Source organism: Scyliorhinus canicula, unplaced genomic scaffold, assembly GCF_902713615.1.
Source record: "Scyliorhinus canicula unplaced genomic scaffold, sScyCan1.1, whole genome shotgun sequence".
NCBI classification, from domain to species: domain Eukaryota; kingdom Metazoa; phylum Chordata; class Chondrichthyes; order Carcharhiniformes; family Scyliorhinidae; genus Scyliorhinus; species Scyliorhinus canicula.
The window spans coordinates 7,086-79,174 of NW_024055591.1; the positions used below are offsets into that span (position 1 = coordinate 7,086).

Sequence of the window (72,089 nt, forward strand, 5' to 3'; positions counted from 1 at the left end):
CAGACTGTGACCCAGGAGCCTCATCACTAAATAGGCCGGCCGGGGTGAGTGTCTGTGGGATGGTGGATGGTGTGGGAGAGAGCAGAGCCGCAAGCTCAAGGTTGTCTGTATTTAACGCCTCCTCTATGGTGTGGGACTGCTCAGAGTCCGGAGGGTTATCGCTGGCCATTTCTGTGGCTTGTGGTATCGCCACCCTCTGGGCGTCCTGCTCCGCAGGTTGGGTTGGGGAGGATGGGACTCCCCGCTGATCGGGCACCCTCTGTCGCTCGGCCCCGGGTGAGGTGGGGGCAGATGCCTGTGTCCGTCTGCAGCCAGACGGCCCTGGTCGTTCGGCATCACGTCCTAGGGAAGAGAATGAGACGGGTTATTTAGATTCGCTCGGCCGGCCGCTGGACGGTCCCAGTGGGCAGCGTGTGAAGGGACAGAGGATGGGGGAGGTGTCCCAGTGGGCAGGGTGTGAAGGGACAGAGGATGGGGGAGGTGTCCCAGTGGGCAGGGTGTGAAGGGACAGAGGATGGGGGAGGTGTCCCAGTGGGCAGGGTGTGTGAAGGGACAGAGGATGGGGGAGGTGTCCCAGTGGGCAGGGTGTGTGAAGGGACAGAGGATGGGGGAGGTGTCCCAGGGGGCAGGGTGTGAAGGGACAGAGGATGGGGGAGGTTTCCCAGTGGGCGGTGTGTGAAGGGACAGAGGATGGGGGAGGTGTCCCAGTGGGCAGGGTGTGTGAAGGGACAGAGGATGGGGGAGGTGTCCCAGTGGGCAGGGTGTGTGAAGGGACAGAGGATGGGGGAGGTGTCCCAGGGGGCAGGGTGTGAAGGGACAGAGGATGGGGGAGGTTTCCCAGTGGGCGGTGTGTGAAGGGACAGAGGATGGGGGAGGTGTCCCAGTGGGCAGGGTGTGTGAAGGGACAGAGGATGGGGGAGCTGTCCCAGGGGGCAGGGTGTGTGAAGGGACAGAGGATGGGGGAGGTGTCCCAGGGGGCAGGGTGTGTGAAGGGACAGAGGATGGGGGAGGTGTCCCAGGGGGCAGGGTGTGTGAAGGGACAGAGGATGGGGGAGGTATCCCAGTGGGCAGGGTGTGAAGGGACAGAGGATGGGGGAGGTGTCCCAGTGGGCAGGGTGTGAAGGGACAGAGGATGGGGGAGGTGTCCCAGTGGGCAGGGTGTGTGAAGGGACAGAGGATGGGGGAGGTGTCCCAGGGGGCAGGGTGTGTGAAGGGACAGAGGATGGGGGAGGTGTCCCAGGGGGCAGGGTGTGTGAAGGGACAGAGGATGGGGGAGGTGTCCCAGTGGGCAGGGTGTGCGAAGGGACAGAGGATGGGGGAGGGCGGTGGTGGGGGTGGGGGGGGGGGTTTGCCATGCAGGGTTGTCTCACTTGTTGCAGCTCCGCCAACCTCGCTTTGCGCGATCTCCCGGGTGGCAGATCCCCCAACAAGGCCCAGTGCCCTCTGCTCAAACGTGGTGAGGGGGTGCAGAATGGGCGAACCCCCTCCAGTCTTGTTCCGCTCACTGGTGTTGTGAGCGGACTTGTCCTGTTGGGGGAGGGGGCACAGGTAGATCATTACAATACGGCAGGTATCAGCAGGCCGTTCAGATACTGGCACAGGTTGGGGGTCAAGGTGTAACAAGACCATTGCATCTCTCCAGGGGGGCCAGAGCGCTGGGTCTGTGACTACTTAGAGAACCACCCTCAACTCACTCTGCCCCAATCCCCGATGCCCTCTACGTGGGAGGATGATGCCCCTCCTCTGCTCGATTGAATCCAGCAGCGTCACGACGTCAGCCTCCAAGAATCACGGTGCTGCTCTCCTTGGCTCCGACATCTTGGCCTACAGTTTCTGTGCCCTACCCGCACCTTTTTACGGTGTCGGGCGGCGTCACGTGGGCGTGTTCGTGTCGTCGCCGCGTTCCGGAGTCATCGCCCACGTGATTTACGCGGCCCCATTCCTAGCCCGTTTCCTGGACGTGAATACGTCGGAAACGGGGCCGTGTCGGGTCGGGTCGTTTTCACGGCCGACTTTGCGATTTTCCGCGGGTGCGGAGAATCTCGCCCGCCTCCCGATGGGAGAATTGCACCCAAGGTAGATTTTGTCATTGTGTTATCCTTATATACCTGTAAAGGTATAGCTAGGGTGCAGAGGAAGTGCATTTTAGTTCATCTTTTCTTGTTTAGTAAATGTGTTATTTTCTTGTTGAAAGTTTATCAGCTGACCCCTCTGACCTCAGTAGTCACGCTCCATGTATGTAAATAGAAAAATAGAAGTTATTACCTATGGAGCAGGTACCACCCTAACACCTGAATTGTCCAGCCGTAACCTCAGCTGGCATCATTACTCTTGCCACTGATATATGTTTGCAAGTTGACCCAACCTGTTGGCTGCATTATAAATTGACCAGCGAGGGTGCAGAGGAGATTGACCAGGATGTTCCCTGGGCGGCAGTATTTCAGCGATGAAGAGAGGCTGGTTAGGCTGAGGTTGTTCTCCTGACAGAGATGGGGGAAACTCTTCCTGCTGGTAAAAGGATCAAGGACAAGAGGGCACAAATTTAGTGATTTTCAAAAGAAGCAAATGTGATGTGAGAAAAAATCTATTTCACACAAGGAGTGGGTTAGAATCTGGAATGTACTGTCAGGAAGTGTGGTGGAGGCAGGTTCAATCATTGATTATTGAACTCCCTGTTGGACTGTGACTTTAATAAGGACACGGGGAGTCCACAGCGACGGACATAAAGTAACGTAGTTTTATTTTCAACAGAATATATACACTGCCTGGTAGATCCCGACTGTGTTCCTGTTCTGTTGGCACCTTACTGGCTGACCTTTTATACCGAGGTGAGTATAGATTCCCTGTCCCAAGTGCGGGAGCCCGTTCTCCGCAAGGACCTTGGGGGAGATAATCATTCCTACACTGTCGGCCCATGTGGGATATTGCTCCATCTTAAACCCTTTTTAAAATATCCTATACATGTATTGTCTCAATGCAAAAATCCTCCCTCCCACCCTCCCCTCCCACAGAAGGCCATTTGCCTGTTTTGACTTAAGGTTGCAATCTCTCTCAGCTAAAGTACAGCATTCGACACATTCTCCCTCTCTTTAGATCTGGTGAAGAATCGGCAGACTTGAAATGTTTGCAATGATATGTATAATCTGAGGAGAGTAAATGGTTAACAAGATGATGTTCATGTATATCAACACTAGATGGCATCAGTGAGTAGTCTTAGAAAAGACTGTGCCTCTAAGAATTCTGGGAGAAGCTGATAGAGATGGATAGTGTGAGGTTGACTTAGAGTTTAGGTTGTATTAGGGAGAGGTAACTATTTACTGTAACATAGATTCAATACAATTATTTTTTTCCTGTTTATCAGTGGAGTGTGCAAACCATTTCACGTAGTGTTAAATAAACTAGCGTTGGTTTAAATATATAACCTAATGTTCTTTGTAAACACTACGACTTTGGCTATCTTGGAGAACAAGACAAGGAACATTACATGGTACCAGGTAATTACCGAAGTAATTTAGGTAAAATTAGTTAGGATCTTAGAAGAAAGAAAATCAGCCCGTGTTGAGACTTTGATGGCAAGGCTGCTTCCAGACCTGTTACATCAACTCACCCAGACAAGTCCAGACCTCATGGAGAAACTGCAGACTCTGAAACAGTTCCGGACTTCTGGTAAAATTGATGTCAATTCAAAAATATTCCTGGAGGAATTTCAACTGTCCCTCTCTGCCTCAGATGTAGAAACTGCTGGTGATAACAGAAAACTTCTGTTATTTCTAACAATGGCTGGACCGCAGGCTATTGAACGATATAACTCCTTCCAACTTTCCATGGAAGATGATAAAAATAAATTTAATGTAGTTATTGAAAAATGTGATCTTCGTTGCTCAAATTATTGAAACTTATGAGCAATTTGTCTTTAAAACAAGACAGCAGAAAGATGGAGGATCCGTAAATTGCTTCATTACTGATTTCAGATTAAAGTCACAAAACTGCAATTTCTCAATTTTGGCAGATTCGATGGTCAGGAATCAAATCGTTCTTGGCATCAAAATATGGGAAACTCAGAGAACGTTTATTAAGGCAGAAAAAAATTAAAATTGGAAGATGGAATTGAAACGTGTAGAGCGAATGAAATATCCAAGAATCAATATTCAGAAACGCTGATAAAGTAAGACGGTGTGAAAACGCATCTTGCGGCTGACTGCGTTGGATCTGTGGCGCAGTTGAGAAACAAGCACATTTCAGACAGCAACCATATTGCACATGTTCATTGTCGTTCTGCACATGCACACAACACGATTTGGACGAAGACCGTTCTGCGCATGTGCGCAACTAATTTGCACATGACAAAAGCAATGTCCTGACACGTGGACATGGTGGACATGCCCACCCACATAACAAATGGCAACACATGGAAATATTTGGTCCAAATATAGCAACCTGAATCACTTTGCTGTTCAATGCTGCACTGCATTAAAAGGGACACACTTTAAAACTGCAAATTGACTGAAGAAACAAACAAATGTTCAGTGTTAATACAAATGTGGAAACCTCTAAATTGGGTAAGCCTAATGTTAATATAGATGCTTATTGTCTTGAAGGTTATTTCTTTGTCGGAATTGTGGAGAAGTACCAGACAACTGGAAAGAACACTTCCTATCCACAGATGCTGCATCCCACAGAATTGATGAACACGGGATCCGAATCGAAAACTCCATTACAAGTCAGTGGTTCTGAGATGGTGTTCAAACTGGACATCTGCATCTGCAAATGTAATCAATACTTTTGATTTGTCACAACTTTGTCATATTCCCAAGATTCAGAAAACTGATTGTCAGTTACGTGACGACAATGGTCACACGTTTACTTCTTTAGGATCAAACTATCTCTCAGTGACTACAACGATACTGTGATACTCTTGCAGTTTGAGATTGTTGAGGCTAGAATTCATCACTGTCAGATGCACAAGACAGTCAAGACTTACACCTTGTGAAACAAATCCACAGCACAGACACACCTCTTCCACCTGTGCAAGAAGGTATTGGAAATATCCTCACTAGATTTTCTCAGGTATTTGAAGGTACATAGAACATAGAACATAGAACACTACAGCGCAGTACGGGCCCTTCGGCCCTCGATGTTGCGCCGACCTGTGAAACCATCTGAAGCCTATCTGACCTACACTATTCCATATTCATCCATATGTCTATCCAGTGACCACTTAAATACCCTTAAAGTTGGCGAGTCTACTACTATTGCAGGCAGGGCGTTCCACACCCCTACTACTCTCTGAGTAAAGAAACTGCCTCTGACATCTGTCCTATATCTCTCACCCCTCAATTTAAAGCTATGTCCCCTCGTGTTGGTCATCACCATCCGAGGAAAAAGACTCTCACTGTCCACCCTATCTAACCCTCTGACTATCTTATATGTCTCTATTAAGTCACCTCTCAGCCTTCTCCTCTCTAACGAAAACAACCTCAATTCCCTGAGCCTTTCCTCGTAAGACCTTCCCTCCATACCAGGCAACATCCTAGTAAATCTCCTCTGAACCCTTTCCAAAGCTTCCACATCCTTCCTATAATGTGGTGACCAGAACTGCACGCAGTACTCCAGGTGTGGCCGCACCAGAGTTATGTACAGCTGCAGCATGACCTTGTGGTTCCGAAACTCAATCCCCCTGCTTATAAAGGCTAGCACACCATATGCCTTCTTAACAGCCCTATTAACCTGGGTGGCAACTTTCAGGGATGTATGTACCTGGATGCCGAGATCTCTCTGTTCATCTACACTACCAAGAATCTTGCCATTAGCCCAGTACTCTGCATTCCTGTTACTCCTTCCAAAGTGAACCACCTCACACTTTTCCGCATTAAACTCCATCTGCCACCTCTCAGCCCAGCTCTGCAGCTTATCTATGTATGTACTCTTCCTTACCAATACAAAAATCAACAAAAGGTGAATGCTAAACCAGTGGTACTTAGAACATAACATAAGAACATAAGAACTAGGAGCAGGAGTAGGCCATCTGGCCCCTCGAGCCTGCTCCGCCATTCAATGAGATCATGGCTGATCTTTTGTGGACTCAGCTCCACTTTCCGGCCCGAACACCATAACCCTTAATCCCTTTATTCTTCAAAAAACTATCTATCTTTACCTTAAAAACATGTAATGAAGGAGCCTCAACTGCTTCACTGGGCAAGGAATTCCATAGATTCACAACCCTTTGGGTGAAGAAGTTCCTCCTAAACTCAGTTCCAAATCTACTTCCCCTTATTTTGAGGCTATGCCCCCTAGTTCTGCTGTCACCCGCCAGTGGAAACAACCTGCCCGCATCTATCCTATCTATTCCCTTCATAATTTTAAATGTTTCTATAAGATCCCCCCTCATCCTTCTAAATTCCAACGAGTACAGTCCCAGTCTACTCAACCTCTCCTCATAATCCAACCCCTTCAGCTCTGGTATTAACCTAGTGAATCTCCTCTGCACACCCTCCAGCGCCAGTACGTCCTTTCTCAAGTAAGGAGACCAAAACTGAACACAATACTCCAGGTGTGGCCGCACTAACACCTTATACAATTGCAACATAACCTCCCTAGTCTTAAACTCCATCCCTCTAGCAATGAAGGACAAAATTCCATTTGCCTTCTTAATCACCTGTTGCACTTGTAAACCAACCTTCTGTGACTCATGCACTAGCACACCCAAGTCTCTCTGAACAGCGGCATGCTTTAATATTTTATCGTTTAAATAATAATCCCGTTTGCTGTTATTCCTACCAAAATGGATAACCTCACATTTGTCAACATTGTATTCCATCTGCCAGACCCGAGCCCATTCACTTAACCTATCCAAATCCCTCTGCAGACTTCCAGTATCCTCTGCACTTTTCGCTTTACCACTCATCTTAGTGTCATCTGCAAACTTGGACACATTGCCCTTGGTCCCCAACTCCAAATCATCAATGTAAATTGTGAACAATTGTGGGCCCAACACGGATCCCTGAGGGACACCACTAGCTACTGATTGCCAACCAGAGAAACACCCATTTATCCCAACTCTTTGCTTTCTATTAATTAACCAATCCTCTATCCATGCTACTACTTTACCCTTAATGCCATGCATCTTTATCTTATGCAGCAACCTTTTGTGTGGCACCTTGTCAAAGGCTTTCTGGAAATCAGGATATACCACATCCATCGGCTCCCCGTTATCTACTGCACTGGTAATGTCCTCAAAAAATTCCACTAAATTAGTTAGGCACGACCTGCCTTTTACGAACCCATGCTGCGTCTGCCCAATGGGACAATTTCTATCCAGATGCCTCGCAATTTCTTCCTTGATGATAGATTCCAGCATCTTCCCTATTACCGAAGTTAAACTCACTGGCCTATAATTTCCTGCTTTCTGCCTACCTCCTTTTTTAAACAGTGGCGTCACGTTTGCTAATTTCCAATCCACCGGGACCACCCCAGAGTCTAGTGAATTTCGGTAAATTATCACTAGTGCATCTGCAATTTCCCTAGCCATCTCTTTTAGCACTCTGGGATGCATTCCATCAGGGCCAGGAGACTTGTCTACCTTTAGCCCCATTAGCTTGCCCATCACTCCCTCCTTAGTGATAACAATCATCTCAAGGTCCTCACCTGTCATAGCCTCATTTCTATCAGTCACTGGCATGTTATTTGTGTCTTCCACTGTGAAGACCGACCCAAAAAACCTGTTCAGTTCCTCAGCCATTTCCTCATTTCCCATTATTAAAACTCCCTTCTCATCCTCTAAAGGACCAATATTTACCTTAGCCACTCTTTTTTGTCTTATATATTTGTACAAACTTTTACTGTCTGTTTTTATATTCTGAGCAAGTTTACTCTCATACTCTATCTTACTCTTCTTTATAGCTTTTTTAGTAGCTTTCTGTTGCCCCCTAAAGATTTCCCAGTCCTCTAATCTCCCAGCAATCTTTGCCACTTTATATGCTTTTTCCTTTAATTTGATACTCTCCCTTATTTCCTTAGATATCCACGGTCGATTTTCCCTCTTTCTTCCGTCCTTCCTTTTTGTTGGTATAAACCTTTGCTGAGCACTGTGAAAAATCGCTTGGAAGGTTCTCCACTGTTCCTCAACTGTTCCACCATAAAGTCTTAGCTCCCAGTCTACCTTAGCTAGTTCTTCTCAAATCCCCTTGTAATCTCCTTTGTTTAAACACAAAACACTAGTATTTGATTTTACTTTCTCACCCTCCATCTGTATTTTAAATTCCACCATATTGTGATCGCTCCTTCCGAGAGGATCCCTAACTATGAGATCATGAATCAATCCTGTCTCATTACACAGGACAAGATCTAGGACCGCTTGTTCCCTCGTAGGTTCCATTACATACTGTTCTAGGAAACTATCGCGGATACATTCTATAAACTCCTCCTCACGGTTGCCTTGACCGACCTGGTTAAACCAATCGACATGTAGATTAAAATCCCCCATGATAACTGCTGTACCATTTCTACATGCATCAGTTATTTCTTTGTTTATTGCCTGCCCCACCATCTCGTTACTATTTGGTGGCCTATAGACTACTCCTATCAGTGACTTTTTCGCCTTACTATTCCTGATTTCCACCCAAATGGATTCAACCTTATCCTCCATAGCACCGATGTCATCCCTTACTATTGCCCGGATGTCATCCTTAAATAACAGAGAAACACCACCTCCCTTACCATCCACTCTGTCCTTCCGAATAGTTTGATACCCTCGGATATTTAACTCCCAGTCGTGACCATCCTTTAACCATGTTTCAGTAATGGCCACTAAATCATAGTCCTTCACGATGATTTGTGCCACCAACTCATTTACTTTATTCCGAATACTACGAGCATTCAGGTAAAGTACACTTATGTCGGTTTTTTTACCTCTGTTTTGTATCTTAACATCTCCAGTTTTATTCCTTTTGTTATTACTGGGCCTATTCACTGTGCTCCCCTCAGTCACTGTACCTTGTACTGTCGCCCTTATGGATTTCTGACTATGTCTTCTCTGCCTTGCACTTTTCCCCTTACTTCCTTTTGTTTCTGTCCCTGTTTTACTACCTTCCAACTTCCAGCATTGGTTCCCATCCCCCTGCCACATTAGTTTAAACCCTCCCCAACAGCTCTAGAATGACATAACGAATGACATACTGCCCATTGACCAATGTTAATGATGAAATACTATCCAGTTGCAGCTGTAAATGGTGACACCTACGCAGGGCTACTGTAAGTAACGGTATACTACTCGGGAACAAGTGTAAATACCGATATACTACACAGGGACCACAGTGAATAACGATATTCTAACCAGAGACCACTGTGAAAAATTATATTCTATCCATTGACCACTGTAAATAATGATGTACTACCGAGGGACCACTGTAAACAATGGTATACTGCCAAGGGAACAGTGAAAATCATGATACACTACACAGGGATCACTGATAAGAAAGATATACTGCCCAGGGATCACTGTAAATAATGATACACTACCCAGGGATCACTGATAAGAAAGATATACTGCCCAGGGATCACTGATAAGAAATATATACTGCCAAGGAAACAGTATAAACAATGATATACTGCTCAAGGCCAACTGTAAATAACGGTATAGTACCCAGAGATCACTGTAAATAATGACATACTGCCCAGGGACCACTGTATGGTATACTGCCCAGGGACCACTGTAAATAATGATATACTGCCCAGGGACCACTGTAAATAATGATATACTGCCCAGGGAGCACTGTATGATATACTGCCCAGAGACCATTGTAAATAATGATATACTGCCCAGGGACCACTGTAAATAATGATATACTGCCCAGGGACCTCTGTAAATAATGATATACTGCCCAGGGACCACTGTAAATAATGATATACTGCCCGGGGACCGCTGTAAATAATGATATACTACCCAGGGATCACTGTAAATAATGATATATTACCCAGAGATCACTGTAAATAATGATATACTACCCAGGGACCACTGTAAATAATGATATACTACCCGGGGACCACTGTAAATAATAGTATTCTACCCAGGGACGTGGGTAGTGTATCATTAGTTACACTGGTCTCTGGGTAGAATATCATTTTTTACATTTGCCCTGGGTAGTATATCATCATTTACAGTGGTCCCTGGGTAGTATATCATTATTTACAGTGGTCCCTGGGTAGTATATCATCATTTGCAGTTGTCCTGGACAGTGTATATTTATTTACAGTGGTCCCTGGATAGTATGTCATTATTAACAGTGGTCCCTGGATAGTATATATTTACTTACAGTTATTTACAGTTTTCCCTGGAAAATATATCATAATTCCCAATGATCCTTCGGCTGTAAATCATTATTTTCAGTGCTCTCTGGACACCAAATCATTATTTATAGTGGTCCCTGGGTAGTGTATAATTATTCACAGTGGTCCCTGGGTAGTCTATCTTTATTTACAGTTGTCCCTGGGCAGTATACATTATTCACAGTGGTCCCTGGGAAGTATACCATTATTTACAGTGGTCCCTGGGCAGTATATCATTATTTACAGTAGTCCCTGGGTAGAATATCACTATTTACAGTGGTCCCTGGGCAGTATATCATTATTTACAGTAGTCCCTGGATAGTATATCATTATTTACAGTGGTCCCTGGGTAGAATATCATTATTTATAGTGTTCAGTGGATAGTACATCATTATTTACAGTGGTCCCTCTGTAGTATATTCTAATTTACAGTGGTCCCTGGGATGAATATCATTATTTGTAGTGGTCCCTGGGCAGTATATCATTATTCGCAGTGGTCCCGGGGTAGTATATCATTGTCTACGGTTGTCCCTGGGCAGTATATCATTATTTACAGTGGTCCCTGGGTAATATATCATTATTTACTGTGGTCCCTGTGCAGTATGTCATTATTTACAGTAGTCCCTGGATAGTATATCATTATTTACAGTAGTCCCTGGGTAGGATATCATTATTTACAGTGGTCCCTGGGCAGTATATCATTATTGACAGTGGTCCCAGGGTAATATATCATTATTACATTGGTCCCTAGGCAGTATATCATTATTTACAGTGGTCCCAGGGTAATATATCATTATTACATTGGTCCCTGGGTAGTATATCATCATTCACAGTGGTCCCTGGGTAGTATACCATTATTTACAGTGGTCCCTGGGCAGTATATCATTATTTACAGTAGTCCCTGGGTAGAATATCATTATTTACAGTGGTCCCTGGGCAGTATATCATTATTTTCAGTAGTCCCTGGATAGTATATCATTATTTACAGTGGTCCCTGGGTAGAATACCATTATTTATAGTGTTCACTGGATAGTACAACATTAATTACAGTGGTCCCTCTGTAGTATATTCTAATTTACAGCGGTCCCTGCGATGAATATCATTATTTGCAGTGGTCCCTGGGTAGCATATCACTATTCGCAGTGGTCCCGGGGTAGTATATCATTGTCTACGTTGTCACTGGGTAATATATCATAATTTACTGTGGTCCCTGGGCAGTATATCATTATTTACAGTGGTCCCTGGATAGTATATAATTATTTACAGTGGTCCCTGGGCAGAATATCATTATTTATAGTGTTCCTTGGATAGTACATCATTAGTTACAGTGGTCCCTCTGTAGTATATTCTAATTTACAGTGGTCCCTGGGATGAATATCACTATTCGCAGTGGTCCCGGGGTTGTATATCATTGTCTACGGTTGTCCCTGGGTAATATTTCATTATTTACTGTGGTCCCTCTGCAGTATGTCATTATTTACAGTAGTCCCTGGATAGTATATCATTATTTACAGTAGTCCCTGGATAGTATATCATTATTTACAGTAGTCCCTGGGTAGGATATCATTATTTACAGTGGTCCCTGGGCAGGAAATCATTATTTACAGTGGTCCCTGGGTAGTATATCATTATTTACAGTGGTCCCTGGGCAGTATATCATTATTTACAGTGGTCCCTGGGTAGTATATCATTATTTACAGTAGTCCCTGGATAGTATATCATTATTTACAGTAGTCCCTGGGCAGTATATCATTATTCACAGTGGTCCCTGGGTAGTATACCATTATTTACAGTGGTCCCTGGGCATTATATCATTACTTACAGTAGTCCATGGGTAGAATATCATTATTTACAGTGGTCCCTGGGCAGTATATCATTATTTTCAGTAGTCCCTGGATAGTATATCATTATTTACAGTAGTCCCTGGGTAGAATATCATTATTTACAGTGGTCCCTGGCCAGTATATCATTATTTACAGCAGTCCCTGGGTAGGATATCATTATTTACAGTCGTCCCTGGGTAGAATATCATTATTTACAGTGGTCCCTGGCCAGTATATCATTATTTACAGCAGTCCCTGGGCAGTATATCATTATTTACAGTGGTCCCTGGGTAGGATATCATTATTTACAGTGGTCCCTGGGTAGTATATCATTATTTACAGTCGTCCCTGGGTAGTATACCATTATTTACAGTTGTCCCTGGGCAGTATATCATTACTTACAGTAGTCCCTGGGTAGAATATCATTATTTACAGTGGTCCCTGGAGAGTATATCATTATTTTCAGTAGTCCCTGGATAGTATATCATTATTTACAGTATTCCCTGGGTAGAATATCATTATTTACAGTGGTCCCTGGGCAGTATATCATTATTTACAGTAGTCCCTGGATAGTATATCATTATTTACAGTGGTCCCTGGGTAGAATATCATTATTTACAGTGGTCCCTGGGCAGTATATCATTATTTACAGTAGTCCCTGGATAGTATATCATTATTTACAGTGGTCCCTGGGCAGTATATCATTATTTACAGTAGTCCCTGGGTAGAATATCATTATTTATAGTGTTCACTGGATAGTACAACATTATTTACAGTGGTCCCTTTGTAGTATATTCTAATTTACAGTGGTCCCTGCGATGAATATCATTATTTGTAGTGGTCCCTGGGCAGTATATCATTATTCGCAGTGGTCCCGGGGTAGTGTATCATTGCCTACGTTGTCACTGGGTAATATATCATAATTTACTGTGGTCCCGGGGTAGTATATCATTGTCTACGGTTGTCCCTGGGTAATATATCATTATTTACTGTGGTCCCTGTGCAGTATGTCATTATTTACAGTAGTCAATGGATAGTATATCATTATTTACAGTAGTCCCTGGGTAGGATATCATTATTTACAGTGGTCCCTGGGCAGTATATCATTATTTACAGTGGTCCCAGGGTAATATATCATTATTACATTGGTCCCTAGGCAGTATATCATTATTTACAGTGGTCCCAGGGTAATATATCATTATTACATTGGTCCCTGGGTAGCATCATTCACAGTGGTCCCTGGGTAGTATACCATTATTTACAGTGGTCCCTGGGCAGTATATCATTATTTACAGTAGTCCCTGGGTAGAATATCATTATTTACAGTGGTCCCTGGGCAGTATATCATTATTTTCAGTAGTCCCTGGATAGTATATCATTATTTACAGTAGTCCCTGGGTAGAATATCATTATTTACAGTGGTCCCTAGCCAGTATATCATTATTTACAGCAGTCCCTGGGTAGGATATCATTATTTACAGTCGTCCCTGGGTAGTATATCATTATTTACAGTGGTCCCTGGGTAGGATATCATTATTTACAGTGGTCCCTGGGTAGTATATCATTATTTACAGTTGTCCCTGGCCAGTATATCATCATTCACAGTGGTCCCTGGGTAGTATATCATTATTTACAGTGGTCCCTGGGTAGTATATCATTATTCACAGTGGTTCCTGGGTAGTATACCATTATTTACAGTTGTCCCTGGGCAGTATATCATTATTTACAGTAGTCCCTGGGTAGAATATCATTCTTTACAGTGGTCCCTGGGTAGTATATCATTATTTACAGTAGTCCCTGGGTAGAATATCATTATTTACAGTGGTCCCTGGGTAGTATAGCATTATTTACAGTGGCCCCTGGGTAGTATATCATTATTTACAGTGGTCCCTGGAGAGTATATCATTATTTTCAGTAGTCCCTGGATAGTATATCATTATTTACAGTATTCCCTGGGTAGAATATCATTATTTACAGTGGTCCCTGGGCAGTATATCATTATTGACAGTAGTCCCTGGATAGTATATCATTATTTACAGTGGTCCCTGGGTAGAATATCATTATTTATAGTGTTCACTGGATAGTACTACATTATTTACAGTGGTCCCTCTGTAGTATATTCTAATTTACATAGGTCCCTGCGATGAGTATCATTATTTGTAGTGGTCCCTGGGTAGCATATCACTATTCGCAGTGGTCCCGGGGTAGTATATCATTGTCTACGTTGTCACTGGGTAATATATCATAATTTACTGTGGTCCTTGTGTAGTATGTCATTATTTACAGTGGGCCCTGTGTAGTATATCATTATTTACAGTGGTCCCAGGGTAATATATCATTATTTACAGTTATCCGTGGGTATTATATCATTATATACAGTGGTCCCAGGGTAATATATCATTATTACATTGGTCCCTGGGCAGTATATCATTATTTACAGTGGTCCCTGGATAGTATATAATTATTTACAGTGGTCCCTGGGCAGAATATCATTATTTATAGTGTTCCTTGGATAGTACATCATTATTTACAGTGGTCCCTCTGTAGTATATTCTAATTTACAGTAGTCCGTGGGATGAGTATCATTATTTACAGTGGTCCCAGTGTAATATATCATTATTTACAGTGGTCCTAGGGTAATATATAATTATATGCAGTGGTCTCTGAGAAGTGTGTCATTTTACATAGGTCCCTGTGTAGTACATCGCTATTTACAATGGTCCCTGGGTAGTATACCAGTATTTACAGTGGTCCCTGGGGCGTATATCAGTATTTGCAGTGGTCCCTGTGCAGTAGAGCATTATTTACAAAGGCCCCAGGGCGGAAGTTCTTTATTTATAGTGGTCACTGGATAGTATATCAATATATACAGTATTCCCTGGATAGTATATCTTTATTTACAGTGAACCCTGGATAGTATATCATTATTTACACTTCTCCCTGTGTCGTCCGTCATTATTTATTACGGACCCAGAGTGGGATTTCATTATTTACAGTGGTCACTGGATAGTATATTATTATTTACTTTATTCCCTGTATAGTATATAATTATTTACAGTATTTCCTTGATAGTATATCATTATTAAAAATGGTGAGTGGGTCGTATATGAATATTTACAGTCATGATGTGGAGATGTCGGCTTTGGACTGGGGTGAGCTCAGTAAGAAGTCTTACAGCACCAGGTTAATGCCCAACAGGTTTACCTGTTTTACTTTAATCTGGTGTTGTCAGACTTCTTACTATTATTTACAGTGGCTCTGCGCAGTATATCATTATTTGCAGTTTTCACGCTGTAGTTTATTATTAGCTACTGTTGTTCCTGGGTGGCACATTATTATTCACAGGTGGTCCATGGGTAGTAGATCATTATTTTCAGTGATCCCTGTGAAAGATATCATGAGTTCCAGTGTTCCCTACCGAGTATATCACGTACCAGCCTCGCCAAACAGGCGCCGGAATGTGGCGACTAGGGGCTTTTCACAGTAACTCAATTTGATGCCTGCTTCTGACAATAAGCGATTTTCATATCATTATTTACTGTGGTTTCCGGGCAGAATAACATTATTGACAGAGGGTTATGCTGAATCCATCATTATTCACAGTGGCCCTGAGCAATATTCAATTACTTACAGTAGTCGGTGGTTAGTATATCGTTATATCCGGTAGTCTTGTGCAGTATTTCATTATTTACACTTGTCCCTCGACAGTATATCATTATTTACAGTGGTCCCTGGGCAGTATATCATTAATTGTAGTGATCCCTGGGGAGTATATCATTAATTGCAGTGATCCCTGGGGAGTATATCATTAATTGCAGTGGTCCCTGTGTATAATACCATTATTTACCTTGGACCAAGGATAGTATATAATTATTTACAGTGGTCCCTGTGTATAATACCATCATTTACCTTGGACCAAGGAGAGTATATAATTATTTACAGTGGTCCCTGGGTATTTTATCATTATTTACCTTGGACCAAGGATAGTATATAATTATTTACAGTGGTCCCTGGGTATTTTATCATTATTTACCTTGGACCAAGGATAGTATATAATTATTTACAGTGGTCCCGGGGTATTTTATCATTATTTACAGTGGTTCCTGGATAGTATATTATTATTTGTAGTTCTTCCTGAGCAGTATGTCATTAGTTACAGTGGTAACTGTGTGGTACATCATTATTTACAACGGCGCCAGGGAGCAATTTCATTATTTACAGAGGTCCCTGGGTAGTGTACCTTTATTTACAATCGTTCATGGGTAGCATGTCACTATTTACAGTGGTCCCGGGGTAGTATATCATTGTCAACGTTGTCACTGGGTAATATATCATAATTTACTGTGGTCCTTGTGTAGTATGTCATTATTTACAGTGGTCCCTGGACAGTATATCATTATTTACAGTTATCCGTGGGTAGTATATCATTATTTACAGTGGTCCCAGGGTAATATATCATTATTACATTGGTCCCTGGGCAGTATATCATTATTTACAGTGGCCCCTGGATAGTATATAATTATTTACAATGGTCCCTGGGCAGAATATCATTATTTATAGTGTTCCCTGGGCAGAATATCATTATTTATAGTGTTCCTTGGATAGTACATCATTAGTTACAGTGGTCCCTCTGTAGTATATTCTAATTTACAGTGGTCCCTGGGCAGTATATCATTATTTACAGTAGTCCCTGGGTAGGATATCATTATTTACAGTCGTCCCTGGGTAGTATATCATTATTTACAGTGGTCCCTGGGTAGGATATCATTATTTACAGTCGTCCCTGGGTAGTATATCATTATTTACAGTGGTCCCTGGGCAGTATATCATTATTTACAGTAGTCCCTGGGTAGGATATCATTATTTACAGTGGTCCCTGGGCAGTATATCATTATTTACAGTCGTCCCTGGGTAGTATATCATTATTTACAGTGGTCCCTGGGCAGTATATCATTATTTACAGTAGTCCCTGGGTAGGATATCATTATTTACAGTCGTCCCTGGGTAGTATATCATTATTTACAGTCGTCCCTGGGTAGTATATCATTATTTACAGTGGTCCCTGGGTAGGATATCATTATTTACAGTCGTCCCTGGGTAGTATATCATTATTCACAGTGGTCCCTGGGTAGTATACCATTATTTACAGTTGTCCCTGGGCAGTATATCATTATTTACAGTAGTCCCTGGGTAGAATATCATTATTTACAGTGGTCCCTGGAGAGTATAGCATTATTTTCAGTAGTCCCTGGATAGTATATCATTATTTACAGTATTCCCTGGGTAGAATATCATTATTTACAGTGGTCCCTGGGCAGTATATCATTATTTACAGTGGTCCCTGGGTAGTATATCATTATTTACTGTGCTCCCTGGGTAGTTTTTCATTATTTACAGTGGTCCCTGGGTAGTATGTTATTATTTACTGTGGTCCCTGGGCAGTATATCATTATTTGCAGTGGCCCTGGGCATTATGTCGTTAGTTGCAGTGATCCCTGGGCAGTATATCATTATTTACAGTGGCCCTGGGAAGTATATCATTATTTACTGTGATCCCTGGGCAGTATATCATTATTTGCAGTGATTCCGGGTAGAATGACATTATTTACTGTGGTCCCTGGGTAGTTTTTCATGATTTACAGTGGTCCCTGTGTAGTATATCATTATTTACAGTGGCCCTGGGCAGTATGTCATTATTTACAGTGGTCCCTGGGTAGTATATCATTATTTACAGTGGTCCCTGGGCAGTATATCATTATTTGCATTGATCCTTGGGCAGTATATCATTATTTACAGTGATTCCGGGTAGAATGACATTATTTACTGTGGTCCCTGGGAAGTATATAATTATTGACAGTGGACACTGGGTAGTATATCATGATTCACAGTGATCCCTGGGCAGAATATCATTATTTACAGGGATCCCTGGTTAGTTTATCATTATTTAGAGTGGTCCCTGGGTAGTTTTTCATTATTTAACCGTGGTCTCTGGGTAGTATATCATTATTTACAGTGGTCCCTGGGTAGTATATCATTATTTACTGTGCTCCCTGGGTAGTTTTTCATTATTTACAGTGGTCCCTGGGTAGTATATCATTATTTACAGTGGCCCTGGGCAGTATGTCATTATTTACAGTGGACCCTGGGTAGTATATCATTATTTACAGTGGTCCCTGGACAGTATATCATTATTTACAGTGGTCCCTGGGCAGAATATCATTATTTACAGGGATCCCTGGTTAGTTTATCATTATTTAGAGTGGTCCCTGGGTAGGTTTTCATTATTTACCGTGGTCTCTGGGCAGAATATCATTATTTACAGTGGTCCCTGGGTAGTATATCATTATTTACTGTGCTCCCTGGGTAGTTTTTCATTATTTACAGTTGTCCCTGGGTAGTATATCATTATTTACAGTGGCCCTGGGCAGTATGTCATTATTTACAGTGGACCCTGGGTAGTATATCATTATTTACAGTGGTCCCTGGGTAGTATATCCTTATTTACAGTGATCCCTGGGCAGTATATCATTATTAACAGTGGCCCTGGGCAGTGTATCCTTATTTACAGTGGTCCCTGGGCAGTGTATCATTATTTACAGTGGCCCTGGGCAGTATATCATTATTTACAGTGGTTCTGGGTAGAATGACATTATTTACTGTGTTCCCTGGGAAGTATATCATCATTTACAGTGGTCCCTGGGCAGTATATCATCATTTACAGTGATCTGCGGGCAGAATAACATTATTTACAGTGATTCCTGGGCAGTATGTCGTTATTTGCAATAATCCCTGGGTAGTATATCATTATTTACAGTAGTCCCTGGGCAGAATATCATTATTTGCAGTAATCCCTGGGCAGTATATCATTATTTACAGTGGCCCCTGGGCAGTATATCATTATTTACAGAGGTCCCTGGACATTATATCATTATTTACAGTGAACCCTGGGCAGTATTTCATCATTTACAGTGATCCCTGGGCAGTATATCGTTATTTACAGTGGCCCTGGGCAGTATATCATTATTTACAGTGGTCCCTGGGCAGTATATAATTATTTACAGTGGTCCTGGGCAGTATATCATTATTTACAGTGGTCCCTGGGCAGTATTTCATTATTTACAGTGGCCCCTGGGTAGTATGTCTTGAATGCCTCAATTAAGTCACCTCTTAACCTTCTTCTCTCTAACTAAAACAGCCTCATGTCCTTCAGCCTTTCCTCATATGATCTTCCCTCCATACCAGGCAACATTCTTGTAAATCTCCTCTGTACCTTTTCCAATGCTTCCACATCCTTCCTATAATGTGGTGACCAGAACTGCACAAAATACTCCAAATGCGGCCGCACCAGAGTTTTGTACAACTGCAACATGACCTCATGGCTCCGAAAGTCAATACCTCTACCAATAAAAGCTAACATACCGTACGCCTTCTTAACAACCCTCTCAACCTGGGTGGCAACTTTCAGGGATCTATGGACATGGACACCGAGATCTCTCTGCTCGTCCACACTACCAAGAATCTTACCATTAGCCCATTACTCTGCCTTTCTGTATTTCCTTCCAAAATGAATCACCTCACACTTTTCTGCATTAAACTCCATTTGTCACCTGTCAGCCCAGCTCTGCAGCCTATCTATGTCCCTCTGCAACTTGTAACATCCTTCTGCACTGTCCACAACTCCACCGACTTTAGTGCCATCTGCAAATTTACTCACCCATCCTTCTACGCCCTCCTCCAGGTCATTTATAAAAATGACAAACAGCAACGGCCCCAAAACGGATCCTTGTGGTACACCACTAGTAGCTGGACACCAATCAGAGCATTTCCCATCAACCACCGCTCTTTGTCTTCTATCAACTAGCCAATTTCTGATCCAAACTGCTAAATCACCCTGAATCCCATGCCTCTGTATTTTCTGCTATAGCCTAGCGTGGGGATCCTTATCAAACGCTTTACTGAAATCCATATACACCACATCAACTGCTGTACCCTCATCCACCTGTTTGGTCACCTTCTCGAAGAACTCAATGTGGTTTGTGAGGCACAACCTACCCTTCACAAAACTATGTTGAGTATCTCTAATCAAATTATTCCTTTGCAGTTGATTACACATCCTATCTCTTATCAAGCTTTCCAAGACATTTCCAAGAACAGAAGTAAGGCTCACTGGCCTATAGTTACCGGGGTTATCTCTACTCCCCTTCTGGTACAATTGGGCAGCATTTGCTATCCTCCAGTCCTCTGGCACTATTCCTGTAGACAAAGATGACTTAAAGATCAAAGCCAAAGGCTCAGCAATCTCCTCCCTAGCTTTACAGAGAATCCTCGGACATGTCGGAGATGTCGGAGAACCGTGATGCTTCCAGTGTGCCGGTCAACTACGTCTGCAGCAGGTGTAGCCAATGGCAGCGCCTCACAGACCGCGTGGTTCAGTTGGAGCAGCAATTGGATGCACTTAGGAGCATGCAGGAGGCGGGAGGCATCATAGATAGACGTTCTGGAGGCGTGGTCACACCTAAGGTGCAGGCAGATAGTTGGGTAGATGACTGCTGGAAAGGGCAGGCAGTCAGCGCTGGAATCCCCTGTGGCTGTCCCCATCTCTAATAGGTATACTGTGTTAGATACAGTTGGGGGGATAGCCTATCAGGGAAACCAACAGCAGCCAGAACATTGGCACCACATCTGGCTCTTTTGCTGAGGGAGGGCAAAGTTCAGGAAAGCGATAGTTACAGGGATCCCAGAGTAAGGGGCACAGACAGGCGCTTCTGTGGGCAGGAAAGTGACACCAGGCCGGTATGTTGCCTCCCTGGTTCCAGGGTCAAGGTTGTCGCTGAACGAACAAAGGACGTCCTGAAGGGGGAGGGTGAACAGCCAGAGGTCGTGGTTCACAAAGGTAATAACGACATCGGCAGGAAGAGTGATGAGGTCCTGCAGAAGGAGTTCAGGGAGTTAGGCAGTCATTCAAACGGAGGGTTGTAATCTCAGGATTACTCCCTGTGCCACGTGACAGTGAGGATCGAAATAAGAGGATAGAGCAGCTAAACATGTGGCTACACTGGTGGTGTGGGAGGCAGGGTTTCAGATTCCTAGGCCATCGGGTTATCTGGCTCTGTCCTCGTTGGAGTTTAGAAGGATGAGGGGGGATCTTATGGAAACCTACAGGATACTGTATGGCCTGGATAGAATGGATGTGGAGAGGATGTTTCCACTTGTAGGAGAAACTAGAACCAGAGGGCACCATCTCAGACAAAAGGTACGATCCTATAAAACAGAGATGTGGAGGAATTTCTTCAGCCAGAGGGTGGTGAATCTGTGGAACTCTTTGCCGCAGAAGGCTGTGGAGGCCAAATCACTGAGTGTCTTTAAGACAGAGATAGATAGGTTCTTGATTAATAAGGGGATCAGGGGTTATGGGGAGAAGGTGAGAAGGTAGGATATTGAGGATGAGAGACATATCAGCCATGATTGAATGGCGGAGCAGACCCGATGGGCCTGGTGACCAAGTTCAGCTCCAATGTCTTCTGGTCTTATGGCCTTCAATGTCCAGGTCGGTTTGAAATGTTGCTTTGGGTGTCTGCCTCCATTATTCTTACAGGAAATGAGGCAATGAAAGGATGTGAGGGACAAGCGGGAAATGACATTGAGGCAGAAGCTGAGCAGAGATTATATTGAATGTTGGAGGAGGTGTGAGTGGCCCTGTAGTCTCCCCATGTTGCCATTTGTTATCAGTTCCTGCTCTGCATTACTCTCTGATGAATGTATCTGCATGATAATATATTTCAGTTACATCTTTCCAACAGATATTTATATTGTTCATGGAAACAGTTCATTTATATCCAGATTATCCAAAACTTATACAATCTGAAATGTGTGGAACGAATCTCACATCATGGTCTTTTATTGCCAATAACCCAGCCCCAGCCAATCCAATCATCCCAAAGGGAAACCTGCTTCTAAACCATTCACACAGCGAGTGGTTCTGATCTGGTCTGTACGGCCTGGGACACTGGTGTAGGCAGATACAACAGTGGTTTCACAGGGAATGGTAGGAGTGACAGAAATCAAATGTATGTCTCCAGGGAAAGGGCGGTGCAGTCGGATTGAATGATCTGCCCATCTATAGAGAGGCTGAGGACAAACGGAATGAATTGTTCTCCTTCGGTACTTCACTCACTTTTCAGGCTTTGGATGTTGTCTGGCTGTGAGAGGATGTGGGCCAACACCTGCAGGTTCCCTCCATGTTCCCCACCACCGCCAGTATTCTCACTGTAATCCTTTCTATTCACTGTGTCCATGTGTGAACTCAGCGTCTGCTTTAGCTGACTGGTTACTTCACAGCATCAACTGCATTGTAAGGTCCAATCTGTCTGACCCTGGGAGCTGTCTGGGCTTTTCATATTGAAAACATCTGTGTTGCTCCCAATAACAACAGACGCACATTTCATAATCAGAGGGAGGTCTATCTTTTTTGAGGTTGCTTTACAATTATTGTTAAAAGGGTCTGTGCCACGTGTTTGCTTTCTGGCCTCTCACTGGGGAAAGACAAGTTCTATTCCAGCTCTGCACAATAACTGACCTATCACACTGTCAATTATTCACACCTTCAATGGTGGATACTGCATTCAGGATATTTACTTGATCCAGTATCTGAGTTTATAATTAAGGAACACTTTGTGTACTCAGCAAATGTATTCATCCGGATTGTGTTTTCCCCATGATACCCAGATCCCATATCTCCAAGCACATTGCCTCACACTCTATCTCTCCCTTGCATTCTCTCCCTCTCTCACATTCACACCATCTCTCACACTCTCGCCATTTCTCATCCCCACCTCACACACTCCTTCCCTCTCACACACTCCCTCCCTCTCTCACACACTCCCTCCCTCTCTCTCACACTCCCTCCCTCTCTCACACTCCCTCCCTCTCTCACACACTCTCCCTCTCATACTGTCTCCATCCCTCATGCTCCACTCTCTCAGAATCCCTCCCTCTCACACACTCTCTCTCTCTCACACCCTCCCTCTCTCACACTCTCTCCCTCTCTCACACTCCCTCCTCTCACACACTCCCTCCCTCTCTCACACTGTCCCTCTCTCACACTCCCTCCCTCACTCACTCTCCCTCCCACACAACCTCCCTCTCTCACACTCCCTCTCTCACATTCCCTCCCTCTCTCACGCTCTCTCCCTCTCTCACTCCTTCCCTCTCACACTCCCTCCCTCTCTCACACTCTCTCCCTCTCTCACACTCCGTCCCTCTCTCACACTCCCTCCCTCTCTCACACCCTCCCTCTCTCACACTCCCTCCCTCTCTCACACTCCCTCCCTCTCTCACACTCTCTCCCTCTCTCACACTCCCTCCCTCTTTCACACTCCCTCTCTCACGCTCACTCCCTCGCTCACACTCCCTCTCTCACACTCCCTCTCTCACACTCTCTCCCTTTCTAACACCTTCCCTCTCACACTCCCTCTCTCAGACTCCTTCCCTCTCTCACCCTCTCTCACACACCCTCCCTCTCACACAATCTCCTTCTGTCACACCCTCCCTTTCTCACATTTTCTCCCTCTCTCACACACTGTCAGTCTCTCACACCCACCCTCTCTCACACTCCCTCCCTCAATCACTCTCCCTCCCTCACACCCTCCCTCTCTCACCCTCCCTCACTCACTCTCCCTCCCTCACAACCTCCCTCTCTCTCACACTCTCCCTCTCTCACACACCCTCCCTCACTCACTCTCCCTCCCTCACAACCTCCCTCTCTCACACTCCCTCCCTCAATCACTCTCCCTCCCTCACACCCTCCCTCTCTCACACTCCCTCCCTCACTCACTCTCCCTCCCTCACAACCTCCCTCTCTCTCACACTCCCTCTCTCACACTCTCCCTCTCTCACACTCTCCCTCTCTCAGACTGCCTCCCTCTCTCACACTCTCTCCCTGTCTCACACTCCCACCCTCTCTCACACCCTCCCTCTCTCACACTCCCTTCCTCTCTCACATTCCCTCCCTCTCTCACACTCTCTCCCACTCTCACACTCGCTCTCTCACACCCTCCCTCTCTCACACTCCCTCCCTCTCTCACACTCCCTCCCTCACTCACACACCTTCCCTCTTTCACACTCCCTCCCTCTCTCACACTCCCTCCCTCACCCACACACTTTCCCTCTTTCACACTCCCTCCCTCTCTCACACTCCCTCTCGCACACTTCCTCCCTCTCTCACAGTCCCTCTCTCACACTCTCTCCCTCTCTCACACTCCCTCCCTCACTCATACACCTTCCCTCTTTCACACACCCTCCCTCTCTCATCCTCCCTCTCTCACGCTCTCCCTCTCTCACACTCTCGCCCTCTCTCGTACTCCGTCCATTTCTCACACTCCCTCCATCTTTCAAATTATATCCGTCTCTCACACCCTCCCTCACTCACACTCCCTCCCTCTCTCACACTCCCTCCCTCTCTCACACTCTCTCCCTCACTCACACACCTTCCCTCTTTCACACTCCCTCCCTCTCTCACACTCCCTCCCTCACACACCTTCCCCCTTTCACACTCCCTCCCTCTCTCACACTCACTCTCTCACACCCCCTCCCTCACTCACACACCTTCCCTCTCTCACACTCCCTCCCTCACTCACCCTCTCTCTCTCACACTCCCTCTCTCACACCCTCCCTCACTCACACACCTTCCCTCTTTCACACTCCCCTTTCATTCTCACACACCCTCTTTCACCCTCCCTCTCTCACACTCCCTCCCTCACTCACACACCTTTCTTCTTCCACACCCTCCCTCTCTCATACTCCCTCTCTCACACCCCCCCCACTCACACACCTTCCCTCTTTCACACTCCCTCCCTCTCTCACACTCCCTCCCTCACTCACACACCTTCCCTCTTTCACACTCCCTCCCTCTGTCACACTCCCACTCTCACACATCCTCCCTCACTCACACACCTTCCCTCTCTCACATTCCCTCCCTCACTCACACACCTTCCCTCTTTTACACTCCCTCCCTCACTCACACACCTTCCCTCTTTCACACACCCCTCCCTCTCTCACACTCCCTCTCTCACACTCCCTCCCTCACTCACACACCTTCCCTCTTTCACACCCTCCCTCTCTCACACTCCCTCCCTCTCTCACACTCCCTCCCTCACTCACACTCCCTCCCTCACTCACACACCTTCCCTCTTTCACACCCTCCCTCTCTCACACTCCCTCCCTCTTTCACACTCCCTCCCTCACTCACACTCCCTCCCTCACTCACACACCTTCCTTCTTTCACACCCTCCCTCTCTCATACTCCCTCTCTAACACTCCCTCCCTCACTCACACACCTTCCCTCTTTCACATTCCCTCCCTCTCTCACACTCCCTCCCTCGCCCACACACCTTCCCTCTTTCACCCTCCCTCCCATCTTACACTCCCTCTCGCACACTTCCTCCCTCGCTCACAGCCCCTCTCTCATACTCTCTCCCTCTCTCACACTCCCTCCCTCACTCACACACCTTCCCTCTTTCACACACCCTCCCTCTCTCACACTCCCTCTCTCACACTCCCTCCCTCACTCACACACCCTCCCTCTTTCACACACCTTCCCTCTTTCACACTCCCTCCCTCTCTCACACTCCCTCCCGCACTCACACACCTTCCCTCTTTCACACTCCCTCCCTCTCTCACACTCCAACTTTCACACTCCCTCCCTCTCTCACACTCCCTCCCTCTCTCACACTATCCTTCTCTCACACCCCCTCCATCTCTCACACTCCCTCCCCCTCTCACACGCCCTCCCTCTCTCACACTCCCTCTCTCACACTCCCCCATTTTCTCACAGTCTGTCCCTCTCTCACACTCTCTCACACACTCAAATTCCTGCCTCTCATAGTGTCTTCTTCATTGATATTCATTCCCTCTCTCCCATTCTCTCTGACACATTTCCCCTTGTCTCACACTTACTCCTCTGTCACATTCTGTTCCCGTCTCACTATCCCCCTCCCTCTCTTACCCTCCTTCCATGCCTCCCTCCCTCCTTCTCTCACATCTCCTTTCGACACTTTCTTACACACTCTGTCCCTCTCTCACACTTTCTATCACACTCTTTCCCTCTCCCACTCTCTTTCCCTCTCTCACACTTTCTCTCATATGCTTTCCCTCTCTCACACTTTCTATCACACTCTTTCCCTCTCTCACTCTTTCTATGAAACTCTTTCTTCCTCACCCTTTCTCTCACACTCTTTCCCTCTCTCACACTTTCTCTCATACTCTTTTCCTCTCTCACAATTTATCTCACACAGATTCAATGGTTAGGGGAATAGATAGGAGATTCTGTGGTCGCGAGCGAGACTCCCGAAAGGTATGTTGCCTCCCGGGTGCCAGGGTCAGGGATGTCTCTGATCGTGTCTTCAGGATCCTGAAGGGGGAGGGTGAGCAGCCAGAAGTCGTGGTGCACATTGGTACCAACGATGTAGGTAGGAAAAAGGGTGTGGAGGTAATAAACAAGTTTAGGGAGTTAGGCTGGAAGTTAAGGGCCAGGACAGACAGAGTTGTCATCTCTGGTTTGTTGCCGGTGCCACGTGATAGCGAGGCTAGGAATAGGGAGAGAGTGCAGTTGAACACGTGGCTGCAGGAATGGTGTAGGAGGGAGGGCTTCAGGTATTTGGATAATTGGAGCGCATTCTGGGGAAGGTGGGGCCTGTACAAGCAGGACGGGTTGCATCTGAACCAGAGGGGCACCAATATCCTGGGGGGGAGGTTTTCTAGTACTCTTCGGGAGGGTTTAAACTAATTTGGCAGGGGAATGGGAACCGGATCTGTAGTCCAGCAACTAAGGTAGACGATAGTCAGGACGCCAAAGCACGTAGTGATGCAGTGGGGAAGGTAACAATGACAAAGGAGAGTACTTGCAGGCAAGGAGATGGGTTGAAGTGTGTATACTAAATAGGAAAGGAGCAGTTACCTTGTTGGGAGTGTTCTATAGGCCCCCCAATAGCAGCAGAGATGTGGAGGAACAGATTGGGAAACAGATTCTGGAAAGGTGCAGAAGTCACAGGGTAGTAGTCATGGGCGACTTCAACTTCCCAAACATTGAGTGGAAACTCTTTAGATCAAATAGTTTGGATGGGGTAGTGTTTGTGCAGTGTGTCCAGGAAGCTTTTCTAACACAGTATGTAGATTGTCCGACCAGAGGGGAGGCCATATTGGATTTAGTACTTGGTAATGAACCAGGGCAGGTGATAGATTTGTTAGTGGGGGAGCATTTTGGAGGTAGTGACCACAATTCTGTGACTTTCACTTTAGTAATGGAGAGGGATAGGTGCGAGCAACAGGGCAAGGTTTATAATTGGGGGAAGGGTAAATACAATGCTGTCAGACAAGAATTGAAGTGCAGAAGTTGGGAACATAGGCTGTCAGGGAAGGACACAAGTGAAATGTGGAACTTGTTCAAGGATCAGGTACTGCGTGCCTTTGATATGTATGTCCCTGTCAGGCAGGGAAGAGATGGTCGAGTGAGGGAACCATGGTTGACAAGAGAGGTTGAATGTCTTGTTAAGAGGAAGAAGGAGACTTATGTAAGGCTGAAGAAACAAGGTTCAGACAGGGCGCTGGAGGGATACAAGGTAGCCAGGAGGGAACTGAAGAAAGGGATTAGGAGAGCTAAGAGAGGGCATGAAAAATCTTTGGCGGGTAGGATCAAGGAAAACCCCAAGGCCTTTTACACATACGTGAGAAATATGAGAATGACTAGAGTGAGAGTAGGTCCGATTAAGGACAGTAGCGGGAGATTGTGTATTGAGTCTGAAGAGATAGGAGAGGTCTTGAACAAGTATTTTTCTTCAGTATTTACAAATGAGAGGGGCCATATTGTTGGAGAGGACAGCGTGAAGCAGACTGATAAGCTTGAGGAGATACTTGTCAGGAAGGAAGATGTGTTGCGCGTTTTGAAAAACTTGAGGATAGACAAGTCCCCCGGGCCTGACGCGATATATCCAAGGATTCTATGGGAAGCAAGAAATGAAATTGCAGAGCCGTTGGCAATGATCTTTTCGTCCTCGCTGTCAACAGGGGTGGTACCAGAGGATTGGAGAGTGGCGAATGTCGTGCCCCTGTTCAAAAAAGGGAATAGGGATAACCCTGGGAATTACAGGCCAGTTAGTCTTACTTCGGTGGTAGGCAAAGTAATGGAAAGGGTACTGAGGGATAGGATTTCTGAGCATCTGGAAAGGCATTGCTTGATTAGGGATAGTCAGCACGGATTTGTGAGGGGTAGGTCTTGCCTTACAAGTCTTATTGAATTCTTTGAGGAGGTGACCAAGCATGTGGATGAAGGTAAAGCAGTGGATGTAGTGTACATTGATTTTAGTAAGGCATTTGATAAGGTTCCCCATGGTAGGCTTATGCAGAAAGTAAGGAGGCATGGGATAGTGGGAAATTTGGCCAGTTGGATAACAAACTGGCTAACCGATAGAAGACAGAGAGTTGTGGTGGATGGCAAATATTCAGCCTGGAGCCCAGTTATCAGTGGCGTACCGCAGGGATCAGTTCTGGGTCCTCTGCTGTTTGTGATTTTCATTAACGACTTGGATGAGGGAGTTGAAGGGTGGGTCAGTAAATTTGCAGATGATACGAAGATTGGTGGAGTTGTGGATAGTGAGGAGGGCTGTTGTCGGCTTCAAAGAGACATAGATAGAATGCAGAGCTGGGCTGAGAAGTGGCAGATGGAGTTTAACCCTGACAAGTGTGAGGTTGTCCATTTTGGAAGGTCAAATCTGAATGCGGAATACAGGGTTAATGGTAGGGTTCTTGGCAATGTGGAGGAGCAGAGAGATCTTTGGGTCTATGTTCATTGTTCTTTGAAAGTTGCCACTCAAGTGGATAGAGCTGTGAAGAAGGCCTATGGTGTGCTAGCGTTCATTAGCAGAGGGATTGAATTTAAGAGCCGTGAGGTGATGATGCAGCTGTACAAAACCTTGGTCAGGCCACATTTGGAGTACTGTGTGCAGTTCTGGTCACCTCATTTTAGGAAGGATGTGGAAGCTTTGGAAAAGGTGCAGAGGAGATTTACCAGGATGTTGCCTGGAATGGAGAGTAGGTCATACGAGGAAAGATTGAGGGTGCTGGGCCTTTTCTCATTGGAACGGAGAAGGATGAGGGGCGACTTGATAGAGGTTTATAAGATGATCAGGGGAATAGATAGAGTAGATAGTCAGAGACTTTTTCCCCGGGTGGAACACACCATTACAAGGGGACATAAATTTAAGATAAATGGTGGAATATATAGAGGGGATGTCAGAGGTCGGTTCTTTACCCAGAGAGTAGTGGGGGCATGGAATGCACTGCCTGTGGTAGTAGTTGAGTCGGAAAATTTATGGACCTTCAAACGGCTATTGGATAGGTACTTGGATTAGGGTAGAACAAGGGAGTGTAGGTTAACTTCTTAAGGGCAGCACGGTAGCATTGTGGATAGCACAATTGCTTCACAGCTCCAGGGTCCCAGGTTCGATTTCGAATTGGGTCGCTGTCTGTGTGGAGTCTGCACATCCTCCCCGTGACTGCGTGGGTTTCCTCCGGGTACTCCGGTTTCCTCCCACAGTCCAAAGATGTGCAGGTTGGGTGGATTGGCCATGACAAATTGTCCAAAATTCTATGATTAACCTAGGACAAAAGTTCGGCGCAACATCGTGGGCCGAAGGGCCTGTTCTGTGCTGTATTTCTCTATCTATCTATCTCTATCACACTCTTTCCCTCTCTCACACTTTCTCTCAAACTCTTTCCTCCTCACACTTTCTCTCAATCTCTTTCCCTCTCTCACTCTCTTCCCCTCTCTCACACTTTCTCTCACACTCTTTCCCTCTCTCACACTTTCTCTCACACTCTTTCCCTCTCTCACACTTTCTCTCACACTCTTTCCCTCTCACACTTTCTCTCACACCCTTTCCCTCTCTCACACTTTCTCTCACACTCTTTCCCTCTCTCACACTTTCTCTCACACTCTTTCACTCTCTCACTCTTTCTATCAAACACTTTCCCTCTCTCACTCTTTCTATCAAACTCTTTCCACCTCACACATTCTCTCACACTCTTTCCCTCTCTCACTCTCTTTCCCTTTCTCACACTATCTCTCACACTCTTTCCCTCTCTCACTCTCTCACACTTTATCTCACACTCTTTCACTCTCTCACACTTTCTATCACACTCTTTCCCTCTCGCACTCTTTCTATCAAACTCTTCCCTCCTCACACTTTCTCTCACTCTCTTTCCCTCTTTCACACTCTTTCCCTCTCTCACACTTTCTCTCAATTTCTTTCCCTCTCTCACACTTTATCTCACATTGTCCCTCTCTCACATTTTATCTCACACTGTCCCTCTCTCACATTTTATCTCACACTCTTTCCTCCTCACACTTTCACACTTTCCCTCTCTCTCTTACACTGTCTCTCACACTCTTCCTCTCTGTCTCACGTTCTCTCACACTCTTTTCCTCACTCACACGTATGCACACATTAGTTCCCACTCTCACACTTTCCCTCACACTGTTTCCCTCTCTCACACTTTCTCTCACACTCTTCCCCTCTCTCACACCTTCTTTCACACTCTTTCTATCTGTCTCACGTTCTCTCACTCTCTTTCCCCCCTCACATTTTCTCTCACATTCTTTTCCTCTCTCTCACATTCTCTCACAATCTTTCCCTCTCTCACACTTTCTCTCACACTTTTTCCCTCTCCCACTCTCTCAGTCACTCAGTAGCTATCTCCTTTACTTATGTCTAAGATTATGTTAGTATTTAATACACCATCGTTCTCACACAATCTGCCTCCCTCATCCACTCACCCACTCGCTCTCCACTCCCTGCTTCCCTTTCTGTCAGACAATCTAACTCCTTCTCTCGTTTTAACTTTATTTCTCCCACCCATTTTCTCTCCCATTCTATCTCCTCCCACCCATTTTCTCTCCCATTCTATCTCCTTCCACCCATTTTCTCTCCCATTCTATCTCCTCCCACCCATTTTCAATCCCATTCTATCTCCTCCCACCCATTTTCTCTCCCATTCTATCTCCTCCCACCCATTTTCTCTCCCATTCTATCTCCTCCCACCCATTTTCTCTCCCATTCTATCTCCTCCCACCCATTTTCTCTCCCATTCTATCTCCTCCCACCCATTTTCTCTCCCATTCTATCTCCTCCCACCCTCTCTCACACTGTCTTCTATCAGCACAACTAACAGACCAGTTCTCTCTTCCTCCACATCTCAGCCTGCCTCTCTCCTGGTTAAAGTGTATGTATCAGATGGTCGGCTGGTATCAGTGAGAGACGGGGTATTAGTTTTCACAGCTGAATATGTTCCAATACTGCCCTCTGAGGTGTTGAGTTTCAATGCGCTGCAGCCTTTGAGTTTTCTGAGGTTCCAATGATTCTAAAGATTTTCTTTGTTTGAGGGGCTGAATCAGATTTATATATGGGATCACATATTTTGGGCATTAAATAGTTCCAGAATTTGGAGAAATTGAAATTTGCTACTTATCCACCATCAGAAAATACTGATATCAAATAAAGGAATGGTCACAGATAGAGGCAGCTACACCCCAGAGTGCAGTGGACCCACCCAGAGAAACACACTGACAATTGGAACTGAATCACTGAATGGTCACAGTTACAGAGGCAGCTACATCCCAGAGTGCAGTGGACCCACCCAGAGAAACACACTGACAATTGTAACTGAATCACTGAATGGGCACAGTTACAGAGACAGCTACATCCCAGAGTGCAGTGGACCCACCCAGAGAAACACACTGACAATTGGAACTGAATCACTGAATGGTCACAGTTACAGAGGCAGCTACATCCCAGAGTGCAGTGGACCCACCCAGAGAAACACACTGACAATTGTAACTGAATCACTGAATGGGCACAGTTACAGAGACAGCTACATCCCAGAGTGCAGTGGACCCACCCAGAGAAACACACTGACAATTGGAACTGAATCACTGAATGGTCACAGTTACAGAGACAGCTACATCCCAGAGTGCAGTGGACCCACCCAGAGAAACACACTGACAATTGGAACTGAATCACTGAATGGTCACAGTTACAGAGACAGCTACATCCCAGAGTGCAGTGGACCCACCCAGAGAAACACACTGACAATTGGAACTGAATCACTGAATGGTCACAGTTACAGAGACAGCTACATCCCAGAGTGCAGTGGAACCACCCAGAGAAACACACTGACAATTGGAACTGAATCACTGAATGGGCACAGTTACAGAGACAGCTGCACCCCAGAGTGCAGTGGACCCACCCAGAGAAACACACTGACAATTTTTAACTGAATCATTCAATGCTCACAGTGGAGTGAGGGATATCACTGAAACAATCTGAGATCTTCAGATGGGACTGATAGTGTCTGAGTGGACAGCATTCTGTCTGTTATTATTTGTTAGTCAATGTGATCAACACAGTCCAGTGTTTGGAAAGAGATCACTCACTCAAAAAAAAATATTTGCTTTCACTGAGCACAATATCGTAATCTGTTTGTTCACATCTTTGAAAAATATGTTAAACGATGTCACAACCTCAATACCCCTGAGGTGGTTCCACAGGGTTTTAATTAAAAGTTTGGAGAATATATAACTTCAGAGTTTCAGACAGAGAGATTGCCAATCGCAGGAAAGGACACATCACTTCACAGTGAAAATGCTTTATCCAATTCAGACGGCTGAGAAAATATTCTACCCAATTCTGGCTATTGTTGGTGTTCCTGGTAAGTGACTATCGCCTTTGAATTTGTGTAAATCTGTGTGTGAGCTGCTCTCTGAATTTACACTGCGACTAAAAATGTTTAACGCTGATCTCCTGCTCTCTGTTATACAGACACCTGGTCAACAATATAATTCACTAAATGCAAATCTCGTTAATAATGTCTGGGGTTTTAATCCATTTCACCAACTAACAATAAACCTGTTTGTCACTCACGGCATCTCTGATCAATAAAGTTGTTATATTGAGTGGAATCTTGTACAATGTCAGATTGGATCTCAGTGAAGGCAATCTCTCTGAAGGAAGGTTTAGTGGCAAGAAGAATGAAATCATACTGAGTGTGGGTCATTAACCAGAGTGGAATATCTGACAGCAGTGAACAAGGATTACTGGAAGTATCTGTCAGTGTAGAATTGGACTGAGTGTGGGTCCCTAACCAGAGTGGAATATCTGACAGCAGGAACAAGGATTACTGGAAGTATCTGTCAGTGTAGAATTGTACTGAGTGTGGGTCACTAACCAGAGTGGAATATCTGACAGCAGGAACAAGGATTACTGGAAGTACCTGTCAGTGTAGAATTGTACTGAGTGTGGTCACTAACCAGAGTGGAATATCTGACAGTGGGAACAAGGATTACTGGGAGTATCTGTCAGTGTAGAATTGTACTGAGTGTGGGTCACTAACCAGAGTGGAATATCTGATCTAATTATCCCTCTATTACTGGGACTATCTGTCTGTGTGGATTGTATTGTGTGTGGGTCAGTAACTGAACTGACATTAGTTGGTTCTATTTTGAAATGATGTATTTTATTGGTGAGTTGTCGCTCCATTCTGTGGACCTCTCTGTGTGTTTTAACTTTGGAATAGGTTGAAAACAGGAAGAGTTTGGCTGTGTTTTGAAGATGTTTGATATTTATTGTATGAAGTGAAATGTCCCTATCTCTGTTTTCTATGGACCTACTCCAACAGGATCAGATATCACCCCACTCTAATATTTCATAAAACCCACAACAGTCCAGTATTCCAATAGGTTTTGTGATATTTTCTCATTTCTATTCATTCTGAAATGAACTCACATGTTTGATCAATTTTTATGGGTGTTTTTGAACTGCGTTCCTGCTTCACACGATTTGTGAATCTATTCACCTGAACCCAGAAACCCCTCCAGTCCATTCACACACTTGTTTTCCAAGGAGTGATTGGGGGACTTATTGTTCTGATCAAAATGCAGCAGCGGACACTGATCTGTCGGTACATTAATTTCCCATCGAAATTCCCACTTTGCAAATTCATAATTACTGATAATGTGTGCCTGTAATTAGTTGTATTCTTCCTCTGTATTCACTATCACTCTCAATTTGATTGTGTCTGTAAATTGTGTAAATTTTCATGCTGCTTCCCGATTCCATACTGTTGATGGGAATGGTGAAGAATAGTGATCCCAGTGGTGATCCTTGTGGAACACCACTTCCCACCTTCCACCAATCAGTCTAAATCCCTTTAACTCCTCTCCCTGTTTTGTGTGTGTGTGTCGCCAGCATTCTGCTGCTGTGTCCCCTAACCCCACTGGCTCTGAGATTACTCATCAGTCTGTTATGTCGGATCTTACTGACGGCCTTTAGAAACTCAAACTGTTTAACATCTATCATACTACTCAGATCTGTTATTTCTGATAGTTATTGAAATAATTTGATGAAATGTTTCAGGAATGATGTTGACTTTGGAATATGTGCCGCCTATTTAGAATACTCTGTGTTACTGCATTTCTTTTAACTCAGACTTCTAATCCCATTTTTCCTACTGTTGACATTGTGACTGGAAGATTTTATTATATTCTGTTGTAAATTCAAGAATAACAGAGACCGACTTCTGCTTTTCAATTATTTGGTAATTATTCTGATGGTGTTCAGTGAGTAGATAATATTGTCTCTGCTGTTTCTCACTGTCTATTCTATGGAAATTTGGTGCTGAAATCCATCCGCCTCCAGTAATCTCCCTCTACCTGGACCCCACCCTCTGGCCTCCTATCAGCCCTTGGTCTTTTCACTGAGATCTGTCAGTGCGACATCCACCGTCTCAATGTCTCTGTGCCTCTCACCAACTCAATCCTGACTCACTCTAAACTTGCTCCAATCCTCTCTCTGATATCCAACCCTGACCTGGTGATCTGAGCTGCCCACAAGGGTGTTGCCATTATTGTCTGGTGTACTGCCTTCTTCCTCACAGAGGCTGGCTGTCAACTCTCAGACCCATCCTGCTACCTCCCCCTCCTGCTACCTCCCCCTGGACCAGCAGCACATCACCAAACATCATGGTATTGTTCCCAGGACTGTCACTGACCTTATCGACTCTGGATATCCTCTGTCCACAGGCTCAGACATCATAGTCCCACAACCCCACACATTCTATGTTTTATTCCTCCCATGATTATGAAGTGGGAAGGTCCTGCGTTTGATTTATTTTTACTATTGATCCTGGAGTATTCAGTAAACCAGGAGTGGTGTCCGACCCCATCAGAAACCCAGTCCAGGGAACGGTCCAATCCGGGGTGTGGTCCAATAACTGAGCAGGGATGACAATCTCTGGTATGTTTGTATCTGGTTTGGGAAACCTGGCCGGTCTGAGTGAATCCTGTAAATCAGACTGAATGGGAAATGTAACCTCTCCCAAAGGTATCTGAATTATAAACATTTCCCTCCCACTGCCATCAAACTGACAGGGCTGCAATTCACACTTCCCCCCCCCCCCCCCCATTCCCCATCTTTAACACTGGAGTTACATTTGCTACTTCCCTCTCTGCAATGTTAATCTCTGTGCCCACTCCTCTCCCAACACCCCCACCCACCCACTGTCCATTATATTGATGCTGAGATTATGTTCAGACAGGGAGATTGATTATCCAGTGATTTCCCGCGTCTCTCCTTTCTCTCTCTGACAGTTAATTTACTGGGAATTGTGATTCTGTGTCGGGGTCAGTGTGGTCTCTCTACCTGCACCACTCGCTACCTGGTGGCCATGGCAACGGCGGATCTGCTGTTTATTATCACTAAACCCATACTGAACAGGATCAATGGTTATTATTTCCCCTGGAATTTCCTGTACCTCACCCCTGTGTGCAGTGTTAACGCTGTCCTGTACTCTGCAGCCAGGGACTGTTCTGTCTGGTTCACCCTCACTTTCTCCTTTGATCGATTTGTGGCCATTCGCTGCCAGAAACTGAAAACTAAATATTGCACCGGGAAAACTGCGGCTGTGATTCTGTCAACAAGCGGCCTCCTGCTCTGTGTGAAAAACATCCCCCAGTACTTTACATTGGAACCTATGGAGGATAATCGACAATGTCCAGTGGGGCTGTCGGACAAAGAGCAGCTATCTCACTGACCCGGGATGGGTTGGATATTCCTGGTTTGATCAGGTTTTAACCCCATTGATCCCGTTCTTCTCAATCCTGTTGACCAACGCTCTGACAGTCAGACACATTTTACTCAGCAGTCGGGTCCGGAAGACACTGAGGGCTCAGAGTCAGGGAGACAATCCCACAGACCCAGAGATGGAGAGCAGAAGGAAGGCAATGATTTTACTCTTCAGCATCTCCGGGACTTTCATTCTCCTCTGGACCGTGTACGTTATTAAATTTTTCTATATCGATGTGAGAGGATTATATTACCTCACCGATCCTCAATATAATTTACAACAAGTCGGATTTATGCTGCGGGATTTAAATTGCTGCACAAACACATTTATTTATGTGGTGACTCAGTCCAGGTTCAGGGAGCAGATCAAGATCGCGGTGAAATATCCGGTTACATCAATTATTAAATTAATGAGTAAATCAACCTGACTGACAGCCTCTCAGCCAATCAGCAGCTCCAGCCGCTGACTGACAGCCTCTCAGCCAATCAGCAGCTCCAGCCGCTGACTGACAGCCTCTCAGCCAATCAGCAGCTCCAGCCGCTGACTGACAGCCTCTCAGCCAATCAGCAGCTCTAGCCGCTGGCTGACAGCCTCTCAGCCAATCAGCAGCTCTAGCCGCTGGACTGACATCCTCTCAGCCAATCAGCAGCTCAGCGTTGGCTGTGGGGGGGCACTGGCAGTGTTGGCTGTGGGGGGGCACTGGCAGTGTTGGCTGTGGGGGGGCACTGGCAGTGTTGGCTGTGGGGTAGCACTGGCAGTGCTGGCGGTGGGAGTGGGGACACTGGCAGTGCTGGCTGTGGGGGGAGGGCACTGGCAGTGCTGGCTGTGGTGGGTATCACTGGCAGTGCTGGCTGTGGGGGTATCACTGGCAGTGTTGGCTGTGGGGGGGCACTGGCAGTGCTGGCTGTGGGTGAGGGAGCACTGGCAGTGCTGGCTGAGTGGGTGGGGGCGCTGGCAGTGCTGGCTGTGGGGAGGTTGCTGGCAGGGCTGGCTGTGAGGGAGGGGGCACTGGCAGTGCTGGCTGTGGGGGTGGGGGCACTGGCAGTGCTGGCTGTGGGGTGGAGCACTGGCAGGGCTGGCTGTGTGGGGGGTATCACTGGCAGTGCTGGCTGTGGGGGTATCACTGGCAGTGTTGGCTGTGGGGGGTATCACTGGCAGTGCTGGCTGTGGGGTATCACTGGCAGTGCTGGCTGTGGGTGAGGGAGCACTGGCAGTGCTGGGTGTGGGGGGTATCACTGGCAGTGCTGGCTGTGGGGGGTATCACTGGCAGTGTTGGCTGTGGGGGGTATCACTGGCAGTGTTGGCTGTGGGGGTATCACTGGCAGTGCTGGCTGTGGGGGGTATCACTGGCAGTGCTGGCTGTGGGTGGTAGCACTGGCAGTGCTGGCTGTGGGGGGTATCACTGGCAGTGCTGGCTGTGGGGGGTATCACTGGCAGTGTTGGCTGTGGGGGTATCACTGGCAGTGTTGGCTGTGGGGGGTATCACTGGCAGTGTTGGCTGTGGGGGGTATCACTGGCAGTGCTTGCTGTGGGGGGCTATCACTGGCAGTGCTGGCTGTGGGGGGTATCACTGGCAGTGCTGGCTGTGGGGGGTATCACTGGCAGTGTTGGCTGTGGGGGTATCACTGGCAGTGCTGGCTGTGGGGGGAGCACTGGCAGTGCTGGCTGTGGGGGGCACTGGCAGTGTTTGGCTGTGGGGGGTATCTGGCAGTGCTGGCTGTGGGGGCACTGGCAGTGCTGGCTGTGGGGGGTATCACTGGCAGTGTTGGCTGTGGGGGGGGGTATCACTGGCAGTGCTGGCTGTGTGGGGGGGAGCACTGGCAGTGCTGGCTGTGGGGGGTATCACTGGCAGTGCTGGCTGTGGGGGCCACTGGCAGTGCTGGCTGTGGGGGGTATCACTGGCAGTGCTGGCTGTGGGGTATCACTGGCAGTGCTGGCTGTGGGGGGTTCACTGGCAGGGCTGGCTGTGTGGGGGCACTGGCAGTGCTGGCTGTGGGGGGCACTGGCAGTGTTGGCTGTTCGGGGTATCACTGGCAGTGCTGGCTGTGGGGGGTATCACTGGCAGTGCTGCTGTGGGGGGTATCACTGGCAGTGCTGGCTGTGGGGGCAGGGCACTGGCAGTTCTGGCTGTGGGGAGGGCACTGGCACGGCTGGCGGTGGGGGTGGTGGGCACTGGCAGTGCTGGCTGTGGGGGTATCACTGGCAGTGCTGGCTGTGGGGGAGGGCACTGGCAGTGCTGGCTGTTTGGGGGGTATCACTGGCAGTGCTGGCTGTGGGGGGTATCACGGCAGTGTTGGCTGTGGGGGGTATCACTGGAAGTGCTGGCTAATGGGGGGAGCACTGGCAATGCTGGCTGTGGGGGTAGCACTGGCAGTGTTGGCTGTGGGGGTGGGCACTGGCAGTGCTGGCTGTGGGGAAGCACTGGCAGTGCTGGCTGTGGGGGTATCACTGGCAGTGCTGGCTGTGGTGGGGCACTGGCAGTGTTGGCTGTGGGGTATCACTGGCAGTGCTGGCTGTGGGGGAGGGGGCATTGGCAGTGCTGGCTGTGTGGGTGGAGCACTGGCAGTGCTGGCTGTGGGTGGAACTGGCAGTGCTGGCTGCAGGGGAGCACTGGCACTGCTGGCCGTGTGGGGGGCAAGGAAGTGCTGGCTGTGGGGTTGGGGGGCACTGGCAGTGCTGGCTGTGGGGGTGGAGCACTGGCAGTGCTGGCTGTGGGGGTGGAGCACTGGCAGTGCAGGCTGAGTGGGTGGGGGCGCTGGCAGTGCTGGCTGTGGGGAGGGCACTGGCAGGGCTGGCTGTGGGGTGGAGCACTGGCAGTGCTGGCTGTGGGGGGAGCACTGGCAGTACTGGCTGTGGGGCACTGGCAGTGCTGGCTGAGGGGGAGGGAGCACTGGCGTTGCTGGCTGTGGGGGAGGGAGCACTGGCAGTGCTGACTGTGGGGGAGGGAGCACTGGCAGTGCTGGCTGTGGGAGGTATCACTGGCAGTGCTGGCTGTGGGGGGTATCACTGGCAGTGTTGGCTGTGGGGGGTATCACTGGCAGTGTTGGGCTGTGGGGGGTATCACTGGCAGTGTTGGCTGTGGGGGGTATCACTGACAGTGCTGGCTGTGGGGGAGGGCACTGGCAGTGTTGGCTGTGGGGGGTATCACTGACAGTGCTGGCTGTGGGGGAGGGCACTGGCAGTGCTGGCTGTGGGGGGTATCACTGGCAGTGCTGGCTGTGGGGGAGGGCGCACTGGCAGTGTTGGCTGTGGGGGGTATCACTGGCAGTGCTGGCTGTGTGGGGTATCACTGGCACTGCTGGCAGTGTGTGGGGCACTGGCAGTGCTGGCTGTGGGGGAGCACTGGCAGTGCTGGCTGTGGAGGGGGGGGCACTGGCGGTGCTGGCTGTGGGGGAGGGCGCACTGGCAGTGTTGGCTGTGGGGGGTATCACTGGCAGTGCTGGCTGTGTGGGGTATCACTGGCAGTGCTGGCTGTGGGGGGAGCACTGGCAGTACTGGCTGTGGGGCACTGGCAGTGCTGGCTGTGGAGGGGGGGGGCACTGGCAGTGCTGGCTGTGGGGGAGCACTGGCAGTGCTGGCTGTGGAGGGGGGGGGGCACTGGCACTGCTGGCTGTGGGAGGAGCACTGACAGTGCTGGCTGTGGGGGTGGGGGCACTAGCAGTGCTGGCTGTGGGGGTGGGGGCACTGGCAGGGCTGGCTGTGGGAGGAGCACTGGCAGTGTTGGCTGTGGGGGTGGGGGCACTGGCAGTGCTCGCTGTGGGAGGAGCGCTGTCAGTGCTGGCTGTGGGGGGTATCACTGGCAGTGCTGGCTGTGGGGGGTAGCACTGGCAGTGCTGGCAGTGTGTTGGGCACTGGCAGTGCTGGCTGTGGGGGGCACTGGCAGTGCTGGCTGTGGGGGGGGGGCACTGGCAGTGCTGGCTGTGGGGGGGGGGGGGCACTGGCAGTGCTGGCTGTGGGGGGCACTGGCAGTGCTGGCTGTGGGGGGGGGGCACTGGCAGTGCTGGCTGTGGGGGGGGCACTGGCAGGGCTGGCTGTGGGGCAAAAGACACGCAACTTGTTGGGGGTGTGTGTGGTGAGCATTTGATTGAAACAACTTCAGTTGGTGGGCAAATAGATGGCAGAGGCTGTATAATGTGGAAATTATCATCCCTGTACATAGTCTGTCCAGCACTTTGAGAATGTAATACATTCCAATCAGATCCCCTCTCATCCGTCTGAAATCTAGTGAATATAGGCCCTATTGAACCAATCTCTCCTCCTAGGACATTTCGACAACCTCGCTATCAGCTGATTGACCCTCCGCGGCACACCCTCTCTGCCAACTATATCCTTTCTTAGTTAGGGAGACAGAAACGGTACACAGTACTCCAGGTGATGTCTCACCAAGGCCTTGTATAACTGCAGTAAGACAACTTCACTTCTCAACGCAAATCGCTCTGGCAATGAAGGCCAACATATCATTTGCCTTCTTCACTGCTTGCTGCACGCCCCCCCCCCCCCCCCACCTCCACTATCAGTGCCTGGTGTACAAGGAACCCAGATCCGTCTGTCCCTCCATTCAGCACAACGTCCCTCTCTTTAAATACCACTCTTTCCTTAAGTTCATTTTACACCGACCTGTACAACTGACAGAAATGTCTGAGTGTGGTGGCTCGGGGAACAGTTGGCTGTTGGAGAGAGGGGAAGGGTTAGGGAAAGGGGCTGGGGAGGGGAAAGGGTAGGGAAACGTGGGCTGGGGAGAGAGGGGAATGGTTAGGGAAAGGGGGGCTGGGGGGAGAGGGGAATGGTTAGGGAAAGGGGGGCTGGGGGGATGGTAGAGGGGAAGGGTTAGGGAGAGGGGCTGGGGGTGGGGAAGGGGCTGGGGGAGAGGTGAAGGGTTAGCAAAAGGGGGGCTGGGGAGAGGGGAAGGGTTAGGGAAAGGGGGACTGGGGGGAGGGGGATAGGGTTAGGGAAAGGGGGACTGGGGGGAGGGGGATAGGGTTAGGGAAAGGGGGGGCTGGGGGGAGAGGGGAAGGGTTAGGGAAAGGGGGGTTGGGGAGAGGGGAAGGGTTAGGGAAAGGGGGGCTGGGGGAGGGGAAGGATTAGGGAAAGGGGGGCTGGGGGGGAGGGGGAAGGGTTAGGGAAAGGGGGCTGGGGGAGAGGGGAAGGGTTAGGGAAAGGGGGCTGGGGGGAGAGGGGAAGGGTTAGGGAAAGGGGGGCTGGGGAGGGGAAAGGGTTAGGGAAAGGGGGGCTGGGGAGAGGGGAAGGGATAGGGAAAGGGTGTCTGGGGGGCGAGGGGAAGGGTTAGGGAAAGGGGGGCTGGGAGAAAGGGGAAGGGTTAGGGAAAGGGGGGCTGGGGGGAGGGGAAGGATTAGGGAAATGGGGGCCGGGGGAAGAGTGGATGGGTTAGGGAACGGGGGGCTGGGGGGAGGGGAAGGGTTAGGGAAAGGGGGGCTGGGGGGAGGGGAAGGGTTAGGGAAAGGGGGGCTGGGGGGGAGGGGAAGGGTTAGCGAAAGGGGGGCTGGGGGGGAGAGGGGAAGGGTTAGGGAAACGGGGGCTGGGGGGGAGAGGGGGTTAGGGAAAGGGGGCAGGGGAGGGAGGGGAAGGGTTAGGGAAAGGGGGCTGGGGGAGAGGTGGAGGGTCAGGGAAAGGGGGCTGGGGGAGAGAGGGGGTGTTAGGGAAAGGTGGGCTGGGGGGGAGAGGGGAAGGGTTAGGGAAAGGGGGCTAGGGGGAGAGGGGAAGGGTTAGGGAAAGGGGGCTGGGGGGAGGGGAAGGGTTTGGGAAAGGGGGGCTGGGGGAGAGGGGGTTAGGGAAAGGGGGGCTGGGGTGTGGGGAAGGGATAGGGAAAGTGGGGATGGGGGAGAGGGGGGAAGGGTTAGGGAAAGGGGGACTGGGGGGAGGGGAAGGGTTAGGGAAAGGGGGACTGGGGGGAGAGGGGAAGGGTTAGGGAAAGGGGGACTGGGGGGAGAGAGGAAGGGTTAGGGAAAGGGGGGCTGGGGGGAGGGGAAGGGTTAGGGAAAGGGGGACTGGGGGAGGGGAAGTGTTAGGGAAAGGGGGCTGGGGGGAGAGGGGAAGTGTTAGGGAAAGGAGGGCTGGGGGATAGAGGGGTAGGGCTAGGGAAAGGGGGGCTGGGGGGAGAGGGGAAGAGTTAGGGAAAGGGGGGCTGGGGAGAGGGGACGGGTTAGGGAAATGGGGGCTGGGGGGAGAGGGGGAAATGTTAGGGAAAGGGGGCTGGGGTGAGAGGGGAAGGTTTAGGGAAAGGGGGGCTGGGGAGAGGGGAAGGGTTAGGGAAAGGGGGGATAGGGGAAGGGTTTGGGAAAGGGGGCTGGGGGGAGGGAAGGGTTAGGAAAGGGGGGCTGGAGGGGAGAGCAGAAGGGTTAGGGAAATGGGGGCTGGGGGGAGGGGAAGGGTTATGGAAAGTGGGGCAGGAGACGGAAAGGGTTATGGAAAGGGGGGCTGGGGGGGAGGGGAAGGGTTAGGGAAAGGGGGCAGGAGACGGGAAGGGTTATGGAAAGGGGGGCTGGGGGGGAGGGGAAGGGTTAGGGAAGTGGGATGGGGCGAGGGGAAGGGTTAGGGAATGGGGGGCTGGGGGAGGGGAAGGGTTAGGGAAAGGGGGCTGGGGGAGAGGGAAAGGGTTAGGGAAAGGGGGGTTGGGGTTGGGGAAGGGGAAGGGAAAGGGGACTGGGGGAAGGGTTAGGGAAAGGGGGGAGGGGAAGGGTTAGGGAAAGGGGGGCTGGGGGAGGGGAAGGAATAGGGAAAGGGGGGCTGGGGGGAGAGGGGAAGGGTTAGGGAAAGGGGGACTGGGGGGAGAGGGGAAGGGTTCGGGAAAGGGGGGCTGGGGGGGAGGGGAAGGGTTAGGGAAAGGGGGGCTGGGGGGAGAGGGGAAGGGTTAGGGAAGGGGGGCTGGAGGGGAGCTGGGGGGTATCAGACACGCTGAACTGGACAGTAACAGTTTGTCAATAGGTAAAAGTCAAAGCATTTTCTCTGTCAAATAAATGTAAACAAACTGCAATGCACAGAATTGTGAAAATGGCAATAATTTCAACAAATTGCGATTGCCCAGGTCATTGTTTCCAATTAAGGGGCAATTTAGAGCGGCCAATCCCTCTGCCTGGCACATCTTTGGTTTGTGGGGGCGAAACCCACAAAAACACGGGGAGAATGTGCAAACTCCACACGGACAGTGACCCAGAGCCGGGATCAAATAGTGATTAGCACTGCTGCCTCACAGCTACAGGGTCCCGGGTTCGATTCCCGGCTTGGGTCACTGTCTGTGCGGAGTCTGCACGTTCTCCCCGTGTCTGCGTGGGTTCCCTCCGGGTGCTCCGGTTTCCTCCCACAGTCCAAAACTGTGCAGGTGAGGTGGATTGGCCAAGATAAATCAAAATTGTGCAGAGTATCTAAAGATGTTGAGGTTGGGTGGGGTGACAGCGACGGGGTAGGGGAGTGGGCCAAGGTATGGTGGTCTGTTCAGGGTTTACACTGTCTCTGTCATTATTGTTTACACCGACAATGCTGCCGCTGTGTGAGCACTTTGGCAAACTTTCTATCTCATTATCTTCAATCATTACTAACCAAACTGACACACACGCACACATCTATTCGCCAAACTCTGCCGCCTGTTCGGGTACACAGAGGGAGAATTCAGAATGTCCAATTCACCGAACAGCAGGTCTTTGGACAGTGGGAGGAAGCCGGAGCACCCAGAGGAAACCCACACAGACACGGGGAGAACGTGTAGACTCCACACGGACAGTCAGCCAAACGGGAATCGATCTGGGACCCTGGCGCTGTGAAGCCACAGTGCTACCCACTGTGCTACCGTGTCACTTACCGTGCTGCGTAAAGAATGGCACACATCCCCCTCCCCCCTCCCCCGCCAGACACATACACACATGTACAGAAAAACGCAAACACAAACTCAGACAGGCTGGGTCAATACATCTTTCAAATGGAGAGAGATCACATCTCCATCTTTAATTTGGAGAGGTGTATCTGGCCTGTGTGTGACCCAAGTCACACACTGACACTGAATATCCTCACAGCAGCTTGGGGACAGACATTTCTCAAGCACCTTTCAGAACCTTTGGGTATCACAAACTGTTTCACAGGCAATGGAACCCTTTTGAAAAGTGTTTATTTAGGAAATGGACCAGCTAATTTCAAAGAGAGACAGAAACAGGATAAAATTGTGCTGTACATGTTTCAGTGCTGTCACTGAGACACACACGAGATGTATAATATCAATTATTATTCTGAAGCATTTGATTAAATCACCGCTCAACCTAAATTCCAGTGTTTCAGAGTAAAGTTCCACCTACATTGTCCACCAAACACTCCGAGCCCAAATACTGGCTGGGGTTAAATACAGAGTCAAAATCCCTCTGTCCTGTCCAAGGAATTTTTCACTGCAGATAGTTATTTTTATTTTTTGGAAAAGCAGAACTTAAATTGCACAGAATCCCAGGGTGGAATCTTGTGTATTGCAATCATGAATTCAGCACTTCACATTTAAACATGAAGTTTAAGCTCCGATTACAGGTTGTCTGCTTGTCTCTGTTTCTACATTCAATGTTCCTGTAGCTTGTTCACTTGTCTGAATTATTTGAACAATAAGCGTTGGTTAAGAATCCTTTCTCACAGCACATGGAAGTTGTGAATCTTCAAGGCTCTCAGTCTAATGTAGTTAAAAAACAACTGCATCATTTGATCATCAATCCATTTCCCAACCCTAAATACATCTCACACATTTCCATAATGCAGGAATATCTCCATCAAAACTTCTAATCAGTTCCCCACACACTTATTAACACTCACCTGTATGAAGTAAATCCCACTGACAGATTCCGAACGCTGCACAGAAAAATGACTGGTTATTTTAAACTTTGAACCTGAACTATTTTAATTTGTCCATCAGCCGTATTGTACAGAAATGGTGTCCCTGGGGGATGATAGATTCTTAGCAAGATTGAAACATTGAGGAACCCCACGTACTGCATTTGACAACATTTGTGGCACTTTCAAAATCTGCGATATATTGCTGTCTGTATTGTGTGAATCCAGCTGGGAAATATCTGGACAGTTTAAACTTCCACTCTTTCTGTATTCTCATCATTTATAAAGAACACAGTTCTCTCCTTTTTTAGTCTAAAGTACATCATTTTATATTTCCCTACACTGAAATGCATCCACCAGTTCAGTCTTCTCCCAAATATTAATATCTCTCTGCAATAGTTTTCAGCAATGTTGCTAACAATGCTGTCTAATGTGTGGTGTCATTGGCAAACTGTAATGAGCAGCATTCTATCAAATTGCCTTAAAGGGCTAATGTACACAGCAAAACTGTGTGTGTGTGCACACGCACACATGTGTCTATGCCGGAGCGGATGTGTGTGTCCGCATGTACCTGTACACGTGTATGTATCTGTCAGTGTGTCCACACGCATGTATTTGTGTGTGAAAAACTAATCCCACTGTTCCACACTCTCCTCATAACCCTGGATTAATACAAACTAATCTCACTGCCCCGTCCTCTCCACATATCCCTGTATCAATCCCTAACTAATCCCACTGTCCCACTCTCTCCTCATAACCCTGTATCAATCCCAAACTAATCCCACTGCCCCGTCCTCACCACATATCCCTGTATCAATCCCAATCTAATCCCACTGCCCCACTCTCTCCCCATATCCCTGTATCAATCCCCAATCTAATCCCACTGCCCCGCTCTCTCACCATAGCCCTGTATCAATCCCAAACTAATCCCACTGTCCCCGCTCTTCCCATAGCCCTGTATCAATCCCCAAACTAATCCCACTGTCCTGCTCTCCCCATAGCCCTGTATCAATCCCAATCTAATCCCACTGCCTCCTCTCTCCCCATAGCCCTGTATCAATCCAAACTAATCCCACTGCCTCGCTCTCTCCCCATAGCCCTGTATCAATCCCCAAACTAATCCCACTGCCCCGCTCTCTCCCCATAGCCCTGTATCAATCCCCAAACTAATCCCACTGCCCAACTCTCTCCCCATAGCCCTGTATCAATCCCCAAACTAATCCCACTGCCCAACTCTCTCCCCATAGCCCTGTATCAATCCCCAAACTAATCCCACTGCCCCACTCTCTCCCCATAGCCCTGTATCAATCCCCAAACTAATCCCACTACCCCACTCTCTCCCCATAGCCCTGTATCAATCCCCAAACTAATCCCACTGCCCACTCTCTCCCCATAGCCCTGTATCAATCCCCAAACTAATCCCACTGCCACTCTCTCCATAGCCCTGTGTCAATCCCAAACTAATCCCACTGCCCACTCTCCCCATAGCCTGTATCAATCCCAAACTAATCCCACTGCCCACTCTCCCCATAGCCCTGTATCAATCCCAAATAATCCCACTGCCCCACTCTCACCTCATAGCCCTGTATCAATCGCAAGTTAATCTTACTGCCCGCGCTCTCCCCACAGCCCTGTGTCAATCCCCAAACTAATCCCACTCTCCACAGCCCTGTCAATCCCCAAACTAATCCACTCTCCCCAGCCCTGTGTCAATCCCAATACAATCCCACTTCCCCACAGCCCTGGTCAATCCCCAAACTAATCCCACTCTCCCCACAGCCCTGGTCAATCCCAAACTAATCCCACTCTCCCCACAGCCCTGTGTCAATCCCCAATACTAATCACACATTCTCCCCGCAGCCCTATGTCAATCCCCAATACTAAGGGAATGTTCCATCGTGATCACATTTCTGATTGTGGAATCTTACTGTGCAATCAATATTCCTGCTGTCAGTTTGTCCACCTTCGAGTATAAAGAGAGATTGAAATCCATCTTCAGAGATTCTGAACTTAATTTTGAATGTGCCCCATTTGTGGGCTCTTCCTGTGCACACGCTGCCTTCAGAATTCCCCAAATTAAACACAAGGTGAGAGAGGAGTGACAGGAGTGAGTTAACAGAAAGCAGTTGGGGTTATCAAACTGACCATTTTAATTTAATCTAAATTGTTTCATTTTAATTTCTAATTCAGAAATTGACATCAGAGGATTTCAGTGAAAAACCCCATTGAACCTCCCTGTCTAATAATATGATGTGTTGCCGAAGTCCCTGTATTTATTCAGGAATAACTGACAGAGTGGGAAAAATCAAATTGAATCCAAATTTATAGAGCGATCACTGAAGAATCTGCCTGTGAGTAACAGAATAAGATTGTCCCCATCAAAGTCTCCCAAGGCAGGAACGTCCTGGGGTTCCTTACCGGTCTTTACCCATTGTATAGAAAGCCCTCCTTGGGAGACAGACAAATAGACATCCCAAACTAGTCAGAAATTCAGGGGGAAATAAATATTAACATCAAGACTGAAGTAACAGGACATTGCTCGATCTGTTGCTGTCGCCTGAATTAACATAACCATAGACAGGACAAATGCCTCTGGCCTCTCCTGTGAAGGCACATCTTTGGTAAACAATCACAGCGGACAGACTGAAAACATTCATCACAGAAAGTCAGGGGGTAGGGCTGCACACAGATCTCTGAGGACATCTCAAACAATACTGTTTCTAACCATTTCCCAATAGTATTTTATCTTATGCTTCAATTCTGTTATACAGAAATGTGGTCCCTGTGGATGATTGTGTAAAGACAGCAGCTTGCTGGATCGATTGCTGTGTCATTTATCAATAGTAAGATTGGTATCTATTATCAGTCATTTACATGTCAATATTGAGCAATCCTCAGAGGCAGACATTCCACACATGGCAGAGACTAGGGCTGGAGTTTGCTCACAGCTCACTGAGGGTAAATCTGAGTCTGAGGGACTTCAGTTCTCAAACCAATCCTCCCACTACACTGAAAACATTGCCCCTCTTGTTCAGTGTGTGTCTGTGTGTGTTGCTGAGTGTGTCAATCTGTTTGTTTTTCACCTGTGAATTGTGTGTGTTGGTATGTTGCTGAGAGATTGACAGGAGAGTGGAAATGCTGGACTCCTGTTGTGCTGTTTTGTGTAGGTTTGAAAATGTCCCTCTTATTGACTTTTTAACCAATTTTATCTCTTTTTCTCCCAAGGGATTTTTACTTGGAGAACTTTAAGGTAGTCGGGAATACAAAGAGGAGGATTTGGTGGGGATGACGAGGGAGTGAGAATTCATCCAGAGCCCTGGCTGAGGCCTGTTCCGCAGGCTTCACCCGGGGTGAGTTGTGTCTGGTTATTAACCTGACAGAGGTTTAATTTTAATATCTGAGGGATAAAGAGAGAGAGAGGGAGGAGGGAGACAGAAATATAAATGAGTTAGGGATGGAGAGACAGGGAGAAACACAAGGGAAGGGGGGAACTGTCTCTCAATCCTTTTTAGCCTCTGGTTGAAAGCTGTGACATTTTTGTATTTGGATGTTGCTGAGTTTGTGTATCTGAAAAGTGGATCCTGGGCTCTCGCTATATCAAATAGTTTCAAACTTTTCCTGTCTTTCACTTAACTTTCACCCTCTTTTCCCCAGGAATTTGAATTTTGAAAGACTGCAATGTGAGCAGGAATCCTTGGACCAGGGCTTTTCTTCAGAGGTTGGATGGATGGACTGAGGCCTATTCCACAGGCTTCACCCAGGGTGAGTGTGTGTCTGCGTATTACCCTGATTTAATGCACATATGTGAGGGACAATGAGAATGAGATCGGGGGGAGGGGAGGAGAGAGAGACGGAGAAACACCAGGGAAGCGGGAACTGCCTCTCAATCTTTGTTATTCTGTGATTAATAACTGAGATATTTCTAGGTGGATGTTGCTGAGAGTCTGTGTAACAGAGAGAGAATTTGGCCTCTTGCTGTGTTTCTAGTTTAAACATTTTCCTGTGTATTAGTTAATGTTCTCTCCCTTTTCCCCAGGAATTTGAATTTTGAAGACTGCAATGTGACCAGGAATCTTTGGACAAGGGATTTTCTCCAGAGCACAAGTGGGTGGACTGAGGCCTACTCCAAAGGCCGCACTCACGGGAGTTGTCTCTTTATTGCCGCCCCGGCCTTGCACTCAGACACAAACACAGTAAACCTTTGGTGGGTGACAAAGAGTGAATTAAAATCTGTAATGTGAAGCTGTCTAACTTTTGATCCTGAATCCAAATAACAGGGGTTATTATAAACCTGGGTGTCCCGAAAGGGGGGGGGGGTTGGATTTCATTGCCTGAGCCCCGGTCACTCTCCGTATAACCTGTTAGCTATTTTAAACAACACTCAACACTTCTGACTGCAGCTTCTGGGTCTTTCTGTGTATCAGTGGACTTTGTTATAAAAGGTTTTTATTAGTTTTAAGAGGCAGTTTAACGCTGTCAGAGAAATGAAGGGAGTTCTTTAGAATATAGAACAGTACAGCACAGAACAGGCCCTTCGGCCCTCGATGTTGTGCTTAGCAATGATCACCCTACTCAAACCCACGTATCCACCCTATACCCGTAACCCAACAACCCCCCCCCCCCCCCTTAACCTTACTATTAGGACACTACGGGCAATTTAGCATGGCCAATCCACCTAACCCGCACATCTTTGGACTGTGGGAGGAAACCGGAGCACCCGGAGGAAACCCACGCACACACGGAGAGAACGTGCAGACTCCGCACAGACAGTGACCCAGCCGGGAATCGAACCTGGGACCCTGGAGCTGTGAAGCATTTATGCTAACCACCATGCTACCCGTGCTGTCCAATCCACACACAGGATGATGGTGGAGGAAGAGGTTTGGATCCATGGGGAATGGGGCTCGAAGCAGGAGTGAGGGAGGAGAGGAAGTACAGCATCCCACCTGGTTAGGTTCACATTGCTGCTGCTGTGGGATCTTGCTGTTCACACACAGGACTGTGGCTTTTGCCCACAAAGCAATTGTGATCACAACTCTTAAAAATAAAATAGCACATGGACTGCAAAGTGGGTTCGAAGATCTCAAATTTGAAAGTCTTGGGACTGAGTGAGTTGAACCGTTTTCACAGGGGACTGAGTGAGATGGACTGATTAGTGATATGTTGGTGATGGGGAGGGGAGTGCATGTGTGGGTGTGGGATGGGCTGGGGGCGGTAATTCAGCTCACCGAGTTCTCCAAAGTAACCAAACTTTCCCCCACTCCCCCCGCCTCACTGCCAGTTTTAAAGAGGGACTTTCATTTCATTTCATTCAGACAATTTGCCAATTGCCCAGTTCCTGCCTTTTACTGGAATGTCACTGTTGGCTGTGGAAAAGCTCAGGGTTGCGTTTGAATTGACTTTGGCAAAGTTTCTGCTGGTCAAATTCTCTGTCTCTGTCCCCGTCTTACTCCCCGAGACAGAGAAATGGGTGTAGAGAGAGTGGCGAGGGAGAGGAGAGAGCGAGGGAAACAGGAATAGAGAGCAGAATAGAGGTGGAGTTTGGTGTGAGGGTTGGGTGGGGGGAGGGGGTTAGGCACAAAGTATCTGGGGGTCTCCAGTGTGGAGTCAGTGCCCTGCTCCCAGTCTCAGGGAGGTGGGGCAGGGGAGGGGTTAGGTTATGTCTGCCCCCTCCTGTACAGTCTATGAACAGTTTAATTTGACATTGTGTGTGGTCACTAAGCTCAGGAAAGGCTGCATGCCATTGGTACACAGCAGGATCCCACAGGCAGCAATGTGATCCTATCCGGGTGGGGAGATGAGAGATACACTTTCCTTCCCCTACCTGCTGTCATCCTCCTTCCCCCTCGCCCCCCCGTACCCACACACTCTCTCTGAACACCCCCCCCCCCACCCCACCCGTGACCACCATCTGTATTGCCAGTCTGCAGACACATCCCCTCTGTCCCCAGAAAGAGTTACACTGCCCCCTTTCCACTGGCAAATCAGCTGCCTATTCCTTAAGGAGTCTTTTTACAATCACCCTTCCAGCAAATATTTCTATTCCCAAATCAGGTACAGAAAGTGGGAGAAGTTAGTGGAAGCTGAGTTTACAGATCTTTAACACCAGATTGCATTCTGGATTAATCCTGGCAGGTTTATCCATTGCGATGAAGTGAGGCTATAGTGACATGTCCAGGAATTAGTTTCAATTGAGATTTAGTGACGGGCTGACATTGAATCTGTCCCTTTGTCTCTCCTTCTCTTTACCCATGTCTCTATCTGTTTCCTCCTTGTGGTGAACATATTGTACTAACTATTCACCATGTATTACACTCTTCCACGCTATTGCCCATGTGGGCTCCACCTATGGCCCATTGTACGATATGGCTCTGAATGTACCATGCTGGGGCCTGTGTGGGCTCCGCCTATGGACCATTGTACGATATGGCTCTGAATGTACCATGCTGGGGCCTGTGTGGGCTCCGCCTATGGACCATTGTACGATATGGCTCTGAATGTACCATGCTGGGGCCTGTGTGGGCTCCGCCTATGGACCATTGTACGATATGGCTCTGAATGTACCATGCTGGGGCCTGTGTGGGCTCCGCCTATGGACCATTGTACGATATGGCTCTGAATGTACCATGCTGGGGCCTGTGTGGGCTCCGCCTATGGACCATTGTACGATATGGCTCTGAATGTACCATGCTGGGGCCTGTGTGGGCTCCGCCTATGGACCATTGTACGATATGGCTCTGAATGTACCATGCTGGGGCCTGTGTGGGCTCCGCCTATGGACCATTGTACGATATGGCTCTGAATGTACCATGCTGGGGCCTGTGTGGGCTCCGCCTATGGACCATTGTACGATATGGCTCTGAATGTACCATGCTGGGGCCTGTGTGGGCTCCGCCTATGGACCATTGTACGATATGGCTCTGAATGTACCATGCTGGGGCCTGTGTGGGCTCCGCCTATGGACCATTGTACGATATGGCTCTGAATGTACCATGCTGGGGCCTGTGTGGGCTCCGCCTATGGACCATTGTACGATATGGCTCTGAATGTACCATGCTGGGGCCTGTGTGGGCTCCGCCTATGGACCATTGTACGATATGGCTCTGAATGTACCATGCTGGGGCCTGTGTGGGCCTCCGCCTATGGACCATTGTACGATATGGCTCTGAATGTACCATGCTGGGGCCTGTGTGGGCCCCGCCTATGGACCATTGTACGATATGGCTCTGAATGTACCATGCTGGGGCCTGTGTGGGCTCCGCCCCTTGAGGGTCGGTATAAAAAGCTGCTGCCATGTAGGCGGCTATTAGTAGTAGAGCAGTCGCAGGCAGGCACTGTTCTAGACAATATAAGCCACAGTTTACTTCCACTCACTGACTCACGTGAATTGCTGGTCGCATCAATTTAATCGACTACAACACCACAATGGAATCGGCCCTCAAACCTGACCGACGGGAACTTCACCCACAGGCCGCGGAAGGCAAAGGGATTTTTTAGCACTGGCTCCGCTGTTTTGTGGCCTACGTCGCCGCCTCCTCCTCGCCTTCCGTCACCGACGATTAGAAGCTGAGCCTCCTCCACGCTGGGGTGAGCCATCGAATTTCTGAACAACTGGAGGAATCCTCCACATATGCGGCCGCCCTGGCGATGCTGAAGCGCCGATACGTAAGGCTGGTGAACGAGGTGTATGCACGACACCTCCTCACCACTCGCCGCCGCCAAATGCCCCAGGGAATCGCTGGAGGAGTAGCTACGCCACCTCAAAGTCCTCGCGCAAAGTTGCAACTACCAGGCTATTATGGCCTCGCAACATATGGACCTCGCCGTCCGGGATGCCTACGTGGCTGGAGTCAGGTCGAACTATGTCAGACAGCGCATGCTCGAGAAAGGCGCCCTCGACATGGAAGAGACAGTAAAACTAGCCACCTCCTTAGAAGTAGCGTTTCAAAGCCTCAACGCGTTCCCATCTGATCACGCGACCCCCTCGTGGACCCCCGACCAGAGAGTACCCCGGGCCTGTGCCGAGCGGCTGCCCCCCAACCCGGGGGGCTATCCTGCTATTTATGCCACCAGCACCAGCCCCTCAGGCAGCGCTGCCCATCTCGGAACGCCAACTGCAGTAACTGCGGCAAAAAGGGGCACTTGGCCAAAGTTTGCCTGACCAAGTGTAAATCCTCCAAGTCGCAGGCCCGACTCTCAGGCCAGTGTGGATCCTGGGATTCCTGGAGGGGGTGGAGGGGTCGGACGTGGTGGCCTATGTGGTCACCAGGTTGAGTTCACTGATGGGAGCAGGGTCCTTTCAGGGGCCCCAGGAGCTGGAGGGGCCGACAGAGTATTGGCGAGGAGGCCCAAGCCTAATGAGCCGCCGCGAGTGGTGCTCGTGCGGTTCCACCTGTTCGCTGAGCGGGACTGTGCGCTCAGGTGGGCCAAGAAGGAGCGGAGCAGCAGGTGGGAGAGGGCGGAGGTGGCGAAGAAGAGGGCCGGGTACAACTGGACGAAGGCGGTGCTGAACAGGAGGGGTGTGAAGTTTGGCATGCTGCAGCCGGCGCGTCTCTGGGTCAGTTACAAGGACCGACACCTCTACTTCCAGTCCCCGGAGGAAGCCTGGGCCTTTGTTCAGGATGAACAATTGAACTCAAAGTGAGGGTTGGGTACGGGGGGGGGGGGGGGGGGGGGGTCGCGTGAAGGGACGGTCCGGGATAGCTGTGCTACATTTTGAGGGGGGCTCCCTGTTTATTCTTGGTTCTTTGTTGTTTTGAGGGTGGGTTGGGCCCTGTTTTTGGTTGGGTCTGTTGGATGGGCTCGGAAAGGGGGGCAGGCCAGTGGTGTTGGTGGCTGACGACAGGGAGGGGGAATAGGGCCCTTCGGGGGAGTTGAGGCCTGAGTTGGGGGTGCGTGGACCAGGCTTGTAAAGAGAGCTGGACCCAAGCCCTCCTTGGGAGACAGACAAATAGACATCCCAAACTAGTCAGAAATTCAGGGGGAAATAAATATTAACATCAAGACTGAAGTAACAGGACATTGCTCGATCTGTTGCTGTCGCCTGAATTAACATAACCATAGACAGGACAAATGCCTCTGGCCTCTCCTGTGAAGGCACATCTTTGGTAAACAATCACAGCGGACAGACTGAAAACATTCATCACAGAAAGTCAGGGGGTAGGGCTGCACACAGATCTCTGAGGATATCTCAAACAATACTGTTTCTAACCATTTCCCAATAGTATTTTAACTTATGCTTCAATTCTGTTATACAGAAATGTGGTCCCTGTGGGATGATTGTGTTAAGACAGCAGCTTGCTGGATCGATTGCTGTGTCATTTATCAATAGTAAGGAGATTGGTATCATAGAACATTACAGCGCAGTACAGGCCCTTCAGCCCACGATGCTGCGCTGTCCTGTGAAACCCCTCTATAGTCCCTCTACACTATTCCCTTATCGTCCATATCCCTATCCAAAGACCATTTGAATGCGTTTAGTGTTGGCGAGTCCACTACTGTTGCAGGCAGGGCATTCCACGCCCTTACTACACTCTGAGTAAAGAACCTACCTCTGACATCTGTCCTATATCTATCTCCCCTCAATTTAAAGCTATGTCCCCTCGTGCTGGACATCACCATCCGAGGAAAAAGGCTCTCGATGTCTACCCTATCTAATCCTCTGATCATCCTTTTATGCCTCAATTAAGTCACGTCTTAACCTTCTTCTCTCTAACGAAAACAGCCTCAAGTCCTTCAGACTTTGCTCATATTATCTTCACTCCATAACAGGCAACATTCTTGCAAATCTCCTCTGTACCTTTTCCAATGCTTTCACATACTTCCTATAATGTGGCGACCAGAACTGCACACAATACTCCAAATGCGGCCGCACCAGAGTTTTGTACAACTGCAACATGACCTCATGGCACCGAAAGTCAATTCCTCTACCAATAAAAGCTAACACACCGTACGCCTTCTTAACAACCCTCTTAACCTGGGTGGCAACTTTCAGGGATCTATGGACATGGACACCAAGATCTCTCTGCTTGTCCACACTACAAAGAATCTTACCATTAGCCCAGTACTCTGTCTTCCTGTTCTTCCTTCCAAAATAATTCACCTTACACTTTTCTGCATTAAACTCCATTTGCCACCTGTCAGCCCAGCTCTGCAGCTTATCTATGTCCCTCTGTACCTTTTAACATCCTTGCGCACTGTCCACAACTCCACCGACTTTAGTGTCATCTGTAAATTTACTCACCCATCCTTCTACGCCCTCCTCCAGGTCAGCGGCCCCAAAACGGATCCTTGTGGTACACCACTAGTAACTGGACACCAGTCAGAGCATTTCCCATCAACCACCACCGTTTGTCTTCTATCAGCTAGCCAATTTCTGATCCAAACTGCTAAATCACCCTGAATCCCATGCCTCTGTATTTTCTGCAATAGCCTACCATGGGGAATCTTATCAAACGCTTTACGGAAATCCATATACACCACATAAACTGCTTTATCCTCATCCACTTGTTTGGTCACCTTTTCGAAGAACTCAATGAGGTTTGTGAGGCACGAGCTACCCTTCACAAAACCATGTTGACTATCTCTAATCAAATTATTCCTTTTCAGATGATTATACATCCATTCTCTTATAAACCTTTCCAAGAATTTTCCCACAACAGAGGTAAGGCTCACTGGTCTATAGTTACCGGGGTTATCTCTACTCCCATTCTTGTACAAGGGGACAACATTTGCTATCCTCCAGTCCTCTGGCACTATTCCTGTAGACAAAGATGACTTAAAGATCAAAGCCAAAGCCTTAGCAATCTCCTCCCAGCTTCCCAGAGAATCCTAGGATAAATCCCATCCGGCCTAGGGGACTTATCTATTTTCACACTTTCCAGAATCGCTGACACCTCCTCCTTATGAACCTCAAGCCCTTCTAGTCTAGTAGCCTGTATCTCAGTATTCTCCTCGACAACTTTGTCTTTGTCCTGTGTGAATACAGACGAAAAATACTCATTTAGCACCTCTCCTATCTCCTCGGACTCCACGCACAACTTCCCATTACTGTCCTTGACTGGCCCTACTCTTACCTTAATCATTCTTTTATTCCTGACATACCTATAGAAAGCTTTAGGGTTATCCTGGATCCTACCTGCCAAAGTCGTCTCATGTCCTCGCTTGGCTCTTCTTAGCTGTCTCTTTAGAGCCTTCCTAGCTAACCTGTAACTCTCAAGCGACCCAACTGAACCATCACATCTCATCTTCACATAAGCCTCCTTCTTCCTCTTGACAAGTATTTCAACTGCTTTAATAACCCATGGTTCCCTCGCTTGACCACTTCCTCCCTGCCGAACAGGTAAATACTTATCAAGGACACGCAGCAGCTGTTCCTTGAACATGCTCCACATTTCCATTGTGCCCATCCCCTGCAGTTTTCCTCTCCAGCCGATGCATCCTAAGTCTTGCCTCATCGCATCATAATTGCCTTTCCCCCAGCTATAACTCTTGCCCTGCGGTGTATACCTATCCATTTCCTACACTAAAGTAAACGTAACTGAATTGTGGTCACTATCACCCAAGTGCTCACCTACCTCCAAATCTAACACTTGTCCTGGTCCATTACCCAGTACCACATCCAATACGGCCTCGCCTCTTGTTGGCCTATCTACATACTGCATCAGGAAACCCTCCTGCACACATTGGACAAAAACGGACCCATCTAAAGTACTCGAACTATAGTGTTTCCAGTCAATATTTGGAAAGTTAAGGTCCCCCATAACAACTACCCTGTTATTTTCGCTCCTATCCAGAATCATCTTTGCAATCCTTTCCTCTACATCTCTGGAATTTTTCGGAGGCCTATAGAAAAGCCCTAACAGGGTGACCTCTCCTTTTCTGTTTCTTAACTCAGCCCATACTACCTCAGTATTCGAGTCCTCATCAAATGTCCTCTCAGCCACCGCAATACTGTCCTTGACTAACAATGCCACCCCTCCCCCTCTCTTACCACCTTCCCTGAGCTTACTGAAATATCTAAACCCCGGAACCTGCAACAACCATTCCTCGCCCTCGTCATTTACATGTCAATATTGAGCAATCCTCAGAGGCAGACATTCCACACATGGCAGAGACTAGGGCTGGAGTTTGCTCACAGCTCACTGAGGGTAAATCTGAGTCTGGGGACTTCAGTTCTCAAACCAATCCTCCCACTACACTGAAAACATTGCTCCTCTTGCTCAGTGTGTGTCTGTGTGTGTTGCTGAGTGTGTCAATCTGTTTGTTTTTCACCTGTGAATTGTGTGTGTTGGTATGTTGCTGAGAGATTGACAGGAGAGTGGAAATGCTGGACTCCTGTTGTGCTGTTTTGTGTAGGTTTGAAAATGTCACTCTTATTGTCTTTCTAACCAATTTTATCTCTTTTTCTCCCAAGGGATTTTTATTTGGAGAACTTTAAGGTAGTCGGGAATACAAAGAGGAGGATTTGGTGGGGATGACGAGGGAGTGAGAATTCATCCAGAGCGCTGGTTGAGGCCTGTTCCGCAGGCTTCACCCGGGGTGAGTTGTGTCTGGTTATTAACCTGACAGAGGTTTAATTTTAATATCTGAGGGATAAAGAGAGAGAGAGGGAGGAGGGAGACAGAAATATAAATGAGTTAGGGATGGAGAGACAGAGAAACACAAGAGAAGGGGGGAACTGTCTCTCAATCCTTTTTAGTCTCTGGTTGAAAGCTGTGACATTTTTGTATTTGGATGTTGCTGAGTTTGTGTATCTGAAAAGTGGATCCTGGGCTCTCGCTATATCAAATAGTTTCAAACTTTTCCTGTCTTTCACTTAACTTTCTTCCTCTTTTCCCCAGGAATTTGAATTTTGAAAGACTGCAATGTGAGCAGGAATCCTTGGACCAGGGCTTTTCTTCAGAGGTTGGATGGATGGACTGAGGCCTATTCCACAGGCTTCACCCAGGGTGAGTGTGCGTCTGCGTATTACCCTGATTTAATGCACATATGTGAGGGACAATGAGAATGAGATCGGGGGGAGGGGAGAAGAGAGAGATGGAGAAGTCCAGGGAAGCGGGAACTGCCTCTCAATCTTTGTTATTCTGTGGTTAATAACTGAGATATTTCTAGGTGGATGTTGCTGAGAGTCTGTGTAACAGAGAGAGAATTTGGCCTCTTGCTGTGTTTCTAGTTTAAACATTTTCCTGTGTATTAGTTCATTTGCACCCTCTTTTCCCCAGGAATTTGAATTTTGAAGACTGCAATGTGACCAGGAATCTTTGGACAAGGGATTTTCTCCAGAGGACAAGTGGGTGGGCTGAGGCCTACTCCAAAGGCCGCACTCACGCGAGTTGTCTGTTTATTGCCACTCCGGCCTTGCACTCAGACACAAACACATTAAACCTTTGGTGGGTGACAAAGAGTGAATTAAAATCTGTAATGTGAAGCTGTCTAAATTTTGTTTCTGAATCCAAAATAACAGGGGTTATTTTAAATCTGGGTGTCCCGAAAGGGGAGGGGGGGGGGTGGTGGGGGTTGGATTTCATTGCCTGAGCCCCGGTCACTCTCCGTATAACCTGTTAACTATTTTAAACGACACTCAACACTGCTGACTGCAGCTTCTGGGATCTTTCTGTGTACCAATGGACTTTGTTTTAAAAAGGTTTTTCTTTGTTTTGAGGGGCAGTTTAACGCTGTCAGAGAATTGAAGGGAGTTCTTCAGACTTGGTCCAATCCACACACACAGGATGATGGGGGAGGAAGGGGTTTAGATCCAGGGGGGAATGGGGCTCGAAGCAGGATTGAGTGGGGGGGGGGGAGACAGCACCCCACCTGGTTAGGTTGACATTGCTGCTGCTGTGGGATCTTGCTGTTCATGCACAGGACTGCGGCTTTTGCCCACAAAGCAATTGTGATCACAACTCTTAAAAATAAAATAGCACATGGACTGCAAAGTGGGTTCAAAGATCTCAAATCTTAAAGTCTTGGGACTGACTGAGTTGATGAACCGTTTTCACAGGGGACTGATGGGATATTCAGCCATGATCACACTGCTGCTTGTGGGATCTTACTGTGCAATCAATACTGCCGTCAGTGTGCACAATGCAACAATGGTGCAGAAACAGAGAAAGAGAGAGAGAGAGGGAAATCTCAGATCAGAAACTCTGAACTCAATTTTGAAAGTGTTTTTGGGATCTCCCTGTGCACAAGTTGCCAGCAGAATTCATAAAATTAACAATAGTGGGGTCACTTTAGGGCAGCACGGTGGCGCAGTGAGTTAACGCTGCAGCTTCACAGCACCGAGGTCCCAGGTTCGATCCCGGCTCGAGGTCACTGTCCGTGTGGAGTTTACCCATTGTCCCCGTGTTTGTGTGGGTTTCGCCCCCACAACCCAAAGATGTGCAGGGCAGGTGAATTTACCACGCTAAATTGCCTCTTAATTGGAAAAAATAAATTGGGTATTCTAAATTTGTTCAAAAAATATTTTTAAAATAGTGGAGTCACTTTCAAAACAAACGCATCGACTATGAAGTAATCTCGATGGCTCGAAATAAAAGTCCCTTAACTTGAAGCAGGTAAATGCTGGAATGAAGCCTGTATTTTAGGCCGAGACATAAATATGAGGGTGAAATTAAATCCGCAGGGGGCATTTGAATTCAGTTTGCTGTGGTTGTTGGATTCCTGTGCCTGACCCTCTCTCTCTCTCTCTCCTTCCCAACTACTGGGGTACTGGGGAGAGGGAAAGAGAGAGAGAGCGAAGTACAGAAAGAGTGTTGGGAGGAGGGCGGTGAGGGAGATTAGAGAGAGGGAGAGGAGAAAGACAGAGAGGATGAAGGGAGAAATTTGACCCATTCACAACTGGGTGGGGGAAAGAATTCCTCAAACTGGACAGGGAACTGACTATTCTATTATTTTTTAAATTTAGAGTACCCAATTCATTTTTCCTCATTGACGGGCAATTTAGCATGGCCAATCCACCTAGCTTGCACCTTTGTGGGTTGTGGGGACGAAACCCACACAAACAAGGGGAGAATGTTTGCGGGCAGCACGGTAGCATGGTGGTCAGCATAAATTCTTCACAGCTCCAGGGTCCCAGGTTCGATTCCCGGCTGGGTCACTGTCTGTGCGGAGTCTGCACGTCCTCCCCGTGTGTGCGTGGGTTTCTTCCGGGTGCTCCGGTTTCCTCCCACAGTCCAAAGATGTGCGGATTAGGTGGATTGGCCATGCTAAATTGCCCGTAGTGTCCTAAAAAGTAAGGTTAAGGGGGGGGGGTTGTTGGGTTACGGGTATAGGGTGGTACGTGGGTTTGAGTAGGGTGATCATTGCTCGGCACAACATCGAGGGCCGAAGGGCCTGTTCTGTGCTGTACTGTTCTATGTTCTATGTTCTAATGTGCAAACTCCACAGGAACTGACTATTCATAACTGGACAGGGAAAGAACACACTCAAATCCACACAGGGAAGTAAACTTTCACAACTGAACAGTGGAAAGGCAAACACCATCTGGGCAGGGAACTGACCTCACCACAAGTGGACATGCGATAGGCACACTCAATCTGGACGAGAGACACAACCCATTAACAACTGTACATGACCCATTCATAATTGATCAGGAGACAGACACACTCAATTCTGGAAGAGGGAACTGACCCACTCACAACTGGACAGGGGTAATACCCCGAAAGCTGGAGAGGGAACTGACCCTTCCACCACTGGACAGGTGAAAGACACACTCACATCTGGAATGGGAACAGGCCCATCCACCACTGGACAGGTGAAAGACACACTCACATCTGGACTGGGAACAGGCCCATCCACCACTGGACAGGTGAAAGACACACTCACATCTGGACGGAACAGACCCATCCACCACTGGACAGGTGAAAGACACACTCACATCTGGACTGGGAACAGACCCATCCACCACTGGGCAGGGGAAAGACACACTCACATCTGGGCTGGGAACAGGCCCATCCACCACTGGACAGGTGAAAGACACACTCACATCTGGACTGGGAACAGGCCCATCCACCACTGGACAGGGGAAAGTCACATCCAAATCTGCTAAGGACACTGACCCAAACTCAACTGGACAGGGGAAAATAACATTCAAGTCTAGCGATTTAACTATCCCATTCGCAACTGGATAGGGGAAGCGCACATTTAAATATGGAGTGGGATCTGACCCATTCACAACTGGACAGGGGAAAAACTCTCTCAAAATGCACGTGGAACTGACCATTCATCTCTGGACAGGGCAAAGGCAAACTCAAATCTGGAAGAGGGAACTGACTCATTCACAACTCGACAGTTGAAAGGCACACTGCAATCTTGACAGGGAGCTGACACATTCACAACTGGAGAGGAATAATACAGACTCAAATCTGGAAGGGGAACTGACTCGTTCCTCACTGGACAGTGGGAATATACACTCAAATCTGGAAGAGGGAACTGACCCATTCACAACTGGACAGGGGAAAGACACACTCAAAACTGTCAAGGGAACTGACCCAACCACAAATGGACAGGGTTAAAAACATCCAACTCTGGAGAGGTAACTGATCCGTGCACAACAGGATAGTGGAAAGGCACATACAAATCTGGAGGAGAGAACTGACCCATTCACAACAGGATACGGAAAGTCTACCTCACAATTGAATAGGGGGAAGACACACTCAAATCTGGAGAGGCAAATGACCCATTCACAACTTGAACAGGGGGAAAACTCCCACAAAGTGGATGGGGAACTGACCATTCATATCTGGACAGTGGAAATACACACTGAAATCTGCAAATCTGGATGGGGAACTGACTCATTCACAAAGGGACGATTGAAAGACACACTCACATCCCGACATGGATTCATTCACAACTAGACGGAGAAACTACTCAAATCTGGAAAGGGAAATGACCATTCATTTCTGGACAAAAGAAAATCACAATCCAAGCTGTTTAGGATACAAATCAATCCACAACTGGACAGTGGAATGACACACTCAAAGCTGGAGTGGGAACTGACCCATTCACAATTGGATAGGTGAAAAACTCCATTAATCTGGAAATGGAACTGACCAGTCACAGCTGAACATGGGAAAGTCACATTCAGATGTGGACGAGGGAATTTACTCATTCACAACTGGATATGGGAAAGACACACACAAATCTGGAGATGGAGCTGATCCATTCACAACTGGACATGGGAAAGACACACTCAAATCTGGAGACGGAGCTGACCCATTCACAACTGGACATGGGAAAGACACACTCAAATCTGGAGAGGGAACTGACCCATTCACAACTGGACAGGGGAAAGACACACTCAAATCTGGAGACGGAGCTGATCCATTTCCAACTGGACAGGGGAAAGACACACTCAAATCTGGAGACGGAGCTCATCCATTCACAACTGAACAGAGGAAAGACACACTTGAATTTGCCGGGGAACTGGCACATTCAGAACTGGACATGGAAAAAGAACATTAAAATCTGGACAAGGAAGTAAACTTTCACAACTGGACAGTGCAAAGTCACAAACTAATCTTGAGAGGGAACAGACTCATTAACAACATTTCAGTGGAAAGACACACTCAAATTTTGACAGCGATCTGACCCATTCACAACTGGACTGTGCAAAGGCAGACTCAAATCTGGAAAGGAAACTGACCCATTCACAACTGGACAGGGGAAAGACACATTCAAATATGTACAGGGAACTGACCCATTCACAATGCAACAGGGGAAGTACTCTCTCAAACTCGACGGGGAACAGACGATTCAACTCTCAACAGTGGATGGGCAAACTCAAATCTGGAAGAGGGAAACGACTCATTCACAACGGGACAGTGGACACACTGAAATCTGGACAGGGAACTGACCCATTCACAACTGGAGAATAGTAAAACAGACTCAAATCTGGAAGGGGAACTGAATCATTCGTCACTGGACAGTGGAAAGACACACTCAAATCTGGAAGAGTGATCTGACCCATTCACAACAGGATCGGGGAAAAATTCCCGCAAGCGAACAATGGAAAGGCACACTCAAATCTGGAGAGGGAACGGCCCATTGATAACTGGACAGTGGGAAGGCCCACTCAAATCTGGAAAGGGAACGGCCCATTGATAACTGGACAGAGGAAATGCCGACTCACATCTGGGGAGGGAACGGCCCATTGATAACTGGACAGGGGAAATGCACACTCACATCTGGGGATGATCAGACCCATTCACAACTGGGTCGGGGAAATAATCCATCAAACTGAACAGGGAGCTGACCCATTCACAACTGGACAGGGGAAATACGTCCTCATACTGGAAAGGGAACAGAACATTCATACCTGGACAGGAAAGACACAGTCAAATCTCGACAGTGAACTGCCTGAATCAAACCTGGACATGGGAAAGACAACTCAAATCTGGAGAGGGAACAGACTCAAAAACATTCAAATCTCGAGAGTTAACTGACCCATTCACACTGGAGAGGGGAAAGACACACTCAAATCTGGAGAGAGAACTGACCCATTCACAACTGGACTGGGAAAGTACTCTCAAAATGGATAGGGAACAGACCTCTGGACAGTGGATAGGCAAAGTCCAATATGAAAGAAGGAAACAACCCATTCACAACTGTACAATGGAAAGGCACACTCCAATCTGGAGAGGGAACAGACTCATTCACAACAGGACAGTGGGAAATACACACTCCAATCTGGAGAGGGAACAGACTCATTCAGCAGAGGGCAGCAGAGCAGAGCTACTGATCAGCTGTTCTGGGGAAATTTGCATACGTGCAGTGCGGTCAGCCTAAGTTGAAGGTGGTTTGTGGAGAGGCTGTTGGCAAGTGACAGTTAAACCCGAAACACTTCGTGAGTGTTTCCCACCCTACCTCCTCCTCTAACCAACCCCCCCACCCCACGGTGGTTGGGAAGCGGGAGCAGGGGCCTGTCGTGAAGGTGAGTGAGTGCCTTTAAATTTGCTTACCTTTGAGCGGGAGCAGGGTTTGAGGTAATATCAGGTAAGCTCTTCCTTTCTTTTTCTTTTTCTTGTTTTTTTTTAAATCCTGAGGTGATGTCAGGGAAGGCAGTACAATGCTCCTCCTGCAGAATGTTTGAGGTGAGGGACGCCGTCAGTGTCCCTGCTGATTTCATCTGTGGGAAGTGCACCCAACTCCAGCTCCTCAAAAACCGTGTTAGGGACCTGGAGCTTGAGCTGGATGAACTTCGGATCATTCGGGAGGCAGAGGAGGTCATAGATAGGAGCTTCAGGGAAGTAGTTACACCAAAGACTGGAGATAGATGGGTAACTGTAAGAGGGACTGGGAAGAAGCAGTCAGTGCAGGGACCCCCTGCGGTCGTTCCCCTGAGTAACAAGTATACCGTTTTGGATACTTGTGGGGGGGACGACTTACCAGGGGTAAGCCATGGGGTACGGACCTCTGGCACGGAGTCTGTCCCTGTTGCTCAGAAGGGAAGGGGGGAAAGGAGTAGAACATTAGTAATTGGGGACTCAATAGTCAGGGGCACAGATAGGAGATTTTGTGGGAGCGAGAGAGACTCACGTTTGGTATGTTGCCTCCCAGGTGCAAGGGTACGTGATGTCTCGGATCGTGTTTTCCGGGTCCTTAAGGGGGAGGGGGAGCAGCCCCAAGTCGTAGTCCACATTGGCACTAACGACATAGGTAGGAAAGGGGACAAGGATGTCAGGCAGGCCTTTAGGGAGCTAGGATGGAAGCTCAGAGCGAGAACAAACAGAGTTGTTATCTCTGGGTTGTTGCTCGTGCCACGTGATAGTGAGATGAGGAATAGGGAGAGAGAGCAATTAAACACGTGGCTACAGGGATGGTGCAGGTGGGAGGGATTCAGATTTCTGGATAACTGGGGCTCTTTCTGGGGAAGGTGGGACCTCTATAGACAGGATGGTCTACATCTGAACCTGAGGGGCACCAATATCCTGGGGGGGAGATTTGTTAGTGCTCTTTGGGGGGGTTTAAACTAATTCAGCAGGGGCATGGGAACCTGGATTGTAGTTTTAGGGTACGGGAGATTGAGAGTATAGAGGTCAGGAGCACAGATTTGACTTCGCAGGAGGGTGCCAGTGTTCAGGTAGGTGGTTTGAAGTGTGTCTACTTCAATGCCAGGAGTATACGAAATAAGGTAGGGGAACTGGCAGCATGGGTTGGTACCTGGGACTTCGATGTTGTGGCCATTTCAGAGACATGGATAGAGCAGGGACAGGAATGGTTGTTGCAGGTTCCGGGGTTTAGGTGTTTTAGTAAGCTCAGAGAAGGGGGCAAAAGAGGGGGAGGTGTGGCGCTGCTAGTCAAGGACAGTATTACGGTGGCGGAAAGGATGCTAGATGGGGACTCTTCTTCTGAGGTAGTATGGGCTGAGGTTAGAAACAGGAAAGGAGAGGTCACCCTGTTGGGAGTTTTCTATAGGCCACCTAATAGTTCTAGGGATGTAGAGGAAAGGATGGCGAAGATGATTCTGGAAAAGAGCGAAAGTAACAGGGTAGTTGTTATGGGAGACTTTAACTTTCCAAATATTGACTGGAAAAGATATAGTTCGAGTACATTAGATGGGTCATTCTTTGTACAATGTGTGCAGGAGGGTTTCCTGACACAATATGTTGACAGGCCAACAAGAGGCGAGGCCACATTGGATTTGGTTTTGGGTAATGAACCAGGCCAGGTGTTAGATCTGGAGGTAGGTGAGCACTTTGGAAACAGTGACCACAATTCGGTGACCTTTACGTTAGTGATGGAAAGGGATAAGTATACCCCGCAGGGCAAGAGTTATAGCTGGGGGAAGGGCAATTATGATGCCATTAGACATGACTTAGGATGTGTTGGTTGGAGAAGTAGGCTGCAAGGGTTGGGCACACTGGATATGTGGAGCTTGTTCAAGGAACAGCTATTGCATGTTCTTGATAAGTACGTACCAGTCAGGCAGGGAGGAAGGGGTCGAGCGAGGGAACCGTGGTTTACCAAAGAAGTGGAATCTCTTGATAAGAGGAAGAAGGAGGCCTATGTGAAGATGAGGCGTGAAGTTTCAGTTGGGGCGCTTGATATTTACAAGGAAGCGAGGAAGGATCTAAAGAGAGAGCTGAGACGAGCAAGGAGGGGACATGAGAAGTCTTTGGCAGGTAGGATCAAGGAAAACCCAAAAGCTTTCTATAGGTATGTCAGGAATAAAAGAATGACTAGGGTAAGAGTAGGGCCAGTCAAGGACAGTGGTGGGAAGTTGTGTGTGGAGGCTGAGGAGATAAGCGAGATACTAAATGAATACTTTTCGTCAGTATTCACTCAAGAAAAAGATAATATTGTGGAGGAGAATGCTGAGACCCAGGCTATTAGAATAGATGGCATTGAGGTGCGTAGGGAAGAAGTGTTGGCAATTCTGGACAAGGTGAAAATAGATAAGTCCCCGGGGCCGGATGGGATTTATCCTAGGATTCTCTGGGAAGCCAGGGAAGAGATTGCTGAGCCTTTGGCTTTGATTTTTAGGTCATCATTGGCTACAGGAATAGTGCCAGAGGACTGGAGGATAGCAAATGTGGTCCCTTTGTTCAAGAAGGGGAGTAGAGATAACCCCGGTAACTATAGGCCGGTGAGCCTAACGTCTGTGGTGGGTAAAGTCTTGGAGAGGATTATAAAAGATACGATTTATAATCATCTAGATAGGAATAATATGATTAGGGACAGTCAGCATGGTTTTGTGAAGGGTAGGTCATGCCTCACAAACCTTATCGAGTTCTTTGAGAAGGTGACTGAACAGGTAGACGAGGGTAGAGCAGTTGATGTGGTGTATATGGATTTCAGTAAAGCGTTTGATAAGGTTCCCCACGGTCGTCTATTGCAGAAAATACGGAGGCTGGGGATTGAGGGTGATTTAGAGATGTGGATCAGAAATTGGCTAGTTGAAAGAAGACAGAGAGTGGTAGTTGATGGGAAATGTTCAGAATGGAGTTCAGTTACGAGTGGCGTACCACAAGGATCTGTTCTGGGGCCGTTGCTGTTTGTCATTTTTATAAATGACCTAGAGGAGGGCGCAGAAGGATGGGTGAGTAAATTTGCAGACGACACTAAAGTCGGTGGAGTTGTAGACAGTGCGGAAGGATGTTGCAGGTTACAGAGGGACATAGATAAGCTGCAGAGCTGGGCTGAGAGGTGGCAAATGGAGTTTAATGTGGAGAAGTGTGAGGTGATTCACTTTGGAAAGAATAACAGAAATGCGGAATATTTGGCTAATGGTAAAATTCTTGGTAGTGTGGATGAGCAGAGGGATCTCGGTGTCCATGTACATAGATCCCTGAAAGTTGCCACCCAGGTTGATAGGGTTGTGAAGAAGGCCTATGGTGTGTTGGCCTTTATTGGTAGAGGGATTGAGTTCCGGAGCCATGAGGTCATGTTGCAGTTGTACAAAACTCTAGTACGGCCGCATTTGGAGTATTGCGTACAGTTCTGGTCGCCTCATTATAGGAAGGACGTGGAAGCTTTGGAACGGGTGCAGAGGAGATTTACCAGGATGTTGCCTGGTATGGAGGGAAAATCTTATGAGGAAAGGCTGATGGACTTGAGGTTGTTTTCGTTAGAGAGAAGAAGGTTAAGAGGTGACTTAATAGAGGCATACAAAATGATCAGAGGGTTAGATAGGGTGGACAGTGAGAGCCTTCTCCTGCGGATGGAGGTGGCTAGCACGAGGGGACATAGCCTTAAATTGAGGGGTAATAGATATAGGACAGAGGTCAGAGGTGGGTTTTTTACGCAAAGAGTGGTGAGGCCGTGGAATGCCCTACCTGCAACAGTAGTGAACATGCCAACATTGAGGGCATTTAAAAATTTATTGGATAAGCATATGGATGATAAGGGCAAAGTGTAGGTTAGATGGCCTTTAGATTTTTTCCATGTCGGTGCAACATCGAGGGCCGAAGGGCCTGTACTGCGCTGTATCGTTCTATGTTCTATGTTCTATGTTCTATTCACAACAGGACAGTGGGAAGGGACACTCCAATCTGGAGCGGGAACAGACTCATTCAAAACAGGACAGTGGGAAATACACACTCCAATCTGGAGAGGGAACAGACTCATTCACAACAGGACAGTGGGAAAGACACACTCAAATCCCGGCAGAGAACTGACCCATTCACAACTAGAGAGGAGTAAATCTAACTCAAATATGGTCAGGGAACTAACTCATTCATCACTGGACAGTGGTAATGCTCTCTCAAATCTGGAGAGGAAGTTGCCACGTTCACAACTGGACTGTGGAAATACACACTTGAATCTGGAGTGGGAATGGGCTCATTCACAACAGCACAGTGGAAAGACACACTCAAATCTCGACAGGGAACTGACCCATTCGCAACTGGACAGGGGAAAGACACACTCAAAACTGTCAAGGGAACTGACCCAACCCCAAATGGACAGGGTTAGAAATATCCAACTCTGGAGAGGCAACTGATCCGTGCACAACAGGATAGTGGACAGACACATGCAAATCTGGAGGAGAGAACTGACACATTCACAACAGGATAGGGAAAGTCTACCTCACAATTGAATAGGGGAAAGACACACTCAAATCTAGAGAGGCAAATGACCCATTCACAACTTGAACAGGGGAAAAACTCCCTCAAAGTGGATGGGGAACTGACAATTCATATCTGGACAGTGGAAGTACACACTGAAATCTGCAAATCTGGAGAGGCAACTGGCCCATTCACAACTGGACAGGGGAAATACTCTCTCAAACTGGAAAGGGAACAAACCATATCTGGACAGGGAAATAACACACTGCAATCTCGTCAGGGAGCTGACCTATTCAACGCTGGACATGGGAAAGACACACTCAAATTTGGAGAGGGAACAGACCATTCACAAATGGACAGAGTAAAAGCACACTTACATCTGGGGAGGAATCTGACCCATTCACAACTGGGTGGGGGAAAGAATCTCACAAGCAGGACAGGGAACTGACTATTCTTTGTTTTGGGGTTTTTTTTTAAAGTTAGAGTACCCAATTCATTTTTTCTCATTGACGGGCAGTTTAGCATGGCCAATCCACCCAGCTTGCACATTTGTGGGTTGTGGGGACGAAACCCACACAAACACAGGGAGAATGTGCAAACTCCACAGGAACTGACTATTCATAACTGGACAGGGAAAGAACACACTCAAATCCACACAGGGAAGTAAACTTTCACAACTGAACAGTGGAAAGGCAAACACCATCTGGGCAGGGAACTGACCTCACCACAAGTGGACATGCGATAGGCACACTCAATCTGGACGAGAGACACAACCCATTAACAACTGTACATGACCCATTCATAATTGATCAGGAGACAGACACACTCAATTCTGGACAGGGGAACTGACCCACTCACAACTAGACAGGGGAAATACACTCAAAGCTGGAGAGGGAACTGACCCTTCCACCACTCGGCAGGTGGAAGACGCACTCACATCTGGAATGGGAACAGACCCATTCACTGCTGGACAGGGGAAAGTCACACTCAAATCTGCCAAGGAAACAGACCCAACCACAACTGGACAGGGGAAAATACCATTCAGTCTAGAGATCTAACTGTCCCCATTCACAACTGGACAGGGGAAGCGCACATTTAAATATGGAGTGGGATCTAACCCATTCACAACTGGACAGGGAAAAAACTCTCTCAAAATGGATGGGGAACTGACCATTCATCTCTGGACAGGGGAAAGGCAAACTCAAATCTGGAAGAGGGAAATGGCTCATTCAAAACAGGACAGTAGAAAGGCACACTGCAATCTCGACAGGGAGCTGACCCATATACATCTGGAGAGGAGTAAAACAGACTCAAATCTGGAAGGGGAACTAACTCAATAGTAACTGGACAGTGGGAAGGCACACTCCAATCTGGAGATGGAATGGCCTCATTCACAACAGGACAGTGGGAAGGCACACTCCAATCTGGAGAGGGAACAGACTCATTCCACAGGACAGTGGAAGGCACACTCCAATCTGGAGATGGAATAAACTAATTCACAACAGGACAGTGGAAAGACAACTCAAATCCCGACAGGGAAATGACCCATTCCCAACTGCAGAGGCGTAAAACTGACTCAAATCTGGATGGGGAACTAACTCATTCACAACTGGACAAGGGAAAGACACACTCAAATTTGAAATAGGAAATGACACATTCATAACTGGGCAGTGGAAAGGGAACAGACTCATTCAGAAAGGGACAATGGAAATACACACTCATCTCGACAGGGAACTGGTCCATTCACAACTGGACGGAGAAATCAATCAAATCTGGAAAGGGAATTGTCCATTCACTTTCTAGACAAAATAAACAGCACAATCAAAGCTGTTTAAGGTACTGATCCATCCACAACTGGTCAGGGGAAAGACACACTCAAATCTGGACATGGAACTGACACATTCAGAACTGGACAGGGATCAAACACACTCAAGTCTGGACAGGGAAAACATCTTGCCCAACTGGACAGTGAAAAGGCACACTCGTATCTGGAGAGGGGACAGATTCATTCACTAAGGTACAATGGAAAGACACAATCAAATCGCGACAGAGAACTGACCCATACAGAAGTTGTCACGGGAAAGACACACTCAAATCTGGAGAGAAAACTGACCCATTAGCAACTAGACAGAGGAAAGGCACATTAAAATATGAAGCGGGAACTGACCCATTGACAACTGCACTGGGGAAAAACTCTCTCAAACTGGAAGGGGAACAGACTATTCATATCTGGATAGGGGACAGGCAAACTGGAAGGGAGAACTGACCATTCACAGTTGTATAAATGAAAGACACACTCAAATGTGGCCAAGGAACTGACACATTCATAACTGGACAGTAAACAGGGACACTCAAATCTAGAGAGGAAACTGCCCCGTTCACAACTGGACAGGGGAAAGGCACATACGAATTTGGAGAGGGAAACGTCAATTCACAACTGGACAAGGGAAAGACACACTCGGGGAGAGTGGGACTTTCCATAGCAGCTTCTCCGAACAGGCGCCAGAATGTGGCAACTTGGGGCTTTTCACAGTAAATTAATTTGAAGCCTACTTGTGACAATAAGTGATTTTCATTTCATTTAATTTCATTTCAAATTTGGGGAAGGAACTGACACATTTACAACTGGACAGTGGAAATATACACTTGAATCTGGAGAGGGAATGGACTCATTCGCAACAGGTCAGTGGAAAGACACACTCCAAACTGCCATGGGAACTGACCCAACCACAACTGGACAGGGAAAAAAACACACTCAAATCTAGAGAGGTAACTGACCAATTCACAATAGGATAGGGGAAAGACACTCAAATCTGGAGGAGGGAACTGACCCATTCACAACAGGAGAGGGGAAAGGCACACTTCAATCTGGAGAAGGCAGTAACTCAATCACGTACTGAACAGGGAAAGACACATTCAAATCTGGAGAGGGAACTGACTCATTTTCAACTTGGCGGTGAACCACACACTGATCTGGAGTGGGAACTGACCCAATTACACCTGGCCAGGTGAAAGGCACGTTCAAATCTGGAGAGGGGACTGATCCATTCACACATTCACAACTGGACAGGTGAAAGGCATGTTCAAATCTGGAGAGGGGACTGACCCATTCACACATTCACAACTGGACAGGTGAAAAGCACGTTCAAATCTGGAGAGGGGACTGACCCATTCACACATTTACAACTGGACAGGTGAAAAGCTCCCTCAAACTGGAATCTGAACAGACCATTCATATGTGGACAGGGGAAAGGCATACTCCAATCTGTAGAGCGATCTGACCCACTCACAACTGGACAGGGGAAAGGCAGACTCCAATCTGGAGAGAGATCTGACCCACTCACAGCTGGAAAGGGGAAAGGCACACACACGTCAGGAGAGAGATCTGACCCACTCACAACTGGACAGGGGAAAGGCAGACTCAAATCTGGAGAGAGATCTCCAGGAGAGATCT

The 72,089-nt window shown here is 47.8% G+C and overlaps 1 long non-coding RNA gene across 3 annotated transcripts; it reads left to right on the forward strand.

Moving 5' to 3' along the window:
- The first annotated feature begins 32,400 nt into the window (after positions 1 to 32,400).
- Positions 32,401 to 58,551, forward strand: LOC119960543. 3 transcript variants are annotated; one of them, XR_005459436.1, is made up of 6 exons: positions 32,401 to 32,903; positions 48,783 to 48,890; positions 49,165 to 49,332; positions 57,544 to 57,668; positions 57,971 to 58,078; positions 58,352 to 58,551. It is a non-coding gene; the product is annotated as an uncharacterized LOC119960543 (long non-coding RNA). The 3 variants fall into 3 exon arrangements; XR_005459434.1 differs by lacking the exon at positions 32,401 to 32,903 and adding an exon at positions 47,998 to 48,478; XR_005459435.1 differs by lacking the exon at positions 32,401 to 32,903 and adding an exon at positions 47,998 to 48,478 and having other exon boundaries at positions 49,165 to 49,232.
- Positions 58,552 to 72,089: the final 13,538 nt, after the last annotated feature.